Source organism: Somniosus microcephalus, chromosome 33, assembly GCF_052327205.1.
Source record: "Somniosus microcephalus isolate GS21.2 chromosome 33, FLI_Smic_1.0, whole genome shotgun sequence".
NCBI classification, from domain to species: Eukaryota; Metazoa; Chordata; class Chondrichthyes; order Squaliformes; family Somniosidae; genus Somniosus; species Somniosus microcephalus.
The window spans coordinates 29364849-29436937 of record NC_141019.1 but is presented as its reverse complement, the minus strand read 5'-3'; the positions used below and the strand labels follow the sequence as shown (position 1 = coordinate 29436937).

The 72089-nt window shown below is 42.6% G+C and overlaps 1 protein-coding gene across 1 annotated transcript; it reads right to left on the bottom strand.

The window, feature by feature from the left end:
• Positions 1-19686: 19686 nt before the first annotated feature.
• Positions 19687-51956, bottom strand: LOC147097064 (complement C1q-like protein 2). The gene is made up of 2 exons (XM_085972846.1): positions 51046-51956; positions 19687-22813 (listed from the first exon to the last, which is right to left on the bottom strand). The coding sequence occupies exons 1-2, from the start codon at positions 51613-51615 to the stop codon at positions 22634-22636; spliced, it is 750 nt and encodes a 249-aa protein (XP_085828972.1). The 5' UTR covers positions 51616-51956; the 3' UTR covers positions 19687-22633.
• Between the last annotated feature and the right edge of the window lie 20133 nt (positions 51957-72089).

The following is a 72089-nucleotide window of genomic DNA, read 5'->3' as shown; positions in this document are numbered from 1 at the left end:
TTTCAGATAAAGAACGGGGAATGCAGGTTTATTCAGGTTACAGGCCTATGCTAATACATTTTGTATGCTTAGGGGGCTCTAGAGAATAGCTGCCTCTTTCAGACAAGAGGGACATGGAAGCAGACAGGAATGGCGCTGGATGTGCAGTGCTATTAAAAGGTACTAGTTTGTTATTCTATGTGTCAGAGTCTGACTAAAAGAACCCATGACACCCCATGCAAGACCAAAACAAGATGGTCTGGTGAGAAGCGAGCACACTGACTGGCCTATCAGACTGGATGCAGTAGCTGCACATATAGCAGGCATCTCCTGCACAGATGTTGCACTCTTCTCATATACACTGTATGTCCTATACCTGTATCAATGTTACCGTTCAGACTTTTCTCTGTATATTTTCAATGGAAGAGTACTTATTACCTTTTTGTCCCCAGTTAGTCCGTGGGCATATAAACTGGTGACATCAACACCATTCATAAACAGAACTGGAGAGAGAGTGAGTTAGGGCTGGTTTTGTAGTCACTTGGCTGTGCAAGGGTTAATTTGCTGCAACAGCTGAATGTTGCTCAGCAAAGCCTGAGGGCTGATCTATCCATCTGAAGTTTTTATTGATTCTTTTGGACAAACACAAAAAGGCCTCCGGGTTCTGTATATAATTAAGGGGAGAATACACTAGGATTTTTTTATAAGGCTTTGAAGTATTACATGGGCTAGGTTTAGACGAATTGTTTTCAAAGCTAAACACAGTTGAAAAGGTGACACTGAGATACACAACATGTATGTATGGGAGAGTATTATTGGTGCTGGTAGGAAAACATGGCACTTGTACAATTGCCTGCTGGACAGGAGACAACAGGCAGAGATTGGGCATGTACAGGGTGGGCTGGAGGTGTTAAATTGAGATGGAATGACCCTGCCAAGACAACATCACACTCTTCCTCGCATCCAAGAGTGGCAATAGCCACAAACAAAGTGAATGCCCTTCATTGGAAGGCAACATCCCATTTAAAAAATGTAATCTCACTATTACAAACACAGCTTAAATAGCAGTTTATCTGCTGTGGTAGGTATTCAAATGCCCCAGGCCACACAATACACCAGCAATACATACACTAACTATATATATATAATATATATATTTTAAAATTCGTTTATGGGATGTGGGCATCACTGGCAAGGCCAGCATTTATTGCCCGTCCCTAGTTGCCCTTGAGAAGGTGGTGGTGAGCCGCCTTCTTGAACCGCTGCAGTCCGTGTGGTGAAGGTACTCTCACAGTGCTGTTAGGGAGGGAGTTCCAGGATTTTGACCCAGCGACGATGAAGGATCGGCGATATACTTCCAAGTCAGGATGGTGTGTGAGTTGGAGGGGAACTTGGAGGCGGTGGTGTTCCGATGCGCCTGCTGCCCTTGTCCTTCTAGGTGGTAAAGGTCGTGGGTTTGGGAGGTGCTGTCGAAGACGCCTTGGCGAGTTGCTGCAGTGCATCTTGTAGATGGTACACACTGCAGCCACGGTACGCCGGTGGTGGAGGGAGTGAATGTTTAAGGTGGTGGATGGGGTGCCAATCAAGCGGGCTGCTTTGTCCTGGATGGTGTCGAGCTTCTTGAGTGTTGTTGGAGCTGCACTCATCCAGGCAAGTGGAGAGTATTCCATCACACTCCTTACTTGTGCCTTGTAGATGGTGGAAAGGCTTTGGGGAGTCAGGAGGTGAGACACACACCGCAGAATACCCAGCCTCTGACCTGCTCTTGTTGCCACGAGTGTATGTGATGCTCTTTCCCCAAGTGCATTTGGTGCAATTTTTTTTTTCAATTCCCGGGTTAATGTATTGGGTGTAGATTCTTCACCAGCTCTCTCTCTTCCTTTAATTCGCTCCTTAAAACCTATTTCTTTGACCAAATGGGTGAGCGTTGGTTGGCAGGTCTGTTCGACAGCGAAGATTCCAAAAAGCTGGTGTGACGCGATAGTCATTGTCTTTCTCAAACACAGGGTACCAGCAAATATCACCCAATAGCACTCTTGCCCACAACTTGTAAGTTAATGGAGCGGGTTTGACTGGCCCGTCTTCATTCCTATCTTTGAGGCTATGGTGCCAAAGAACAGGTCGGTTTCAGACCGGGACAAAATTGGTTGTGAGCAGGTTCTCGCCGTTATTGAATAAGGCAGTGACAACGGGAGCTTATTCACTGCCTAAGACGCTGTATGGAGATATGGGCGATTGCTCAAGACATCAAGGCTCATCAAACCCCATGGGACTCGTGCCTCCTTCACTATTCAACATCTACATTAGTGACTTACCTCGCACAATTTTGCGTACGTTGATTTATACTGACGGCATCGCCCTTGGAACACAAGGAAATATCTCACCGCCATAGGCAAGACCTTCTCGATCTACCTGACGTTAATGGCGGGAATGCTTTCAATGCTGGCAGCTCTGCCTCCAATGCCTCCAGAAATGTGGTAACAGCTTTTCACCTAAACAACAGAGCCACCAAGGAACCACTTAATGCCACCCCTTTGCGGCCAACGGGTCTGAAGTGAGCCCGATCTGAAATACTTGGGTGCAACCTTGGCCAGAATCTTTCTTTTTGAAGTTCATCTGGAAAAGACTGGGGGGGGTGGGTGGAGTAAAAGCGAAGGAACACCGCTTTGGAAATCCCGCGGACACAACATGGGGTGCCGATTCGCACACACTTCAAAGACAATTTCTAACACGGGGATACTCAGCTGCTGAATATTGCGCGCCAGGCTGGGTGGGCAGCTCGCATCCCAAATCTTTGGACTCCCAGCTTAATGCCGCGAGGAGAATCATAACTGGACCACATAACAACCCCCACCTAAAATCCAGAAAGCCAGACATGAGCACAATCAAACCATGGCCAACCTGAACTTACCAATTTATGAGGACCTCCAGAATCTTCCAAAGACACACCTGAAATCTTGCAAGCCTTTTTTTCGGGTATCAGGCTAATGCAATTAAAGCGTCCTCATTCAATTCTGGGACGATGCTAATGTTCCAAACAAACATCCGATGGCCGACCCCACAAAAAAAACTCCCAGGCTTCAACCTACCCCAGAAACAAAGGTCCTTATTGAACCATTTCAGAACATCACACGGCAGATGCGGTCATTTCTTACACCTCTTAGAAAGATGAGAGACAACACACAGTATAACTATGAGCACCAGTTGCAAACTATGGACCGCATTGTTGGTTGGCAGGCAGCATCTCAGGCTTACACCAAGCTACCCTCTGGCTCACCAATCTAGACTTGGTTTTTTGAATGTTGGCAATCATTTATATGTGTGTGTATATGTATATAGATCTCTATTATATATTCTGACATATACATATATGTGTCTGTTATATATTATGATTTATACATGTCTATTATATTCTGATATACACATATTATATTCTGATATATATATATATATCAGGATAGACTGAGTACGATGAAGGATCTACACCTGAAATGTTAACCTATCAGATGCTGACGAATGTGCTGTGTATTTCCATTACATTCTGTTTTTATTGCAGGTTTCCAGCACTTGGAGCTTTTTCAAATCATAGACAACTGGTCAGCCCATTTTTCAAGACGGTGGGTAGACTGCCCAGGTGAGTCTGCCAGCAACACCACCCTACCTGTGAGAAGGAGCAGCACGATATTTGCAGATATTATGAGACGGTCCCTTACGATGCCATCCAGTACATCATTGATAAAGACATTGAATAGGACGAGAGACAGTAGACAACTGCTCATAAAGAGTAGAAAGCATCCAAAAAAAGAATCCAAACAAAAGGACATTCAAATAAGTGCAGAAAGTAAGATTTTACTATAAGGAACAGTGGCTTTATTAGACAGCTCAGTCATATACACGCAACAGGAATTCATGTTCAACTATAATATTTCGAGCTACATAGAAATATTTTCAGTAAGAAAGCAAATTTGTAATGAACAAAAGGACTTCATAAAATTATTGAAATATCAAAATTATTTTAATTTTTAAATGATCTAAAGAGACCACAGACAGTCATGCAGGTCATGATGTATATCACACTAACATTTAATTTAATTGTAAACACTTACATAAATAAATCTGGGAAGTTGTGGAAATTTCAGCCAGACCAACTTCAATTCTAGTTTCCAAGGCAAGCCTAATATTAATTGGTTAACACCCCAGGCTTCCCTTCCTTTTTTACATTCCCCCCCCCCAATTTTTTTTCACTTTTCCTTCTTCAAAATCTCACGTCTCCTCCTCAATCAGCCTTCAGCCAGGAAAGCAGGATGGATAGAGCCACAACTCTCTACATTGCGAAGTTCATCCTGTAGTGAATGCAGTTCAGACAGCAAAAGAGAGGGAGAGACAGAGAGAGCGCTCAAAAGAGACAGCGACAGAAAATGAAAGAGAGCTGGAGAGAGAACTTGGCAATACAGCCACCCCCCCCCCCCAAATACCAGTACAGTCCCCAATAAATATTTGAAGTATTAACGAGAAAACAAAAGTTTGAATTGTGAAAGTTTGTACTGCAGCAAGTATTTGTTGCAGCATAAACTCACCTTGGCGACAAAAGTGACGGATCTTTAGCAGAGTTTTACAACAGTCTCTCCTTGACTTGCCCCAAAACTCACCAAAGTGCCCACTTGTGCCCCTTGAAATTTTCCATAACAATAATCGTATCCATATTGTCTCAGTTGAAAGTGACATGTACAATGATGTGTATATATAATATCTACAAGAGTATAACAGAGTAAATGTGTGACAAGTATTCAGTAAAACACTCTTCCTGTCAGCTGCCACAATTTACAACCCTGGTCTAGCATCGTGACCTTGTAAAGTCCCCCCATCCGGTTACATAGGGCAAACCTGCAGAGCAGCACTTAGCAACCAGAATAGAATGATCCGTAGTGATTGGGGGGTGGGGGGGGGGGGGGGGGTGCGGGGGAGGGAGGAAAGAGCAATAATAGAAGTCCAGCAGGATAACTGGAAAAGAGGGAGGGAAAAAAAAGCTTTGTGCGTGTGTTCAAAGATATAACACACTGTTAGGGTTCAAAAAATGTTCATAAGATGCTTTTGTGGTCTTATGGTTGATGATGTCTTCTGAACCTTGTGTGTTAGATTGTTGCAACACATCCCTACCAATCTTCGCATGCTTTTATAATATTTAAATACCAAAACACTTCTCTGAAAATTAAACGGTGACATTATTCTAGCGAGTATGTGGAAAGCCCTCTCTTGCAACAACTATTTTAAAAGAGATTTTAATGTCTCCTAGAGTACTACTGAGAAGCTCAAGTGCTGGTTAAAAGACACTACTGAACTTCTCAGCGGCAATTGTGTTGGGATCGTCATCCGGGACTGAGAAGTATGCACACAACTAGAGACGGACTCATCAGATTTTTTTATTCATTCTCGGGATGTGGGCGTTGCTGGCAAGGCCAGTATTTATTGCCCATCCCTAATTGCCCTTGAGAAGGTGGTGGTGAGCCGCCTTCTTGAACCGCTGCAGTCCATGTGGTGAAGGTGCTCCCACAGTGCTGTTAGGGAGGGAGTGCCAGGATTTTGACCCAGCGACGATGAAGGATCGGCGATATACTTCCAAGTCGGGATGGTGTGTGACTTGGAGGGGAACTTGGAGGTGGCGGTGTTCTCATGCACCGGATGTTCTTGTCCTTCTAGGTGCTAGATACAAGACTTGTGCAGGTCTTTTGTGTTAGAGGCATCCAACATAGTGGATCTTTTGAACACTGCTTGTTGGAGAATAGACTGAGAATCTCGCCTCACAAAATGGGAAGTATTTCAAAACCTCTTCCCACATTAGTGGATGGGGGCAGGAGAAAGAGAGGTTGCTGCATATTGTAATTATTTACCCGCAGCTTAACACTCCCCTTAATGCTCCTGCAACTGACATACCATTAATTTCAAATGAACAGAGATCTTGTCACCAAGTGATTCTCGCCCTTGTTATAATATAGCACGGATGTGCCAGCAGCCCAGAATTCTAATGCTGTTAGAATCAGCAGAGCGACAACATACAGCTCACATTATAAGAATTAGCAATGAAAAACCAGTGGGACTGAACTTCATCTCTGATATATTCAACACACTCCGTCTACAGTGGAGCCATTTATGTGGAGTTGCTGGAGATTGACTTTCTGTTCCTCTTGTGATTTGTTTGTTTCTTCACCAGGTTTGTGAATTCCGACAGGATTATTCTACAGCTTGGTAACAGAATTAGAAGTTTAAGTAACATTGTGCCAAAACAATGGGTTAACTTACACAACCGAGGAATTGCATGTTGGGTTACATCCAGGCGACTGATATTGGCAGAAGTCAGTCCAGCATTCCGGGACCATCAGAATTTGGGCTCTTTGATCATCTGTACAAGGTCTCTAAATACCTGAAAATTCATTTGTCTTTGTGTTTTGTGCAAATCAGATAGCACAATCATTTCCTGAATTGTCGCCCGAAAATTCAGGACAAGCCAACAAATTGCAATAAATTTTAAATAGATGAAAAAAATAGACAAGCTGATCCAAAATGAGTAAATTCAAAACAAGTTAAATGTAACTATCACATTCATGTGAATAGGGCCACTTGTCATTCTGGACTGGAGTTTGTGGCAGCACACAATATCCAATACACAGTAATGTTCTGTGCATGGGATCATCACAAGATATGCAATCTGATCAACTTTTACACACGCTCACACACACTCAATGTTCCCTCGTTATACTACCAGTCATTGGAACAATGCTTTTGGCAGCATAAAAATAGGATGGGATTACGAAGGGATTGGTCCACAGGGTAGATTTTAAACAGTAGGGGGGGGGGGGGGGTGGGGGTGCATTTCAGCAGGGATTCTCCCGATCGTCCGCTGGAAATTCAGCGGAAAATCCGCGTAAAACCCGGAGAAATGCCGTAAACGGCGTTTATGCCGTTTCTTCGCTATTTGCACCAAAGTTGTAGCGGAGGATCAGGTGAACTCAGACAAATTAATGGCGTATGGCTGTTTCTGTTCCTTACAGCATTCATGGAATCATTGCAATTTCAGTACAGAAGGAGGCCACTTGGTCCATCATACCTGTGCTAGCCCTTTACCCGTTTTAACAATTTTCTTCAAATGTTTAATTTTCTCAAATATCATGACTGACTCAGCTTCAATACCCACTTGTGGTACTGCCTTCCATATTCTGATAACGCTTTGCATGGAAAAATTCTTCTAACCTCCCTTTTATGCTTCTAATCATAAGGCAAGCAATGGAAATAATCTTTCACTATTTGCCCTCTCAAATCCTTTCATAAGTTTTATAAGATCTCTCCTTAACCTCTGTGTTCCAGTGAATACAGAGCTAGTTCTTCAAGTCAATGACAACTATATCTTTTCAGCCCTGGTATCATCATAGTGAATCTATATTGCAACTTTTCCATTGCTCCAATATCATTCCTATAATGGGGTGTCCAAAACTGCACACTCCTGCAATTTCAGCCTCCCCAATATCTCGTCAACATTCACTATTGCCTCCTTAGTTTTGTATTCAGTGCCCCTATATAGAAAACCTAGAATCCCACTACTCAGTTACCATCAGTAGTGGTAGAATTACTAGAATCCATCAGCAGGCATAGAATAAATAAGTAATAGAAGGAGATAAGCTAATTAGGGTAAGTAAGCATAGTTTTGTGAAAGGTAGCTCATGACTAACTAACCATTAGAGTCCTTTGACAGAGCTACTGAGGTGGGGGCTGGAGGAGCATCAATGGATGTTCTACACCTGGGTTTTTGGAAGGTTCTGCACAAGACGTTGCTAGCTAAAACTGGTGTGCATGGAATTGGAGATAGCCTTGTTGTATGGATAAGAAACTGGTTGGGAGCTAGAAGACAGAGTGTTGGCAAGCAGTAAATCAGTGCCGAGGGCTGGGCTTTTCAAATGTTGACCTGGATTTTGGAATCGAGGAGAGCACATCTAAATGTTCAGATGACACTGGGCTAGAAGGTATAGTGAATTGTGAAGAGGAGAAAATCGCAAAAGGACACAAATTGTGCGCTTGGGCAGATCAATGGCAGATGTAACAAAGTGTGAAGTAGTACACTTTGGATGCAAGAATGGGAGTAAAATCTAAATGGTGGAGCTCCAGAGGGGATAGATGAACAAAGATATTTAGGTATCCAGGTAGTCATTAAAAACTTGCTCACAGCTGCAAAAAGACAAATGGGTTGCTGGGCTGCATCACAAGAGGTTTGGAATATAAAAGCAAGGAGGTACTACTGCAGTTATAGTGTGCTGGTCAGATCTCATTTGGAATATTGTGTTCTGTTCAGGGAGTACACCTTAGGAAGGATGTACTGCTCTTGGAGAAAGTCCAACAATGATTCACCATGATAATACCTGAGATGAAAGGACTGAGTTATGATGAGTGACTCGATAAACTTGGGTTATATCCCCTGGAGATAAGGATGTTACAGCATGTTTAAAATAATGAAAGTGTTTAAAACAATGAAGGGAATTGACATGATAGATAGAGGGAATGATGTTTCCCTTTAGTGGGGGAATCTAGAATAAAGGGACATATTTTGAGCTAAGCTGGTTAAAAAACAATCCAGGAAAAATATCACAAAGAGTACATTATTCCTCACAGCTTGCTATGTCCCCTAATTTGGTATCATCAGATTTTGATGTTGGTCCCTCTGTGGCCATGTCCAAATCATTTATGCATATGGAGAACAAGAGAATCACAGAATCACAGAAACCCCACAGTGCAGATAGAGGCCATTTCGGCCCATCGAGCCTGCACCGACACATATCCCACCCGATCCCCGTAACCCCTACACCAACACATATCCCACCCTATCCCTGTAACCCCATGTATTTAATCCCCCTAACACTAAGGGTCAATTTTCATAGCCAATCAACCTAACCCGCACATCTTTGGACTGTGGGAGGAAACCGGAGCACCCGGAGGAAACCCACGCAAACACGGGGAGAATGTGCAAACTCCACACAGACAGTCACCCGAGGCCGGATTCGAACCCGGGTCCCTGGCGCTGTGAGGCAACAGTGCTAACCACTATGCCACCGTGCTGCCCAACACAGATCCCCGGGGCACCCCACTAACTACATGAAATCCAATTACTTCTACGCTCTGCTTTCTATCCATGAGCCATCCCTCTATCCATCCCACCACTTTACCTTTAATACCATAGGCCTTACTCTTCACAACAAATCTTTCATGTGGCACTTTATCAAATGCTTTTTGAAAGTCCAAATATATCACCTCCACTACATTTCCCGTCTATACACTCGGTAATTTCCTCAAAAGAATTAAATTAGTCAAGCATGACCTGCCTTTTACAGATCTGTGTTGATTGTCCTCAATTAGCCCGTACCTTTCTAAGTGTTCACTAATTTTATCCTTTATTATGATCTCTAGCAGTTTTCCTAAAGCAGCAGTAGGAAAACCTAGATACAGTTCAATGTAGATTGTTTACCATCACAGTGCAGGTGGCCCAGTGGCATTTAGTATCATGAGCTGAGGGAGAAATCAGTGCAGAATGGCAGTTAGTTCTGTGTTAGCATGTGGAGTATATTAAAGGAAACTAAATGGGAGAAATCCATCTCCTGCATTTTTTAATAGGGTAGGGGGAAGGGTTGGTAAGCGAGACTGGTGCTATAATGAGGGAAGACTGTACTGAATTCAGAATCAAACCGTTCAGGGAAGCCGTTTGTTCAGAAACAGGTCAGTAAAAGAATTATTGTAATGACATTTAAATTAAAATTACCCAGTAGGTTACAGCCAAAGTGTAGGAAAAAAAGGTTTAATACTGGAGGAAGGGGATAGACAATTACAGCATAGTGAATAGTCGTTGCTCTATTTAAGGGTGTCAATGATTCCACATTTAACTTTCCTAAAGTATGAGAGTCTATTGTGGATTTAGGCACACTAGTCTGATCTTGTTATTTTAATAAATTACCAATTATGGACTTCAAAATAGCCTCAAAGCTACAAAATCAGGGGTTTGTGGAACACACTGAGGCAATACAATCATTAGGCGGAGCTTACTGTTTAAATACCTGATATTGACACCAGTACACATTTGTATATTAAAGGATGCCTTAATCAAAACTGTTTGAGTGGGAAATTTCCTCTCAAAATGGGAGAATACCTGCTTTTCTTTGTAATTAATGGCCCACTAAGGAAACCTTGGGACACAAAGCTTTGAAACGTGGGATTTCTGAGAATGCATTTTTGTTAGTGAGTCACTAATACTGAAGAAAAGCAGGCACCCCCACCCCATTTTTTGTTGAGAATTTCTCTCCCATCTCCCCCCCCCCACCCCTGTGTTCTGATGCAATTACATAAATTCCACCAAATGAATCATTAGGTAACATGAGCGTCACGGCATTGCTTACATTGCATTTCTGGCTTGTCTTCCTTCCCATAATGAAAATGATACCCCTCCAAATGATTTGCAATTAGATTACAACACCTCTTGGATTAATGGTGCCGAATCAAAGATGGCCGTCCCCTCAAATGTTATCTCTCGGAAGAGATTTTTAGCAACTATTTTCTCAGCAGATGATCGTGATGTCACATTCTTTCATTATTACCCCTAAACGCTCTGAACCTCACAATCAGAGGGCTTTTCTTTTTTTCGATTAATGTTAGCAATGGAAAACCATTTTGGGCACCCATTGTTAGCATGACGCACTCTCAGGTCAGCTTTAGCACAGCTAGCTGCCGAGTGAAGTTCCGACAGTACCAATCTTAGAAGACCACCCTTTACTGCGCCAGTGTGGCATTTCCATTTTGCACACCAGCCACCCATATGGCCACTTTGAGAAAGATGGACAAAATATTGGCAGTATTTGATTCCAGAGATGAAAGGACAACATCTAGCCCACTTCATCACCCAGTCCATCACCATTGGAGAGCTTTGCTAATTGGGATGTTTCATTCAAAGCCATTTGTGTGAATAGGTAGTGTGCACTCAACTGAAAACAAATAATTTAAACACACAGAATGTCACAGATTTCTGTGCAATTTTAGCCAGTTGTAAATCATGGTGTGGTGCCAAAGTCTGCCAACAATCTCTCCACTCTAACCAATGGTTCCTCTCATCAAGTGCAAAACATCCACTGTGAACAACATTTACCCTGCGTGGCAGAAATGATGAAAATAAAGCCATACTGGGAACTAGATATTCGAGCAGTGTTGTGGGAGCTGTACTGGAGCCTGATATTCTCTATTCAAATGGCGGAGGGAACCGCAGAACATTACAGAGCTCTGTAAGGGCCAGCAGCAAGCATAGGCTGCTCTTCCTTCAGATATGATCCACAGTACAAATCCATGTAATGCACACAGAGAGTGGAGAAGATAGAAAGCATGTTAATAGTGCAACAAATGTTAGAACATGGCATTGACAGTAGTCGGGGAAAAACATCTGGTTGGTCAAGATCAATCTCAATACACTTTCTCCTTGAACATTCATAAGCGCAAAGTGAGACACACAGGCAGTTTCAAGTACTCCTAGTGTGTAACATTGCCAGTGTCTAATTTCAACGTCTCCATTAAAAATTCTGTTCTGATGAAGGGTCTCTATCCAAAGCTTTAATGTGCCTTTTGTCAGACCTGCTGTGTACTTCAGCATTTTCTGTTTTTTATTTCAGAATTCCAGCACTTGCAGATTTTTTCAAACATTCTTTTTGGTTGCTGTATTCTTGCCCTGATCGATACAAGAGTTTGCTTTCTTTCTGCCCCCCCAAAATGGCTACCGATGGGGCCTTAACTGTACTGAGGCTACCAGGCGAGGGAAGTCCCCCATTGCGTTTCCCCTCCACTCTATTTCCTTACACGCAGATGTGAATTTACTGGTGCGTGTGCTAAAAGAGGGGCTGCCGCAGCAATCTGGGCGAAAAGGTGGTTTTGCGCTTGCTTGGGACCGTAGCCAGGTAGTAGATGCACTCAGTGTGGCCCAGGGAAAATACAGCCAGCCCACAGCTATACATAGTCTCACTCTACATCAGAAAGGCTGCTACAAAGTCAGACGAATCAGAGAGTAATAGCAAAAAAAAGCAATTCTTTTAATTTTTAAGAAATCTTGGATTTGCTGAAACTTACACTTTCTTACATCATCATTCAATGAAATACAACTCCAGCCAATTGTCCTCTCTCACTCACATCTCCAGATCGTCTCGTTTCTTTTCAATAAGTTCCTATTCATTTTGATCTAATAACAGAGTTTTTTATATCATTAGTTATTGACTTCCTGTCATTTTTCCTTTTGAACACAAGCGTTTTATTGCCAATTGTCTCCTTGTGCAACTTTAGTACGTGTTTATAGCTTCCTCTAGTTGGGTAAAGTGCTCCAGTCCCTACTGAGCAGTCATCACAGGGAGTGAACAACTCACTTAACAGTGATTTTAATGACTAGTCTTCAATGTTTGTCCCAAGAACGACTCGCATCATAGCAGGATGACTGCCTGCTCCTGCCACTTCCTGGTTCTCATCACTTTCTTGTCTGGGCAACCAATAGGGGACAACAGCAAAAAGTCCACTGGGATCACGTTCCCTACAGGAATTGTATACTGACACAAGAATTTTCAAACAAAATGCTCCACTGCCTAGGTAGAAATGCACGGCACTGATATTTTTGGGCAGCTGATAAAATGAAAATGCTAGGTTACATCACAAACAGACTACCGCTGCCAACTATACATTTTCCCCTTCATTCCTGTATTTGTATTTTGCCCCTTCATACCCACAAGGCTGAAACCAAAACCGAGAAGAATGAGGAAGTAAGTGGTTATAAGATAAATTCACCAATTCCACCCCCCTAGTGAGGAGCCACATTCAAAGGGAACGTGGATCAGAGAACTGACCTACTGTGTTGTAGCCTCATCTCCAAGCCGCACTCCCCTTGAGCATGGCTCTCTGTCAGGACTGAGAGATTGGTGAATTTGCCCTTATAATTAAAGAAATGTAGTAGTTACGTCGAGTTAGGACTGATATTGAGGAATTGCAGGTACCAGTATTAGACCTGTAGCAGATATTGCAAATACTAGTCCCAGAGGTGTGCCAGGACAGGACCACAAGTACTGGTTCTGTATATACCTACAGCAGCTCAGTCTATTACTGAAGGTCACACTACCAAATCTCTACCATGAACTACTACCAGACTTGTACCAGTGCAAAATTTGTATATGCCAGGACCAAGCCAGTATTTTTTTTATTGTTCAGAACTCAAGGTGAAGGGCAAAAGCTCATAGTGCAGGACAGCACCGAGGTGGAACAGAGAAAGAGAAAGCAAGGTAAATCAGGAAGTAGTGATTAGGTGAGACCGAGCCTGGGTTCAAAAACCCTCTGAGGAAGGACATACTGAGGAGGAAAAAGAGTTCTACAGCGTTGAGGTCCTAGGAAAGAATGGGTTAGTGTAGGGGACTGGGATGAGTCTCGGTTTTAACACAAGGGATAGAGGATGATGTATTTGAAGCTGAGAAGGGCTTTCATAGTCACATTGATAAGAGACAGGCATGACAGACAGAAACACCCAGAGAGAGATGTTGGATGCTGGAAGTGATAGAGGAACCATTACAAAGTATTAACAGCACAGAAACAGGCCATTCGGCCTAAATGGGCCATGCTCCACACGAGCCTCCGCCCACCTGATCAACAAACCCTTCTATTCCTTTCTCTCTCGTGTGTTTATCTAGCTTCCCCTTAAACGCATCTTTGCCATTCGCCTCAACTACTCCCTGTGGTAGCGAGTTCCACATTCTAACCACTCTCTGGGTAAAGAAGTTTCTCTTGAATTCGCTATTGGATTTATTAGTGACTATCTGATATTTATGGCCCCTAGTTCTGGTCTCGCCCACAAGTGGAATCATCTTCTCTATATCTACCCTATCAAACCCTTTCATAATCTTAATGACTGCTATCAGGTCACCTCTCAATCTTCTCTTTTCTAGAGAAAAAAGCCCCAGTTCTGGTATCATTCTGGTAAATCTTTTTTGCACCTTCTCCAGTGCCTCTATATCCTTTTTATAATATGGAGACCAGAACTGAGCACAGTGCTCCCAGTGTGGTCTAACCAAGGTTCTATACAAGTTTAACATAACCGCTTTGCTTTCCAATTCTATCCCTCGAGAAATGAACCCCAGTGCTTTTTTATGGCCTTATTAACCCGTGTTGCTACTTTTAGTGATTTGTGTATCTGCCCCCAGATCCCTCTGTTCATCTGTCCCATTTAGACACTTATTTTCTAAGGTGTATGTGGCCTCCTTATTCTTCCTACCAAAATGTACTACCTCACATTTATCTATATTGAAGTTCATTTGCCAATATATATTAATGTCTTCTTGTATTTTGTCACAGTCCTCCTCTGTATTAGCTACACCCCCAATTTGGTGTCATCCGCAAATTTTGAAACTGTACTTCCAATTCCCCAGTCCAAATGAAAATTGTGAACAACAGTGGTCCCAGCACCGGTCCTTGTGGAACATCACTTCCCACCATTTCCCAATCTGAGTAACTACCTTTAATCCCTACTCTTTGTTTTTTGCTTTGTAGCCAGCTTGCTATCCATTCTTCTGCTTGTCCCCTGACTCCACATCATCTATCAGAGAAGCTTTTTTTGTATCCTGTCCTGTTAAAAGTTCAATCTTTGCAGTCTTTGCAACACCCATGTGATCAAACTTCCTCTCCTGGAGCAATACCTTTTTGAATTCCAAATAAATCCACTTTAAAAAGATACCTTTACACACACCAGATCTCAGCTGGGCCACTAGATGGAGCACTTCTTGGTGGCAGACTGTTCAACACCAGTGAAGTCAGGAAGCCAGAAAACCATCAAGGACACAAAACTATGCTGAAAAGCATGGAGGGCGTCTCCTGTTGGCCAATACAGATCTGAGCTGCACTGATAGTGTCTAAGGAAAAGTCCGTAACTTGAAAAATTCTGCCCTCTAGGCTGAGGTGCTCTGCCAGAATAAAGGAATAAATATGGAGAGAAAAATGACATACAAAGATACCACAATATACCTCATTATTTGACTTGAAAGCATGTTTTAAAACCCTTTGAAGTGGCTTTGGAAACTTAGACCATTTATAAGACTCTAAAAGCTGCCTAGGCCTAAGCGGTTTCCAATCGTAACATCTTTTTAATATCGTTTGCAATATTGAATGGAGAAGAACATAAACATAACCGATGACACTGGCACTCTATGATAATGTCATAATGCCTTGCTGGGGGGGGGGGGGAGAGAATCTGTGAGCTGAAGCTTCATTACCTGAACTAATTTCTCACTGGAGTTTTAAAAGGTATGCAATGCTATCAATTATGTTGAAACACATCACGTGCATTTGGCTTTATGTGATGAAAATGAAACACCACTCTTCCAGCTCCGCTTCCTCCCCAAGCAAAGAAACATCTTGCCAAACACTTTTTCATGAAGACATTGCTCATTTAAATTTCTACAGGGCATTAGAAACCACATATTTGAAACATAAATAAAGAAGACATACTCTAAAGAGCAATTTGGGGATGCTGATAGAATTCTACCTCCTTAAGTTTTGATAGAAAGGAAAAAGAAAGACTTGCATTTAGATAGAGTAGATAGGGAGAAACAGTTTCCACTGGCAGGAGGGTTGGTAACCAGAGGACACTGATTTAAGGTATTGGCAAAAGAGCCAGAGGGGAGAGGAGGAGAATTTCTTTTAGGCAGAGAGTTGTTATGATCTGGAATGCATTGCCTGAAAGGGTGGTGGGAGCAGGTTCAATAGTAACTTTGAAAAAGGAATTGAATAAATACTTGAAGGTGAAAGAATTTGCAGGGCTATTGGGGAAAAGGCAGGGGAGTGGGACTAATTGGATCGCTCTTTCAAAGAGCAGGCACGATGGGCCGAATGGCCTCCTGTGCTGTATGATTCTGTGATTTTAAGTAACAATCAGACACCTTGCTAATTTCTTAACGTAAATTCCACTTGTTTGTCAAACGAGCAAAAAAATGGTTGCGTTATCACGTCATCATTGTAGAGTGCATTGACCAGCTCCCCTCCTGTGGTTAGAGTAGATTTGCTGCAATGACAATTTACAATACTTTGTTCGCGTCGCACTACTTGAGCCGCACTCCTCCTCAAGCTGCTCTGCTTACTAATGACCATCTCTGTTCACAGGGGAGCTGGGTTGTGGCGATCCAAGCAGAACAACAAAACCCCACAAATCAATCACTCGCAGAAACGGTGGACTTTAATCAGCACTTGTGATTAATTTGCTGCTTCACTGTGGAATAATGAAGCTGGAAGTTTAGTAATACATCAAGCGCTGTGAAGGTGGAGCCCAAGAGCAATGGCAATAATTTTGTATCACCTGGCGACCGCTGAACCTTTCATATGGTTCACCATTCAAAAGAGGCCAGAACCCGCAGAGGTCCTACATCACGGGATGTGTCAGCAATATAATACTAAAGCAATCACTAAAAAAGTGAAATGAAAGTCACTAACGTCTAAGAAATTCTAGTTCCCAGACAGTGGTCAGTGAATGATAGGTAGTAGTCCAATCTCTGCTTCACTTCCATAGTCAATTATATCCTTTGCAAGACCTTGTACTGCACTGACTTGTGTCTTTGATTCAGTTAGTTAAATAAAGGTAAACGCTAAAGTCACAATTTACAGTTACCGGTATTACTCAATGCCAAGCAGTGTCTTATTCAAGGGCCACTTCCAAACAGTCTCCAACACACTGCACTACAGCATGATGGGAGATAGTTTGAATGCTGATAGCGTCCTTTTACTTTCTCTTGCTGGAGAGCAAGAAAGGGAGTGGGAATGACACTGAAATCCAGCTTTGTCAACATGCCACAGTGGAGCAGGCCGAGAATGGCAATATTGAAACACATTAAGAAGTAATGTCTGCCTGGGGTCACAGGGTAGGTGGGTGATAAGTGGCCCTCAAGCCATATCATGAGTACCAGTGGACAGTGCACATCAGGTAAAAGGTAAGTACTCATACTGTATGGTTTGTGCAGGTCCAGTGTTGTCTCCTGTATATATGCATGCTCTAAACTGTGTAGCCACTGCAGAGGAGCTGGCGTTTGAGAGAGAAAAACAAAATGTCTTGCATTTATATGGCGCCTTATCACATCTCTCAGAAACATTTCAAAATATTTCACAGACAAGCATATGCAGCAGCCATTTTGCGCACAGCAAGATCTCACAAGCAGTAATGAGATGCATGACCAGTTAATCTCATGGTGTTGGTTGAGGGAGGAATGTTGGCTAGGACACTGGGAGAACTTCCTGCACTTCTTCCAATAGTGCCAAGGGATCTTTAACTCATTGTCAAAATGTTAATACACAAGATAAAGGCAAGACCAGAACTGGGGTGGTGGAACCTATAGGAAGTAATTCCCCAGCCTAGCTACTGACAACATACTTTTTTATTCTGATACCTGTTGAATCCCTTATTTATTTTGCATATTAGAGTGAAACCAGTAACAAGGTCTCGCAAACTTGACCTTGGTGGCTGCTGGCAGCACCGATAGAATTGGAGAAATTGTACTGTTTAGGTGAGATGTTCAAAGGGTTTGATGTGCAAAAAGGACTTGCATTGATATAGTGCCTTATCACATTTTCCACACACATCTCTAAATGCTTCATATACAACATTATGTTGAAGTAAAGAGACTGTTACTATGTAGGCAAAGGTGGCAGCCATTTTGCACACAGCAAGATCCCACAAACAGCAGTGAAATGATTCACCAGTTAATCTGTTTTTGGTGGTGTTGGTTAAGGAAGGAATATAAGCTGAGACACTGGGAGAACTCCCTGTTTTTCTCTGAATGGTGCCAATGGGAACTTTATTAACTAGTTGAACAGGACCTTGGTTTAACATCTTGGTTTAAGAATGGAACCTCTGACATTGCACCACTCCCTCAATACTGCACTGGGGTGGCAGCCTAGATTAGGTACTCAACTGCTGGATTGGAATTTGAACCCATAAATTTCTGATTCAAGTGAGAGTGCTACCAACTGAGCCAAGCTGACACTTGAGAGCAAGAGAGCACTGTTAATGAAGAAGACAATGTTTGCTGGGGGGAGCAAGTTGATTTGACAATGAGGGAGCTGGCGTCCATTTGTCTAGCTTGTCAAATGGATACAGTGGCTACATAAATCATGTACATCTCCTGTACAAGTGGTGTACACCTTCCATATACACTTCAACATTACAGTTCCTGCATTAAAAGCAAAACATTTGTTGTGAATTTTGTGCTCATTACATCAGGGAAGTCAGTCTTGGGGAATGGAACATTTCCTTCATTTTCACCCAGTGTCAATATTCAGCATTCCCAAATTGTAACAAAATAAGAAAAAGTCTAGAATGAGAAAAGGCCATTCAGTCGATTAATCTCAACTCTTTAGTACACCAACACACCTCAGCTTCCAAATCCATCTTGAACTAGCCTAATGTTTTTGAATCTATATACTTTATCTGGTAGATTATTCCAAACATTTATCACCTCTTGACTAAATACCTTTCCCCCCAATATCTGTTTTTAGTTCACTTTTCACTAATTTAAATCATACTGGCCTGACTGGGTTCACCTTATCTATTAAATTTAATATTTTATATACCTCAATGAGGTCGCCCCTTAACCTTATTCTCTCTAGACTGTACAGGTCAAGCTTCTCTAATCTTTCCTTATCGTTCATCCCCATTACACTCGGGATCATTCTTGTCGACTTTCTCCGTTTCTTCTTTCTAATGCACGTATGTCCTTCTTGAGGCATGGTGACCACAATTGTAAACTGCACTCCAAGTGATGTTTGCCCAGTGCATGATAAACTCCCAGTAGAACCTCTCAAGACTTATACTCCACCATTCTGGCTATGTACCCCAACATTCTATTTGCTTTTTTAATTGCTTGTCCATATTGTCTCACCATTGAAAGTGACAAGTCTATGTTATTCTTAGTATCAGCTAAAACCACTACTTTTTCTAACAATGTGCTTCAAGCTCGACCTCAGAAAGCACCCAGTGCACACACCAGCTATCCTTATGGATACTGTGAGACGACCAATTTAGGGCCAAATTCCGGGCAGTTTGTGCTATGCAGTTGCACCCATCAGGAACTCAATTGAGACTGCACAAACTTAATTCAGTTAGGACTCTGACAGCTAGTGGAGAGAGAGAGGGAGGACATTGTTCATGCCATCAATTCAGGCTGGATTTGTCCATTTCTCAGAGATGAAAGGATAATGTTTTAATTCGCTTCACCATCCAATCCACATCCAGTATAGAGGAAGACAATCCAAGCATGTTACTGTTTAACTGTATGGCCTACTCCTGCTCCTAATTCTTATGTTCTTATTAGATTTTTGGACTCTAGGGGAATCAAGGGATATGGGAATTGGGCGGGAAAGTGGAGTTGAGGTTGAAGATCAGCCATGATCTTATTGAATGGCTCGAGGGGCCGTATGGCCTACTCCTGCTCCTAATTATTATGTTCGTATGTTCTAACCTGTTATGGCTGAGCTCGGATTTGTGGCAGCATGAACACTGAGCATTTGGATCCAATATAGGTCTACCTGTTTGATCCTCCTACATAGCCATAGTTACAGGCTACCACTGAGGAGAGAGTTACTTATTGTCACATTATTGTCGTATGTCTTTAGAAGCCAACAGATGAGGTTGACAATAGGGGTAAATATCAACCATTTTTGCACCTTTCGTGCTGTGCTGGAGCAGGGGGAGGGTGGAGTTGTCAAAAAAAAGAGGCCAAACCAGGAATGACTTCACTATCACAGATGGGTGGCAAAACAATACAAGAGGACTATGGGGTGGGCACACTAAAGCTATTTCTCCTTAATCATTTTATTAGACAAATTCATTTGTTTTTTTTGTTAGAAGGAATTACCCTGTACTTGGGTTGAGACTGTCCAAACTCATTTCACTTAGGATCCTTGCAGCTAGCAAAGAGAGCGTCAACGTTCACCCCAGGTTTGAAGTGACTGGCGCCATCAGCCCATATACTCAGTGATGCACTGGATAAAAGCTGACAGTTTATTCATATCAGGCACTGCACTGCTTCTGCACATCATCAGCTCCTAAACCATGAAAAAAAGTGGGTAAGCTGAACAGCCACCATCAGGGAGGAGATACTATTTGAGAATAGGGCAATCTGTGACAGGAGAAGCTGGAATTCATTTGTCGAGTATTTCAGATGGATAGAGAAACCATGTGAATCTTGTGCAAAGAGTGTACATCTTCTGTACAAAATGGCTTACAGTGCTTATGCTATTATGAGTGATATGCGCACAGTACAAATCAGTCTTTACTCAGCGTGCATGGCGAACTTGCTTCCTTTCAGTTCAATCACAAAGGCCCTATTTACATGAAGGTGGCATCTTGTGATGAACCCTTGTGTTAAATAGTTTGTCAAATGGTTTTGGCACTTTGAATGTCTATCTGTGCAGAATTTGCAAGGGGGACACCTAAAATTCTAAGTTAATTTGGCACAGTGCTAAAACTAGGTGGTGTACTTGTTAACAGAATCAGCCAACAAAAGTATTGGGTTCTTGTGGTTTGGTATTCATGTAAAGACCAACAGATGTCATTCGAGGCCTCAAATAGTGATGTTCTTGTCTTGCCGTATTTTTCACAGAATTAATCGCTAGCAACCTTGCACTTCATGGGACGCGAGCTCAAAATTAGAAGACGTTTCTCAACAATTAATATCTTCATCAACAAAGAATTTCAATTGATAAACTCGTCGATGTGTGCAAATGGCAGAAACAAGTGCAAAATCAATTTTGGCAACTAGAATGCCACTAGTCGTCAAATTAAGCGTCTTTAACACTTACATGTATAGCGCCCCAGTCAGTAACATTGCAGATCTGTGTGGCTTTCTGGGTAAGCCATACAGGCAAAACATGTGGAGGTCAGTAAGAATGACAATCTGCAATCCTTCTGACAATAGTAATTAACAATGCCCATACTGTCAGTGAACAATTGGACAGAAATTCCAAGCAGAAAGAAGCACTAACAGACCACTTCCCATCCTGCAGCTGTTGCAGGGGTTTTGGTATCACCAGCTGTTGCCAAATTCTGTCTTCAGCCAGGTTTGGTCAGACTAGGTTTCTCTTGCTTAGTTAGGAGTTTTCTCCTACAAATATCTCTATACAAATGCTCACCGTGTTTGTACAAAATTTCTGTGTGCACTTGGATTTAAAAAGCCCACAGAGTAATTTAGTACAAGCATGTTAAGTGTTTGTATGGGAGCAGTGCTGGTCAGAACATATACCCCAGTATTTCTTCTTTCTGTCAGAACTTTCCTCCCTTTATTGGTTCACTGACGAGGTATTCAACGATGTCAAGGATGGAAACAAATCATCTTACTGATGAACAGAAGCTGACTTCTGTGATGTGACTTCACAGCACCTAAAACAGAGTGGATGTGATGGTCTGGTGAGGGGGTTGTGCAGGTGTGCGAGATAAAGGTAAGACCAAAACTGGTGACCCGCAGGAGGTGAATCCCCAACCGAACTACTGAGAGCAAACATTTTCACTCTGACAACTAGTGGACCCTTATTTATTTTGCATATTAAGTGGCGTTAACAACAGGGCGCAGCCAGTAATAAGGACAGACATTTCCTAAATTTGACCTTGGTGGTTGCTGGGAGTGTCAATCATTAGACCTGGAAAAACTGCACCATTTAAATTAGGTAAGAAAGAAAGAAAGCGAGAGAGAGAGAGACTTGCATTAATATAGCGCCTTATCACAATGAGCTTCTTTGAAATGCAGTGACTGTTGGTACGTAGGCAAATGCGGCAGCCATTTTGCGCACAGCAAGATCCCACAAACAGCAATGAGATGATTGACCAGTTAATCGGTTTTTGGTGGTAGTTGGCTGAGGGAGGAAATAGTGCCATGGGATCTTTACCATCCACCTGAACCATTGAAACAGGGAGATGGGGCCTTGAGTTTTCTTACCAAGTTTATATTGCTGCCCCTATTCTCAGTAGGCTGTTCCACTGATGATGTCACAAGTTGATTGACAGCCAGGCTCTTTCCATTATTGATACAAGCATGACATCATCCAGTGGAACATGACACATATCAAGCAGGACGCAAAATTTAAGGAGCAGGACCAGGATTTGGGACTTTTTGTTCTTTAGGTTAAATAATGGAGCCATTACCTGTCAAAATACTGCTAGGTTGAAAATTTGATTGAAGTGAATGACAAATATGCATCTGGCGCATATACTTGCCTTAAAGTCAGATTGTGACGTGTTAGTTAATTGGCGTTCACTCATTATTTAACCCTCTGGATTTTTAAATACTGTTTGGTTATTTTTAGCGCCATTGCCTTTGCTCATCACAGTAATGCTACTTACTGCTCTCACATTCAGTCAAAAGGTCAGAATATGTTAATGGATCAATTGATACGAGTGCTAAAATAAAAACAAATCTACTCATTGTGAAGTGAGAAATAAAATTGCAAAAGAATCTTCTCATTTATCTATTGAACATTTAGGGGTTGGTGGGGGGTTGCTAAATTCTGTGCTCCATTAGACCTTCTGATCGACACTAAACACATTCCTCCCTGGTTGGTCTGCAAAAGGACACAAAGGCGCCTTTGCTCAGTCTGGATAGATGATGAAACCGGAAAAGGTGCTATACTTGTTGTTATTGCCGCCATGAACTTTCCCTCCGTCAAGCTTCACGTAGACTTCGTCTCCAACGTCCAGGTGCAAGATGACACTGTTGCTGGCGTAGTCATAGTTCTGATCAGCATCTTGGGCGATGGCACTGGCTCGAACCTGAACCGAGATAGAACACAACAGATATCAGTGGGATTAAACAATCTCTCAGGTTATCTTCTTCCCCTCTTATGTCTCCCTGCTATTCTCTAAGAAAATGGACAGGCTACCCCAGACCAGGGCTTTGCCCATTGCAGTTCTGGAGTCAGGCATTAGGGGGTGTGCAAGGGTAGTGAGGATTGACTCACTCTTTGATTTTCCCTCATTCTCCTAGGAGAAGCACGTTCCTCAGATCCAATTTGTTTTGTCCGCAAATGTTTCAGAAATCAAAGCACAGCTCAGTCGAGCATTTTCCTCAGTCGAGCATTACTGGGAATTCACGAAATGGAATTGTATTCAGAACCTGCCCAATTACGGTGTACTGCATTGCACAAACCGAGGGCGTTGCTGAGCCACTTTAAGAAACCTTTCCCCATTAAGAACACGAGAGAGCATGTATGAGAAAAGGTAATTTGGCCCTTCTGCCTTCTTCCTCCCATGGACCATATTCAATTTACCCTATAATTGACTCTATCTTACTCAAATCATTCTCTTGAAGGAAAGTTTGGCCAAGTTTCTCCCTTGCTTTCTCTCCAAAAGCAGGAATCAGGAGTGATACAGATCTGTGTCTGCTTGTTCTGCTTCAATTTCTGACACATTCACACATGAAATGCATCAAAACAGATCATGAACTGGACTGGTTCTCATTTGTCTTACTTATGTCTCTTGCTGGGGCACACATTACATGTGGAACTCCAGAATAAAACTGGATGGATTCTTGGAGGGACTGGGTAGTGTAATGAGTTAACACACTGGGGTCGATTTTAATCCACAGTGGGTTTCAGGCATGCGAGGAAATGCACTCAAGGACAATTTTTAACCAAACTATTAAAAGAAAGAAATGTAAAACAGACTTAGTCTGAGCTTTCTTTTTGGAATGTGTGTTCAGAGTAAAGCCAACCCCAGCCAGGATATCACAGACCTGTCTCACAGTGAGCCTCTATATGGGGTGAAGGTTGTCCAATATACTGACTAGTTACTTATCAGATGTGTGAGTGTTCCATCCAGGTCCATGTTTAAAAACTGATTTCTCTGAATTGATCTGTAATAAAATGTCCGTCTTCCACCAAATTCTTAAACCAGCTACTGCTCATACCAAAATTACCACAGAGCTTTGAAAATGTCCTAGGGTTTAGTACAAATCCTCTGGAATTTACAGATGATCTAAGAGGACCTCATAAGATAGCCTCCACAATCCTGTAAGACTCCTACAGGATCACACCAGCAAAACTGCAAATCCTCAGACAGTCACAGAGCTATACACTGGAACAGAACAGATCAATGTACAATGAACCCTAGTGAATTTGTACTGTAGGTTCCTATATATAATTTAAAACAAAACCAATTTGATATTTTGACAATAATGATCTCAGTGAGAAAGGAATTTCCCTCGCACAAAATAAATAAAGTCAAAACCAATGCTTTGTATTGTAAAGTTTCCTATTACATGATCTTCATGCCAAAGCCCTTGGATATGACCCAGGTTATATATACCCAGCTGCTTAAAACATAAATCCAGGCTCCAAACAACTTCTGTTCAATATGCCAAATACTCTATCTTCCTTCCTTTTGTTTGAATTATTTCAGCTCTATAGTAAAAACAGATTTTGCTTTTTAACCCCTGCTCTCCCGAAGGTGCTGATCCGTGTTGGGGCACTGTTCCATGGACAACAGGCACCTTGCAGCACCTCACCAGGTGCCTCTCTTTCACGGATGAACCATGAATATTAGCAGGCTATTCTACCAAGAAGGGCACCACAGTCAACCCCATTGCAGACACCCACACCCCGTACACTTTCCAGCACTGGCACCAAATGTAATCTCGACACCGAAGTCAGATGTTCTTTTACCTCACCTGGCTGAGATCATCTAACGTAGCACTTCCTTATCTGAGGAAGGATATACTTGCCTTAGATGCCATAGATTCACTATGAGGAGAGATTGAGCCTATACTCTCAGGAGTTTAGAAGAATGACAGGTGATCTCATTGAAACATATAAGATTCTGAGGGAGACTGACAGGGTAGAGGTTGTTTCCCCTGGCTGGAGAGTCTAGAACTAGGGAGCATAGTCTTCGGATAAGGGGTCGGCCATTTAGGACTGAGATGAAGAGGAATTTCTTCACTCAGAGGGTTGTGAATCTTTGGAATTCTCTACCCCAAAGGACTGTGGATACTGAATCGTTGAGTATATTCAAGGCTGAGATAGATAGATCTTTGGACTCTAGGGGAATCGAGGGATATGGAGATCGGGCGGGAAAGTGGAGTTGAGGTCGAAGATCAGCCATGATCTTATTGAATGGCGGAGCAGGCTCGAGGGGCCGAATGGCCGACTCCTGCTCCTAATTCTTATATTCTTATGTTCTCAGACCAGGAACAGAACCACTGGATCTTCCTGATCAGTTTGGCTAAGTGCAATACCAGGTGTAGTATTTACGAATTCTGCTTACAACTAAATTTCTGCCCACCCTTTAGGACAAGCTTTCTATACTGGACTTGAATTAAATGGTAATGAATGAAACATGTACCAGAATGGACAGTTAAATTGCATACAGGTTTATCACTCTGTATAATATATATATATATATATTTTGGCAGGGGATATCTGTTCTCTAAACAACTGCATACTCTGTTGCACTAATTTAAAAAAAATGTTTTCTACAGTACAATGCCGCTGCTCAGTGCATGACAGGAACATTCTGCACTGCCAAGGACCACACTTTCTAATATGACGTGTCCCTGAGTCTACCCTTGACAGGTCCCAAGGCATCAACTGTCAGCACCAATTGTTGTTTTCGCCCCTTCTTCACATTCTCAACACATGATCAATCGTGCAGCTTAAAAGAGGCAATGCGCTATTCTTCAAAGCTATATATAAAGAAAACTAGCCTGCGTGCTGCCTTGTTTGCTGTTGCTAAGGTGAAAGATGACTAGAAGGTGCAGCAATTTTCTTTTTCTGCATCCAGGAATTCATCTAGAGTAACCTAATGGTATGTCAGGCAGCATCTGACTACACTGCCTCATTGAATTGCTTTGAACTGATATATTGAATAACGCTCTTATATCAGGAGGAAGTTCTCTCGCCACCTCTCTTGCTACCCTGCACCGCATATAAGAAAAAACTCTAGCTTACAGGTCCCACCATCATAACATTTCCTATTATTCTCTATTTTAATCTACACTACTATGGGCTTGGGGACTCTAAACTTTCCTCTGTTGTTCCCTCTAAAAAATACTTGCATTTATATAGCGCCTTTCACGACCACCGGACGTCTCAAAGCGCTTTACAGCCAATGGAGTACTTTTTTTGAAGTCACTGTTGTAATGTGGGAAACGCGGCAGCCAATTTGCGCACAGCAAGCTCCCACAAACAGCAATAACTACAAGTAAACTGTCCTAAGTGCTCTTTATCTTCCCTGTATCCTCGCTGTGCTGAAATCAGGACTCATTCTTCTCAGATCCTCAAAATATGGAACTCCTCATCTCCCTCAATCTTCTCTTCCTCCTTCAATTTCAGACTTTTAAGACCCGAGCCTGGCATCACAAAAACCATCCTTCTCAATTGATCTGGTCTTCCAAACCTTGGTTGTATTCTGTATTAAAGACCTTTTCCCTTCATCTACATTTTTCAATTTATAAAAATTTAAACAACTGCATGACATATTTCTCATGGGTTCTTTATTCACATCCAACATCATGTAGATTAAAAACTATAACCAGCATAAAAATTGTATTGAAACTTGAATCTGGATTTATTGCTATGCTGTAGTTTCCAAGTAATTATCATTGCATAGCTCCTCAAGCCCTCTTAATTAACCCTTTCACCTATCGAAACCTAGGAGAAGAGTTGCTGGCTCACTGCGTTCTATCACTGCGGAGAGTTCACTGAACAGCACTCACTGCAAAAACTGACACTGGAATTTGCATCACATGCAAACTGTTCCCCATGCAGATGCACACTGTTTATACCGGTGACATGTACTATTTACAAAATGCTGTACCCATAGATACAAGATAAGTCAATACCAGCCCCTCCATCACTGGCTCTCATCTCTTCGATGGGCAGAAGATATCTACGGTAACCTAGATAGCTCACAATACACAATGCACAGGAGTTGACACCAGGACATATACACAAGCCATGAAATACCAGGCGCGAGTAGACAGTCAAATCTTTACCTGGTGCCTACTGCAAGTCTCTGAGCCAAATGATTTTATATGACAATTATTATGTACTGCAGACTGGGTAAATTGCATAGCAAAGGTATTGATATTGGAAAGCAACACAAATTATGCTGATAATTAAGAAGTTTTGTAACTGACAAACTCTGACCACGGCAAAATGGCAGTATGTCTTGCATTACAGAGAGAAAAATCAAATTGATTGACTGGGACATTCTGACTTCTAATTCTAATTAACATTGCAATGTGTGAACATTTTGATACATTTGCACATTGGGAACACAAACACATGAAAACCTCCGTAATGTTGTCAGATGCTGCAAGCTTAACATGTATACCATGACTGAGCATTGGAGCCTCATGTGAATGTCATAGAAATGCCTGGGATAGAAGCTGTATGGAATCTGCACATCATCTTGATTTGTAATGAATAAACATTTTGTCATGTGTGTCCTGTTTGACACAGTCTCATCATGAATACCATTTACCGTACTGACAGGACTCTGAAATTTCAGCGCCGAAGGAGGCCATTCAGCCCATTGTGCCCATGTCAGCACTAACTCCACATTGCAGCTGGCTGTCTACTCTAATCTGATTTCCCTGCAACCGCTCATATTTCCCTCTTCGTTAAATCTTTATCTAATTCCCTCTATAAGTTGTGAATGAATCAATAGCCACTTGCAGCAAGGCATGCCATATTCTAATAACCCTTCACGTGAAAATAATTTCTTGTAACCTTCCTCTTCATGCTTTTAGTATTGATTCTGCTGATAGGGTTAGATGAATTAGGGTGGGAATAGGCTCGTGTAGAGCTTAAACACTGGCATGGACCAGTTGGGCCGAATGGCCTGTTTCTGTGCTGTACATTCTATGTCATTCGAAGTTGCTACTTGTGTGACGTCTTGATATCAAGAGCATGCAGCAGTGTGAACACTCGGTGGAATAGCCTGTGAATGTGGGTGTATCTCTACCACATATACAGTACATGTTTCTACTGGAGGATACTGTGAAAGGGTATGTACATTAGATCCTGTTTAACCGCACAGTATTGGGACCAGAAGATGTTACTAATTAAACAAATATATGCACTGCAATTCCCTCCCTAAACCTCTCCGCCTCTCCACCTTTCTTTCCTCCTTTAAGATGCTGCTTAAAATCTACCTCTTCGACCAAGCTTTTGGTCACCTGTCCCACTATCTCCTTCTTTGGCTTGGTGTCGATTTTTGTCTGATTACACTCCTGTGACGCACCTTGGGACGTTTTATTACGTTAAAGGCGCTGTATAAATGCAAGTTTTTGTTGAAGGCAAAAGCAGGGCAAAACTGTGACAACTGAACCCCTCCTCCACTATTTCCATGTTTTCTGTGGAACCGCTAGTAACTGACATCATAGGGGAGGAGTTCCCATGCACACTAATGAGAAATATGAAAATATAAGATAGTGATATCTGAGGATATTGATGAGTAAAAACAGGTTACATCAATAAATATTTATAGCTAAACTTTAAAGCCTTTTTCCCATTGGATCAATACAAACACATCAAAGAGCTCCTCTGATGGCTTAGCTTGTTAAAGCAATGAGTAACAAAGCCATACAGATCAGGAAGGTCTCCAGTGCAATCCCTAGTTTGTGCTGCATTTGCTGATCTAAGCTGGGGTAACATTAGGGGTGCTTTCATTGGGGAAAATCTGCCAGAGTTCCTGCTTCAGATTTCTATCCAGTGACCTCTTAGCCTGTTGTCTTTGGGTGAAGACAGGATGAGGCAATGTTGTGATGCTGCTCCCACAGGTGAATAGCTTGCCAAACTCATTGTTCAGACTTGCAGTTGAGGAATGATGATTTGAATGAGGTACTGGAGGGTGAGTGGAGCCTGTAGAATCATACCCCAGCACGGAATCAATGATTTCAGAATAGGAGGAGGGAAGGGGGAATTTGGAGGAAAATTGGGGGGAAAAGGATGAAGCAGAGTTTACAATAAAAAGATGTTCCAGTATATGGAACCCTATTTACTCTGCAGGGTTACATTAGTAGAATGGTTAAAAGGGGAATGCCTAAAGAAAACTGAATCCACTTCCGACTACTAAATAGGAAAAATCCAATCTGGCTTAAATCAAATAGAACTGTCTCATATTGTCCAAATATTGACTGATGCTGAGGTAGCACTGGTGAAAGATTGCTCAGAGAGCTGGAGGAACAATCAATAGTGGTTTACAATCCCCGAGGCTCAAATGGTCATTTAATGCCAAGAATTAAAGTGCAGACATGTAGAGCAACATTTGGACATGTTGTTTTTAATCTCTGCATGTGGTTTAAAATAGAAACAAGACTTTAATGTACAAATTGGTGTCCATCGTCCTGGTGCAGTATTTTAATATCCAGCCTCAAACTATCAAGCAGCTAGGACATGGGGACGGAAATTGTTAGCGATGATCTATTTTTATTACTACATTTCTGACAACCCACACGTGAATTCATACAGATTCATGGTCCATAATACACAAATAAAAGTGGGAAAAAGAAAAAAAAACACTGGAAATCTGAAATAGGAACAGAAAATGCTGCAAATATATAGTAGGTCAGCCAGCATGTGAAAGATGAACGTTTTGCATGGGTCCCTTCATCGTAACCAGCACAGTCAGGTTGAAGAAGTTCCTTTACAGGGCTGAGAAAGAAAACTCAGGGAATGCCAAGGAAACAAAGAGAGGCTGCACTCAAAACGTTAACCTAGCTTCCCCTCAAATAGCGTCTGGTCTGCTGTGCATTTTCTGTATTTATAGATCAAGAAAGAAAGAAAGACTTGCATTTATATAGCGCCTTTCATGACCTCAGGATGTCCCAAAGTGCTTTACAGCCAATGAAGTACTTTTTGAAGTGTAGTCACTGTTGTAATGTAGGAAACACGGCAGCCAATTTGGGCACAGCAAGCTCTCACAAACAGCAATGTGATAATGACCAGATCATCTGTTTTTAGGTTGGTTGAGGGATAAATATTGACCAGGACAGATAGGTGCAAGCCTGCTTCACACACCATAGCCATAAAAGGAACAGCTGAGGCTTCTCCCTCAAATCACCCTACCTGACACAGAGCAATATTCCACTTCATTTTTGGGGGCACGGATTGAATTTGCCGTACGGCTTTGTGACGTGCCCAAATTTTATTCATTTCATGGTGGTAAATAGGAACAGCATTTTGCCTCAACTAGCAGCTGGTCCAAACAATGGCAAAGCCATATTGGAAATATGTCATCCTGACAAAGGAGGGACTTGTCTGATGCACAAGGCAACTGCTGCCAACGGGTGGATGAGCAGAAGAAGATTGTATCCTATGCAGCAAGTGTATGCTTCCTTCTCCCCCACCCTTGAAACCTCTTATGAAGGATAAGTCAAAGATAGATTCACTTTAAGCTTAAAAAAAGAATTGATAATTGGTCTTTGTGTTGACTTATAAAAAGATCTTGAATCAGTCAGTAATTAGTCAGCAGTGCCACTAGCAGTGCCTTTGACAGTACACCTAACTCTCTTTTCAGTCTCTGACATCAGCCAATCTGCCCTGTTCTTGGTTGGTTACTGATTCACTGGCCAAGGAAGCTGGTCAATGTATTACCTTCCTGGCAACACAGCAGCACCAACAGCAAACTCAACAAGACTTTTATACTATTCTTCTCGGGTATCATTGCCCTACTACACATGGAACAATAGAGCCCTTCTGAGAATTACATCACTTTTTGCATTTGGATAGGAGATAACCCTATGAACAAGTTGCTCATGTGTACTGTCAAACATAGAATCATAGAGCATAGAAGGTGGCCATTCGGCCCATCGTGCCTGTGCCAGCTCTCTGAAAGAACTACCAATTAGTCCCACTCCCATATGTTAATTGATTACTTGGGATCCTGTCAGGACTCCTTTACTCTGTCCTAGCCCTCATTCTATAGAAGGTTCAAAACAGATCAGAGTCTATGGATACAAAAGCAAAATACTGCGGATGCTGGAAATCTGAAATAAGAACAGAAAATGCTGGAAATACTCAGCAGGTCAGGCAGCATAAGTGGAGAGAGAAATGAAGTTAATGTTTCAGGTTGGTGACCTTTCTATGGAGATAGCTGGTGAGAGAAAGTGGCTGAATCCCTTGGACTTTGACTGAAGATTCCCCTTCTCATTCCACACAGCCCTGCTGAAGGAATGTATAATGAGGCTCATCAGTTTTAGATGAGAGTAACAGAGAGGCCCTTTGGGATGATTATCAAGTGAATTAGGTTCCTAGGCTGATTTGGAGGTGCACCACTGCATAGTCCTCAGAAGGTCACCCACATCTTTATGGCTTTGTGTCTTCCACATCGCTGCTGTTTATCATGGAATCACAGTCAGGCTTCTGGAGGGGAGGTTAATCTATTTTTTTTAATCAAGCTGCTGAATTGCACCATGTCGGCTGTGATTGCAGAAGCTCCTGGGAGAATGGGGGAAAGAAAGGCTGATCTCATTGAGCAGTTTTTCCCTTTCACTTCCAGCTTCTGCTTTTTGATGGTTTTGCTCTCTGCTAAAAAGGAGCAGGAAGCTTTAGGGGCAAGGTTACTTAGCTTACTTACTTACCCTAGATGCAACCCCTGCAACACGACTATCAATTAAAAAAATATTTTAATTCAAAGGCTACTAAGAGAAGCCATCTTAGATGTCCATTTGCTCAGTGAAACAGTGCGTTCGTATGTACTTCAGTGACGTTAACTCCAGGGGATCCCCTTGAAGCCCGTCCGTTTTCTAACATTGGTGTCGGTGTGTTCTTTTTTTTCCCTCAGACTGTGAATCTTTTTTTTCTAAGTCTCTACTGAGCTTTTTGCTATGTTTAATCTCCTTTAACAGCAGCTGTTTTCTGCAGTGACCTGCTCCCTTGGCTCCCATAAGTCCTGATCATATCTAAAGTGGGGAAACATCTAGGGCCTAATTAGCTCAGAGATCTCCAAATGCACTGCCAAAAGAGAGAAGAGGAAGATACATGGAATGTAGATGGGTTTATTGAATAAATTCACATGCTCTGCAAACTGGTTCCTTTGTTTCTGCACATTATTGGATCAGGAAACCTAGTCTGTGTCACCTCTGGATTTAATAACTGAAGCACTATTGTCTTGAGTAAATTTGGCTTACACGTCAACGGTTATTAAATTATTTTAAGATATATATTTTTAAAGAACTAATCACATTTGAATTTAACAATATCTTGTTTATAAATCTTCATAAATAATTAGTCACTTCTTTAAGCCACGCTAAAACTGATGTTTTCATTTGGTAAATTCCGACGCCACTTTTTCTTTGTATTTCTGATTTATTAAATACCTATTTTAAGATATGCATTTTTAAACAGAAATAAATCAAGGTTTACCAAACATGATTGGATCAATAAAAATATGATTACAGTCTAATTATTTATTAAATGTTTGTATTAAATTGTAAAGTAATTCCAAATAAATAAACTTAGCAAATCAAGGCATACTGCAATAGTATTTTGAAACCAAATGTTTGGTTTACTTCAATGACACAAAGAAGCATTACTTTTTGTTCTACACTTTATGCCTGTATTCCTGCTATTGCAATACAATAGATAGAGCCCAAGGAGTCAATTGTACACTCTCTTATCCAATGCAAACAGATTGATATAGATGAGTTAATGGATTTAGCACTTACGCACTTATAGGGCATATTACTGGCAATCAAGATCAGTAGCACATATTTTAATACCTAAAAGAACAATCAGTTCAAGGGGAAATTTACTTTATTACTGGGGAGGAAGGCGAGTCCCATTGAAAGGGTCTTACTGAATTTATAAAGATGCTGAGTCCCACAAGTTAAAAATGATCTAGAATAATGGTGTTGCAGGATTGAATTCTTAACCTGGACACTTGGGAACGTTCCACCAGCTTTCTGATTCTCTCAAACTTTGCTGCATTTTATTCAATAGGTACTGTATTTTAAAATATCAATACTGCAGACATACACTTCCTTCAAACAATTATTTGATGCCATCAGAATGCGTGCAAGCATTTCCACAGAATGAGACAATATAGGGAGAATAATTTGTTCTTTCTTTCCTCCACTCTCCCCTTTCCCTGCCTCTGGACTTGCTTAAAAACTGTTACATCTCTAACGTTTTCCAGTTCTGATGGAAGGTCATCAACCTGAAATGTTAACTCTGTTTCTCTCTCCACAGATGCTGCCTGACCTGCTGAGTATTTCCAGCATTTTCTGTTTATATACTAAGAAGAGTTGCTCTGGTCACAGTGTGTAGCAACATGGTGAATGCATTCAAAAAGAACAGGTTTACAATGTCCCTACATATAGCAACCAGAATAATTCGGCCCCGCCATAATATTTGTTTTATATATTTTAACAGAGTCAGCATATAAACATAAGTAAAGTTAACTTATGCTTAATTTACTTACTACAGAAACTGGTTCTATTGAAAGGTTAAGCTCCATTATCTTGGACTTGGGTTAACACAATTCACACAATTACCTCTGCCACGTAAAGAGAAAAAATTTTTGGATAACATGTCTTGTCTGCATTTGTACCAAGGCTAGAAACAGAAGGAGAGAGTTGGTCCTAGGTGCACTATATTGCCTGGGTGCATTGAATATTTGGAAATCAGGTGGGTTAGAGCACACACCTGTATAGGAACCCATTTGATCTTCCTCCCATTTAAATTATTGATTTTCTTCAGTGGAGGGGGGGAGGGGGCACGGTGGGGGGTCAGAGCATCTTTCATCCAAAAAAGGCTGGAGTCTTCTCAGCAGGACAGGACTCCCGTCAGAAATTCTGATGGCAAACAGTCCAGCCAAGAAAATGTAGTCATCTAAGAATTCTGTGTGAAATGTTTTCAGAACTCTACTTTGAAGTATGTGACCAGGTAATTGTATGATCTGCAGAAATTCAATTACAGGTATTACCATCAAATGGGAGCAATCAAGGGATGGGTCAGTATTTCACACACTTAAGCAGTATGCTGCTAAAAAAATGTCATCACTTGCAGATAAATGGGATCCTGATGCTGCTGTTTACACATAAACAGATAAGTAGAACCGAGTGCCATCATTAATTTAATTTAATCTAAACTCATTTTTATTCACTGCTATAAAAGCATCTATTTTTTAAATTATGTTCTTACAATCATGATTAAGAGCACAACTCCGGGGAAAGATTCCCAGATGAGCGGTCTCTGGTAAACAGACAGACATTGTTATGTTTGGATCTCACTGACAATATTAGATGAGGGAGAAGAACCCGACTTGCAATTCCCATGGACAAAATTAACTGCTTAACTAATTGGAGGCACTCTGTGTTAATGAAGTTTGTCTCGAGTATAAATCAGAGTCAGCGAAGGCTATTCATTTTCATTTTATTTTGTAAGGTTTAAACAGATCGTTTGTCCCTTTAAATGGCCCTTAGCCTTTAAAATGGATTATGTGACACAGGTAATGTATGATCACATTAACCCTCTGAGTGCTGAAAAGCCTTTACATCTTTTCTTCTGACAAGATCGATAAAATGATTTTGCTTAAATTCCTACTGCTGATTATTATAAACTAGAATCAGACAAAAACCACAGAGCATGCCTTAATTTTTAGAATTCGCCGAATAAAAATTGAAATAGGTGCTTAAATGCTAATATTGTACGACACAGTGATCATATTTCTCTGTTAAAATGAACCTGTTAACAGTACTGGTTCTGCCATATGGTTCAATACTGTATACCTTTATGTCTGCATGTCAGAAATTCAACTGTACCTTCAAGTCCAATACAATAAAGGCAATAGTACCCACATAACAACAGTAAGCGCACAATGTAGTTCATACCATGTGAATCCCTTTGAGATATTTCTGGGATACATGATAAGGTGCTTCAAAAATACAAGTTCTTTTGTTATTTATTATCCCAAACATTAAAAAGATGTCAAAAGACCTGCATGTTAAACAAATGCCACATATCAATGACAACCCGGATTTGGCAAAGAAAATTAATTGTAGTATTATACACCACTAAGCAAATTTAAGACACTAATCCAATCTAGAGGTTCAGATGATGTTCATAAACCACTGGACCTTCGCTCTTGACGTTTATAAATCCCAGAGCAGATTCTTTCCATCTCGCTCACAGAGGTTTCTATTGTGCTAGAAGTAACCCATAAAGGGTTAAAATGGAGAGGTATTGACACCACAAACCATGCAGAATAACTCTTATTAAATGACTCCCAAATTATTCAGCATGCAACTAAGTTCTACGGGGAGGTGTGGACCTGCTGTGTTCCAGAACTGAATCTCAGTGTGATTTTACAGTACAATAGACTGAACCCTGACAATAGCATTCACTTCCCTTTTCCTCACCCGACACAAAAAAATATAGAGATAAGAATTGCTCTGGTCACTATATGTAGTGACTTTGTACACGTTCATTTTTAATACATTTACAACAGCAACACACATAGCGAGCAGTGAAATTCTTTCCCCATACTGATACTAAGTACTAATATGAACATTTCCAAGCTTCATTGTGGGTGACAGTGCGAGATTAGCCTCAAAAGAGAGAAACCAGCTTCACTAAAATATCAGTATAGCTGGAGAGACTTGTGAACTGGAAATAGACGCGGCCAATTCTTCCCATCTGTTGCAGCCAATCAGCCTGATTCTGTGTTTCAATGATTGGTAGGTAAGTGACACGTGTTGATATTCCATATTATATCATTTACACAAAGGGTAAAAAAAATGTAAACTTTAATGATGTCTGTTTGCACGAAGGCCAACATTCCCCAGTACTGAGACAGCATAAATCAATAATCAACAAGGATCTCAGCTCCCACTGTCAGCCAGTTAAAGTGACAGTATCTCATTACCATTGATTTATTAGTCAATTTCAGGTCAATTTCCTAAAGTCAGAATGAGCCACCCAGTTATCACTGGGTTCTGACTTGGGTTAAATGGGGAGGGGGGGGGGTGCAGAAGGACTAGGTGTTGAAATTTGAATGGTTGCATGTTCTTTCATAGGGACAGCTCTTGGCTATTTGTAGGATACTTTGATTAGAAAATAAAATATGATGGAGATTTTCTGTTCCAATTTTCTCTCCTCTCGTGAAAGCACCGACTCATGCTGGGTGTGGTTCCATGGCCAACAGTGGCCCTGTTGTATCTTCCCCAAGTAGCCGCTCATCGTGTGCAAGATCTTAAAGTGACTGCTGTCCGGCTATTCTACCACGGAGTGCATCACAGCCAAACCCAATTGCAACCGTCACCAACATCTGCTTTCCAGCAGAAGTCACTGGACGGAAAATAGAAGGAAGAACTCTAACTGGTTTATATTCTCTGTAGCCCTGGGATGCTGCGGTCAACGCTGAAGCCCCTTCTGAGATCAACAAATTCAATGCAGACCAGGGATCTCCCAAGCCTGTAAAACCTTGCATCATATCATGCATAGACCCACAGGTTTCTGGAGGGAGCCTGACACTTGTTTCTGATTCTATCACTGCACTAATTTTGTGAAATGACGTTCAATCTCCAAAAGCTGCAAATGTGTAACACAATTTCATTCTAGTTCTTCGAAATCACAAATGAAAGCGTAGAAAAGCAGGGTAACAGCATCCAAAATTTCTGTACTGCAACACTGGCATTATACTGTGCATTTACTCTAAAGTATGAATAAATATTACTTTAAAAAAAAGTGAGGCAGGGAAGAATGGCAGTCACAATGTGATGACAGGCGCCCCCTCTCTTCCTAACAGTTCGAGCAGGATTTTCATTGGACCGTGGAGGCGGGATTGGAGGTGTGTGTGGGGTTAAAATCCCAAAATCGGGGGGCACGAACCCATCCCGCCCCCAACCCAACTCCATGCCAGTTTCAAAGGAGGCGGGTACCCGACCCGCACTGGGACCCGCCTCCCCGAGGCGGGAAGGGGATTAGTACCAATTAACTGCCTGTTAACAGGCAGTTTTTAGCCTAATCCCTATTTTCATTCTTGAAGTGTGGGAGTCTCGACAGCTCCAAACCACGCCAAGTTAACGAGGCGGGCCGTCGGGCTGAAGGGCTTGGAGGGGTCGAGATGTCCGGTGTTCAGGTGAGTGATGGGTGCATGAGTGCAAAGGTAAGTGTGTTTGGTGTGTTTAAAGTGATTAAAGAAGTTTTACTTACCTTTACAGCCTTCCTTCCTTCAGGTCTCGGGAGTCCCTCATCTCACCGGCACAGAAAGCAGAATGGCCATGATCTGTCAAAATCTGCAGCATTCAGCTTTCTGTTCCGGAGAGATCTCTAAATCATCCTGAGGGGAAGGAATTAACTTAGAGTACAGATTGTCAGTGTTTGACAGCTTCAAACAGCTGTCAAACGCTGATATTTCATCTGTCAAAAGGTCTTGACAGATGAAATATCAATCTGTGATGTCACCTGTTGCCGGGTGGCCCTTAATTGGCCTGCTGAGCCGGCTGAGCAGGCTCAATAAGGTCAATCAAGTCAAAATCGCGTGGGTTGGCTACAACTCGATGGAGGCGGGACTACAACCCTGAACGTTGTAGTCCCGCCTCCTACCCGACTCCTCAATGAAAATCCAGCCCTTCGTCTCTACTGATGCCCTTGCTCGAGCTTTAGTCTTAGTTCAATCACTGAAGCAGAGTGTATGCCTGCAGAGGCTGTGCCTTCCCCACAGGTGCAAATGCTGCAAATGGGCGCCGTGAATTAACAGAGCACATGTAATTGCGGAAGAGCATCACGGTATTTAAATGTTAAAGGGGAAGAGCATTCTGCTAAATTGTCAAATACACCCGCGTGCCCTCACAAAATCTCCCTCCCTTCGAGCAGTTTCTTATTTTCAGTTATTTCAATATGAACTACAACTGGCATTAAAAATCTAAAAATGGACTTGCAACAAATGCGTGAGGTTATTTAATGATAAAACTTTACATCAATTTGTCCAAGTACAGAGGTTAAAATCATAACAAGGACTAACTAGCAAAAAAACTATCCTGCGTACATCTCTAATCAGTGTTGCATTGAACCAAAATTAATTTTGTACTCTTTGAATTAAAAAATTTCCTGTGAATTTTGAGCTGATCCAGATCAAGGATGTTAGTGCTAGGGAATAAAAAAAAATCAGCTTTTTATACCCAGTGTCAGCATACAACTTGCTCTAGGTCAAGATTGGCATGGCTCAGATGCAGTTCAGAGCTCCCTCTATGCTGCCCCAAATTGCCGTAATCCCCAAGCTCAGAAGAGTGCCCCTTACTGAATCAAGGCAACATTTTCATTTCCCACGCCAGCCGTCCTAATAGCCTCTCTGAGTGAGATTGTCCAATTAGTGCCAATTAGGGCTGAATGATGGGCAGTTTTCTGCTGCAGACTTGCATCGACTGGGAACTAGTCTGAGCCTGTCCAGATTTGTTTCACTAACAACCATCAGCAAGAAAAGACTTTCACCCTATCAGTCTGGACTAAAACTCTATCCCAGAAGTGAAAGGAGAGCATTTTTACCTGCTGCATCACCCAGATCTCACTTTTTGAACTCGGACAATTATAGTAATAGGTTCTTTTCGAAATATTTTTATCCTCAATTTTGCCTTTCCCTCTCCCATTATCTTCCTGTAAGAGCTACTCATTACAGAGATGGTATTATATACAGTTTCTCTGCTATACTGAAACTGTAAATATTGTGTATTATATCAAAGATCACTGTAAAGCAGCGAATCATATAGAGAGGACTGTGTTATAGCGAGGACTGTGTTACACAGAGGGTGTTTTATATAGTGTATCTCTATTAGTGAGTCAGCTCGACATGAAATCAATGCCTATTATTTCAGAATGTTGCACAGGGGGTATTTTATGTGGTTTCTCAAGTATCTGTGATGCTTTAAGTAAAACATGTTTTATTGAAAGATATGGTCATTAAGGTGAGGGGTGTCAATGCTTGCAAGTGGAACACTTTCTTATTTTGGGGAACCCACTATTTGCATCAACTGTCACAGACATGTCTGTCCACAATAGGCCTGGTGAAAGTCTTGTGAAGACAAAGGGGGAAAAATTGGGTTGGTTTGCCCCTCTCGTTAGCGCCCCCGGGGGCGCTAACAGGGCGCAAATCCCCTAGCGCCCGGGCGCTAACACCTCCCACGAAATTCAGTGGGAGGTTAGGGCGGCGATAGCTGGTAGCACCCCGCGCCGCCGGCGATGACATCATCGCCATGTGCAGCGTGCAGCTTGCGCCCCAGCCGCAAACATCTCTTGCGCCCCCTGACCTATCGCCGGATGATATGTGCGACAGGATCAGGGGGTGGTTTGGCAGCGGCGGTGGTACATGTTAAAGGGCAGGTGTTGGGCGGCCATTTTTATTTTGGCTGACTGCCAGCACCAGCCCCATTTCACTTTTGTATGTGGGGTGCCGGCCGCGATCGCTCAGCCCGGCACTCCTCGAGTGCTGGGCTGTTTTCACGGCACCCCGCTCCCCGGTGGTCCAGCAGGGCCTCAGTGCGTGCAGCGCTAGGCTCCTCCCCTTTAATCAGGGGAGGGAGGCCTGCAAAGCCGCGGCGTGGCTGCACGTAGCACTGTAAAATTCAGTAGTAGCGCCCCAAGCAGGAGGTAGAGTGCTTTCCAGTAGCACCCCACCTCCTGCTTGGGGCGCTACTACTGAATTTATGGCTGGGGGGGCGCTAACTTTTTCGGGGCGCTAAAATTAGCATCCCAGCGACGTTAGCGCCCCAAAATGGGAGCCACCCAATTTTTCCCCCAAAGTCTCTCCACCACGAGGGCACCCTCCATCGTGTTGTGTGGCATACCACTGTGCTAAGTAGGACTGGCCATCAATGAGAAGTGAGCCATTGGCAGCAGTAGAATTGTACACCAGCACCACAATCTATAACCTCATCCCTCACTCCTCCATCACCATCAATCTGCAAGACTGTATGTCAGGAGCAGCACCAGGCATACCTTAGAATGAGGTGTGAATCTATTACACAGAGCTACCTGCATATTAAATACCAAAAGCACCAGGCTATAGTTAGAGCTAAGCGGTCCCACAACCAACAGATCTGAGCGCACTTGACATAGTAAAGGCTATGGGCCCTGACAACATCCCGGCTGTAATGCTGAAGCCCTCAGCTTAATGAAATTCATGTTTCTATTTCCAAATTACAGAGCTTGACACAGGCTGTAGGGTACTCACAGCTCTGGGCACTCAAAAAGCATTACAGGCATGAGGCACTTGCCTGATAGGCAAGAAGTGCCATAAAATAACCAGCCAAATGTGCTTCTAAGTTTCCCCCTCTCATCCATCATACATGTCTGTGAATTCATGCCACTCAGCCTGTGTGATGCATGTCCGTAATATACCATGAATTCCTTCCATAACAAGAGACAGATCCAGGGGATCTACTGAGAGGCAAGATACCCCACTACAGTGATAATAGACCAGTTTGAGGGTGCAAGGGTGACTGGGATAGCCCTGCTTTCCTGTATTGTCTCTGGATGCACACTAGGTGACTTGGAAAGTGGGCTCAAGTACACATTATATGGTGAAGTAAGAGAACTCAGCACGTGAAATAGACAGAGGGAGACCTCAGAGGCATGAACAGGCACCCAAGGGATGGAGAGAGGGAGGGAGAATTGAAGGCAAGTGGGGGAAGATGATTGCACAGTGTCCAGTTCCATTCGCAATTCCTTAGCTAATGAAACAGTCCATGCCCGCATGCAGCAAGACCTGGACAACATCCAGGCTTGGGCTGATAAGTGGCATGTAATATTTGCACCACAGAAGTGCCAGGCAATGGCCATCTCCAACAAGAGAGAGTCTAACTACCTCCCTTTGACATTCAATGGCATTACCATAGTCGAAGCCCCCACCATCTATATCCTGGGGGGTCACCATTGACCAGAAACTTAATTAGACCAGCCACATAAATACTGTAGCCACAAGAGCAGGTCAGAGGCTGGGTATTCTGCGGCGAGTGTCTCACCTCCTGACTCCCCAAAGCCTTTCCACCACCTACAAGGTACAAGTCAAGAGTGTGATGGAATACTCTCCACTTGCCTGGATGAGTGCCCTTCCAACAACACTCAAGAAGCTCGACACCATCCAGGTCAAAACAGTCTGCCTAATTGGCACCCCATCCACCACCTTAAACATTCACTCCCTCCACCACCGGCACACCATGGCTGCAGTGTGCACCATCTACAAGATGCACTGCAGCAACTCGCCAAGGCTTCTTCAACAGCATCTCCCAAACCCATGACCTCCACCACCTAGAAGGACAAGGGCAGCAAGGTGCATGGGAACACCACCACCTCCAATTACCCTCCAAGTCACACACCATCCTGACTTGGAAATATATCGTCGTTCCTTCATCGTCACTGGGTCAAAATCATCTAACTCCCTCCCTAACAGCACTGTGGGAGTACCTTCACCACACAGACTGCAACGGTTCAAGAAGGCGGCTCACCACCACCTTCTCAAGGGCAATTAGGGATGGGCAATAAATGCTGGCCTTGCCAGCGACACCACATCCTGTGAATAAATAAATTAAAAGATCAAAGCTGTGGAACAAACAAGAGACGACAGTAATAATGTCAGTACTATTGTATATTATTTTCCACAATAATTAAATCCTGAAGTACAGACACTGTAACCCGATACTGTGCTCCCTGTGTGTACATGCAACACAAATTGGATAATGTTGCAAAAGAATGTCATGTTTGAAGCCTGAGATCTAATTAATTGAGAGAGATTAAAAGTAGACATTGGCGTCCACTCATTCATGTAGGCGCATAAAACAAGCATTCAAACACGTAATACCTTATCATCACTTGCCCAAAGGTCAAAGTTAACACCGAGCTCTCAGCAGTTCCCACCTATCAGAATTATTGCATCTATGTCACCTCTTGAAAAATTGGTTTAATCCAAATTTCTTCACTGATTCTGAATTTTTTGGGGACGGTAAGTGGAATCTGAATTCAAATTCATTTAGATTTTTAAATATCGCAATCAAATCAACAGGGATTGGATTCCAATTGGTTTAATTAGGATCTGGAAATCATTCTGGAGTTCATCCCCGTTAGCTAGAGCGAAACACAGCAGAAATCCATAAATGCACTTGCTGCATAAACATTAACACTCATCTTGATGTAACTTGTATTAAAACCATAAGACACACACTGGTTTACTACTGTTAAACTGATTTAAGTTGCTGTTAAAGATCACAAGTAATTTTCAATGAAACGTTAAATATTTATCCCATAAACTTTATGTATAAGTCAGAGTAAATTGCCCAATTATCCTGTCTTATTTCCATTTAAATGGCTGTGTAAAGTTTTAATTTACGATGATATACTTTGCTAAGTAGCAATTTACACTTGAAGGATTACAGTCGCATTTTGTGCCAATAACAGCTGGTCGGATGCCAGTCTCTGGTGAAGCATGTTGAGAAGCTACTGATGGGCACTCGGCACTTACACCTGCAATGCTGGAAGCCATGCCAGTCAGCAATAAAACCTGGACTTTTGTTTCCTTCTTCTCCTGAAGGTGCAGATCTTTATTGCGTTACAGTTCCACACGCACCCTCCTTCCTCCAGTATCTTGTTTAAGTGGGGATTCTTCCTGTGTGACCCTAGATGGTGAACATCAACAGGCCTTTTCAGCCATGATGGGCATTACAGCTAAGCCCAAACCTATCCTTATCCGACATGGGAGATCCATCTCCATCTTCCCAGTCTATCCCCATTATCTCCCTGCTCCCTGTGGCTAAAAACCCCTGGGTCGTAATCCTGGCGGCTGTGCCAGAATTGGCCCACCAGTCCCCTGAAGCACTGATCCTGCCAACCTACAAAGATTTCCTGGCCTGGGCTCTACTGCTAGGGTTCACATCCACCCTTGTGGCGACTGCTACGCCTCCACTCACTCAGCATACCGGCCTCCATTGATACATTCCCACTGGAGCCAGAGGAGCAGAAACTCCCAGTGTAGGGCATCTCAGCCCCTGGCTCTGCCCCATGGCCCTGTAAGGGGTGGATGGAAGTTCACTGGAATCGGGTCTTTGCCCTTTCCAGGTGCAGGCTCGATGGGCCGAAATGGCCTCTATCTGCACTGTGGGGTTTCTGTGATTTCTGTGATTCTGTGACTCTGCCAGTCTCCTGTTGGAGATACAGGGCTATGGGAAATGTGAACCTTTTGGCCACTGAATGCCTATGCTGCTTTGAAAGTGTGCATCATTTTTCTGTCAGTTTTATCCTATCAATATCTATCATATTAATAAATTCAAAATTGTGGCTGGTAGTATCAGGCATTAGAGCTCTACTGTGTTGTTACCACGCCATTGGGTGGTGGGATATGGGCTCAGATCTGCAATTCCCCCACATAGCGAGTTCCTGATCTCAGTCAGGCTGTCAAGCAGAGGTGCCAGGTTGAGCTGAGGTATTACTGCTTAAAGGTGGACAGAAAATTGCAGAGCGAGTCATCTCTAGCTGCTCTTGCATGCCTGTTAGTGACTGGGACAGATGCATGTATACACGCAAATATGTGGAAGAAATTAAATTAAGCTACATTAATTAGGCCAAAGCAGAGATCAGCAATCATTGGTACATAAATCAACATCAACACTTTTTAATTGTAGTCCCTGAGTACACAAGAACCTTTTCAAGTGTCATTACATATATGTACCTTTTCTAAAACAATAGAATTCGAGGATTTGTGCTGTAAAACCTCTGGATTACAGAGTTACAGCCAGCAGATGGAGGACGCAGCCAGGGGACTGCACGGTTAAAGTCAACAGATAGGGAAGGATACAGCAGGGAAGTTCAGAGCCAGCAGATGAAGAAAGACAGAGCAGGGAGATAATGGAGATAGGCTGGAAACATGGAGAAGGACAGAGTGGAGCTAAGAACAAACTATGTGCATAATTGAAGCAGACTATATTATTGATCATAAAATGAGGAGTATCTAAATGGCAATGGGATTATACCAGCTCTTTTCTGAATTGGGTGTTGTCATACTCAGCTCTTTTACTGAGGGTGGGACATACACCAGCCCCTTTTTCCAAGGTCAAGTGGATTGCAATACTTATTTTTCAATTCATGGAGACCAGGGGGATAGTGACTTCCACTGCTCCCATGAAGTTCACACCCAAGTCATTTATCATAATACAATATCTGAATTTTATATTTATTGTCAAAGGAGGCATGTTTTATGCACTTTGTACTATCTTCTTCATACTTTTAAGAACAAGAAATTAGAACTCTCTCCCTTCAACTTTGAGATCTGGGTTCAATCCAACCAACAAAGAACAAATGAAACTCTCATTTTGAGAAGGAGTTGATGGTCCAGTAGCTTAGAACATTGTCCCTTCTCTTTGTGTCCAAGTCTCTTATTTTCTCTGATGGGGAACTATGTAATTGACCAACACTCGGGCAAAGGTTCAAATCAACCCTATACAATAAGGTTCTCTGTGTGTAGAGGGCCCTGGTGGGACTATATGTTTAGATCACTACCAATTCACCTCTAGGTCCAGAGTTCAGATCTAGCCCAGACAGAAAGGGTAAAACATTACCCTTTTACAGTTGTTATTTGGGTTTAAATACAGCCTGGCAAGAGGGAATGACAGCTTCTTTGCTTTCTTGGATGGTGTGGGCTGTTCGAATACTGTGTTTTCTGAGTTGTACATTGGGTTGGCATACTGTTGTTCCACCTCAGGGATCTGGTTTTGAATCCAGCCCAGATTGATCTCTGTCCTCTGGCTAGAAGGGCCCTAAATTAAATGAGTTTGGTTAGTGCTTTAGACTTCCTAATTTTACAGCAGAATCTCATCCTCAGTGGACATGATTCCACAGCACATATTAACTTGGCATAAATGTGGACACTTTCACTAATATTTGGTTATATTGGATACTGGTGCATGGAATCCAGGACAGTTCTAGTTCTGTGCCAGTTGCACCAGAGTTGAATTGGGTACTTCAGGCCCAACTTGGCTTGATTTCTGATTCTCCATCCTTCCCTCCCTGTGACGAACATCACACACCTCTATCTTTGCACCTTTCACCATGATGGCACAGCTGATGCTGGGAATTCACCATATAGCGAATAACAAGTATGAGCCCACAACTTACCATTCTGTGCCTACATGATTGTGCAGTGCTGTGACATCACCTGGGCAACAGGAGGCAGGCTTTGATCCCACAAACTGTATTTCTGTTCCCAGGAATACTTACTAAAATAACAAGCTTTGAAGAAAGAAAAGGTTTCTTTATTGTCATTTGGCTACAGGTCAATTGATCATACCTGTCCTGGCTGAATGCAGGAAAGTCGAACTGTACAACAGAACTTATAGATCAGGAGCTAATTGAGAAGACTACATGTTTATGTGTAGAAAGGTCACCCTTCAATGCACAAGCAAATTTCTCCCCTCAATCAGCTCTCTTGTCCACACACTCAATGTGAAGTTAGCCTCTCTTGTATTCACCCAGGACAAGCACATCAATCAATTCATAAATAAAAGACAATTGCATTTTATTATATAGAGGATATGTCACAGACAGCAATGAGGTATGATAAATATTCACACAAGTGAGGCTGATGGGATAACTTGCAAGTAACAAAGTCACAAATGAATTATAGTTGATGTCATGAGGTGGTATTCATCATACCCTCCCTGCTGGCTGTGGTCTGTTTTAATTATTTCACGTTTGAAATATAATTTTTAAAGACGTTTTTCATTTTAAAACATTACAATCGTGGAGACGTGACAAATATCTCACATACCACATGTGCTATCATTTAAAATCTTACATCAGGGATTTTTGGTAACCTTTTCAGTGATTGTGTCAAATGGGGAGGGCGAGGGAGGAGGAAGGCTCAGTTCCTGGAGGAGCTAGAATAATCTACTCAGAAGACCTCAATACCATGCTGCAACACTGGCAGTTGTGGCAACTTTATGTTGCTGCAAAGTTTCACAATGCAGTCAATTTATTAAAGTAGAATCATACAGCACAGAAGGAAGCCATTCGGCCCATCATGCCTGTGCCAGCTTTTTGAAAGAGCTATCCAATTAGTCCCACTCCCCTAAGCAATAGTTTAATTTTATAAATGTCTCTAACTCAACTAAAAACCATATATGCAACAAATTTCAAGATACGCACCTGAATTGCAAATTCCAGAAAAAGTACCAACAAAGATGGACAGCATATCCATTCATGAAATTAGGGTAAAGTGCAAGTATGAAATGCCACATAATCCTAGATATTACAAAGGGAGATACCTCTATATTTACCGGTGTCTCTCAAGTTACCTCTTTGTTGCCCCATTTTATGCTTCAGAACTGCTGGTTACTGGCAACCTATGAAAGCTCTTCCTGTGACTTCATGAAAGGGGGGAATTGAATTTTCTTCAATTAATATGATGTATTCCATATTCAACCCATCAAGGCTGTTCCTTCTGCAGGCCATATACAACCTACTGTACCATGGACGGAGGAAAGGTTCTACAAAGTTTCTCCCTGCCCCACCATGAAAGTAGATTGATTCAAACTCCAAAATACTTATTTTAAATGATATTACATTATACTTTTCACACCAGCTGCCTTCCTTCACATGACATTTTGTTTGTCCCATCATATTTCACACAGTTTGATCATCCCCATTTGTACTTATCCTCAATCCCATTCCTCAACACATACTCATTCATCTCTTCTTAAAAGGTATGAACCAGCACAGTATTAACTGATTTGGCAATTCTTCAGTAAGTTTAGGGCTCCTGCAGGTCCAGTTTATCTGATGGGTTTATTTTTTAGCCAACCCGTCAGGTTTTGTATCCAAGACACATCACTTTTAGCTTTGGCTATTACTATAATTTAGTTGGATGGTCAGTAGTGGGATACAGTCATTTGATATCTTGAACATTTTAAAATGGGCTCTGGATTTCTTTTAAAGGTTTATTCAATGTACTTGTGAGAACTTTTTTTTGAAAGGGGAAAATTGTTTGATGTATTGGTCTGGTACCCTCCCCCTGTAATAGGAATGTTTCAGTAATCAAGAGTCAAGCAACAGCTTAAGCTACACTGGTTCCCTTCCCTTCTATCGACACACTATTGTTGAATATGCAGGACATATAGGTATTAAACCAATAAAAGGCTGCAGTGTTTGGTGTCAAAAATAGCCATTGCAAGGATTGGGTCTGCAGTCGGTTAGCGTGTCACTCTTTCACCTGTGTGGTGGGTTCAACTCCAGCCAAGACAGATATGGGTTGAAATGCTCCTCTCGATAAGCGGCCTATGTGAAACGAAGTTGGACGGTCGTGACCCTGTTCCTTGTAGACATGGTTGCACAGTGCAAACAGAGCACTAATTGCCATCAAATTGACAATCTTACTTGGAGAGGTCGTAAAAGTGGCTGTGGTGGGAAGTGGAAACATCACACTGGTGTACTAGAGGCTGCTCTTCTCAGATTGGGGTTAATGCACATAGCTGAGCAGAGTATAGGGAGCTTTCCTCTGCATCTGGCCATACTATACTTAACCTGAGAATCCTTGATGCTGGATACTGGCTGCCGAAAGTGGAAAATTGTTCCATTTTCAATCACTGACAACCTTCACCCTGATGAACAGCAAAAATTACCACAAAAGGATGGGGGGGGGGGTGAAAAAAAAACAGGTCTTCACCTTGCCTTGATTTATATTTTAAATTTAAAGTGATGTCAGTTTTACAGGAGAGAACAAAACCAATCAGGTGGAACAAAGTAAAACAGGATCATAGAGCAGACGAGGGCAGAGAAACCATCACGCGCTGTGAATTCATGATTCAAGAAAACGAAGAGGAACGGGGATGCTCGAGAGAGCAAAGTTCAATTGTTGACCCAGAAGACATTGTGAGCCCAGCATAGGTCAAAGGCCACAGGAAGGAACAAACAGGGAGGGGAAAGTGCTTTTCAGAGAGACTTTAAGAAACAATATTTTTATTAAAATAGTACAATCACAGTAAAATGGGAGAAGCACAGTTACATTGTGAGAAAGAGAGAAAGAGCAGGCGAAGGAAAAAGAAATGGAGACCAACCGTTATCCAAATATGAGAAATGATGCAGGGACGAGAGACATTATGCAGAGAGATGTTATGTAACTAAGCAAAGTTAATCCCACATCCCATTTGAATTTCTACATTAAATCTGTTGTTTCAAAAGGATGTCAGAAAGAGCAACAATAAAGCAGTTTAATTCTCGATCGATTTTATTCCTTCTTATTTCTGTTCACAGAATTGTGCATTCTTGCCTTCTTGTTATATTGAACAAGGACAGCAAACTGCTCAAATCTTTAAATAAGTGAATGGGACAAATTTGAAAACAACTGGTTTATGCGTGCAACTGCATTTAATTCGGAGGGTTATGTTTTATGTAGAAAATAATGGGAATAAAATTCAGGACTTTTGATTCTCATGCAATTAATTGAGTTGTACAATGAAGTGAGCAGCACTGTACTTCTGCTTGCAGTTTGGGCCCCAAAATGTCACATTTAGTTACATTTAGCCAAACATCTGATTTGATGACCTACACCACGTTAAAATGCCAGTGTGTGTTATTTTGCACAATATCAATGGCAAATATAGTATTTAGTTCCTTTTCCTCCTGGGTGAATAAGATATTGTCCAAAGCACACACTGACTGCTGGTTGCCAACTGAAGTTGAGAAAAGGTGCATCAGCTGTTCACTGGGCTCTCTCCCCACGCTGGTCCATGGGACGCCCCCCTCCCCTGCTGGTCCCAAGGACCCGCCCTCCCCTTACCCGCTCTGGTCCCAGTCAATCCTCGCTCGTTAGATGCCAGCACTCTAGCCCAGGAGCAATGGCTCATAATCTTGCAGGTGGCAAATTTGTTTTCAGTACCAATCAACAGTAATAATAACCATTTATGAAACAGAAAGTATCTATTTATTATTTAGCAAATGTGCAATATTTCCACGTGTCTCGTTTTTGACAGCACATGGGGGGAAAGTACGTAAAAAGCCGTTTAAAAGGTACACAGGAACGTTTTGTTAAAAGACCGATCAGGACCTGGAGCCTTGCACTCGTACCAGTCTCTCTCACTGTGCAGGGTGAGTGCTTTTGATGTGGGTCTGAATCTCATCAGTTTGTTTGAGAGTGTTAGGGGAATCCAAAGCTTTGTGAAGTGCATTACCACAGAAGATACAGAACATATGAGGTTTAAATCCATGTGCCCATTAATTTGCTGCTATCTCAAGTTGCTGATACTAACAGATCTTGGTATTCTTATTTAGGATATAAATGTATGTAGAACAAAGCAGCAAATAACATACACAAGAGCAGTAGCGCTGAGTTGTATGGGCTTTGTGGATCTGACTGCCAGGGCTCAGGAATTGAATGTGACCCACAGGTTTGAACACCCCTGGGCCTCGACAATTAACTACAACTCGCCAATCATAGTCTAAAGGGGATGAAACTTAAACAAAAAGCACAAACTCTCCGCTCAAGGTGACTGCCAATTTGAATGCAGCTGGCCGAGGTGGCAGTTTTGGGTGACATCAGCAGCTCATGACGTCTGCCAGCCCACACACTCACTACGGTCCTGCAGCAAGTGCGCCACATCAAGTTTACGTTGGGTGGCACGAGATGGTGGATCCACAAGTGATTTATTAGGATATTGTGGCTAATGAAACGTCAAATTAAAAGCCCAGCTATTTCTTCATGGTTCTTCATTAAAGCCGAGTAGTCAGCAAACAGCAAACAGCACTGAGTTTTTCCAGGTGTGAAGCCCAGCCAGGAATGAATGTTGCTTTCATATGAATTAACTGTGGGTTCATGCAAGATTTCCCAAATGCAAAACAAAATGAAACACAGTTGGCTTATGGGGGACAATTAAAAAGACAAACATTTCTCACCCTCTACATGGGTTTGATGCACAATTTACACTTTAAACATTTTTGTTTGTTTTTGCACAATAGTTATTTAGAATATTATAAATATACACATTCACACACACACACACACAGGATCCTTGGCTTTATAAATAGAGGCATGGAGTACTAAAGCAAGGAAGTTATGCTAAACCTTTATAAATCACTGGTTAGGACCCAGCTGGAGTATTGTGTCCAATTCTGGGCACCACACAATAGAAAGGATGTCAAGGCCTTGGAGAGGGCGCAGAGGAGATTTACTAGAATGGTAGCAGGGATGAGGGACTTCAGTTAAGTGGAGAGACTGGAGAAGCTGGGGAGAGAAAGTCAAGGGGAGGTTTTAATAGAGGTGTGCAAAATCATGAGGGGTTTTGATAGAGTAAATAAGGAGAAACTGTTTCCACTGGCAGGAGGGTTGGTAACCAGAGGACACACACACTCAGTGAGTTGTTATGATCTGGAATGCATTGCCTGAGAAGCAGATTCAATAGTAACTTTCAAAATGGAATTGAATATATACTAAAAAGGAAAAAAAGTGACAGGGCTGTGGGGAAAGAGCGGGACTAATTGGATCGCTCTTTCAGAGAGGCGGCACAGCCACGATGGGCCGAATGACTTCCTTCTGTGCTGTAAGATTCGAATGACACACACACAAGGGGCCTTTCGCCCCTTTGAACTCTTTAGAACTGTGCTGATGTACGGGGCCGGGCTTATTTTATGCTATTGAAGATCGCTCCGTACGATGGAAGGAAATGCATCAACAGGTGTTCTAACACCCGTCTGTTCATTGGAAACCGAAGGAGGCGGCGACCGACTCATTCTTCCAACTCCCTTTAGTAAGGTGGGGGGGGGGGGGGGGAGATAGCCGAGAAAGACGCGCAGAATCTTGGAAATGCACCCACCACCCGCCCCCAACCCCGAAAACATCAGTAGACTTTTCTCTAAAGTAAAGGAAACTTCCCTGAATATGCAGTTTATGTATTTCACACCTGTCCGGCTGTAGCGGCCCCGATATCAAATCCGATCGTTCAAGTATTTCTGCTGAAGTTTGCCGTGTATAACCGCGGAACTTTCTTACTGAGTAAACTTTACAAAACTTTTGGTTCGGTGTACAGGACTTACCTGGCCATTCTTGCACAGGTCTGCCCACATACTGGTCCCGTCCCCTCCTCTCATCAGCACATGGTAAGTAAAGAAGTAGATCCCGGGGACCGTGCAGGTGAACTTGCCCGTAGAAGCCTCGTAGTGGTTTCCAACGTTAGTCACAACATCATCAAACTTAAGAATCTCGTAACCTTCATGCGGTTTCTTGAGCCCGGCGTAGAAGGCGATCTTCGGGCTATGAAAGGTTGTACTGAATGTCCCTGTCCCTGATCCCGGTGGCCCAGGTGGACCCGGTTTGCCCAGATCTCCCAATTCGCCGGGTGGACCTCTTGGACCTGGGGGTCCAGGTTCTCCCGGAGGTCCCCTGGGTCCAGGCTTGCCTCGGCGTCCCTGGTCGCCCTTGCCCCCGTGGATGAAGGGTGGCGGGGACATCACGGCGAGATCCTGGATGGCTTCTGCCGCCGTGGAGCTAGGCTTCGGGCTGTAGGGGTCACAGACCATTCTGCAGCTGCCCAGCATCTCGTAGTGGGCAGAAGCCTTGGAGCTTTGGACCAGCAAGGGGATGGCGATGAGCAGGACCAAGACCATGGCCACCCCAATGGCCGCTCCAATCACTCGCTTCCTCCGGCTGATCCTGGACGCAGCCAGCGTCAAAAAATCGTCTTCACTTTTGGAAGTAATGGTGAACGATTTACCAGAGCCCACCGCAACAGAGAAAAAAATCTATCTAGCGAGAGACAAAAAAAAAGTGTTTCTGGAAAAAAGAACAGGATTGCTAGAGAAAGTTTTTTGCTCTAGGCTCGTTCTCTCCTGCCAGATCCAATGTCCATCAGTGAGGAAAGCAGTGCGAAGTGTCTGCTCGGAGAGGCTGCTGGAGAAGGTCTGACGAGGGAAAAGGGGATTTTGTGGACAATCTGAGCGACCCCTGCCTTCAGATCGTGTGAAATCACATCTTCCTGACGCCAACCGCCCTCGGCTGGGATTGCGAATCTTTGCAGAAGTGCGAGCAGGTCCGCGGGATTTTTTTAAAAGAGTAAATATAAAAGTCTTCGGATATTTAAAACAATCAAACAGTAGGGCAATCACTACAGCATTAAAGTTGGTGGCAGACACTTAAAAGTAAAGTAACCATATGCAGTTTGCATTTAAATAAATGCAACAATAATTCATATTTATCGTACTTGTGATTTTTAAAGGACTGTTTCTTTTGGCTGGCTGGAGGATTCCACTTTTTTTTTAAAAAAAGCACAAATCACAGCAGGTCAGTACCTCGATGGGAACTGCAGAACTCACCCAGTGCAATTTCATCACACACACACTTGGCTGAAACCATGGCAAGAGATAAACACGAATACAAATAACCGGTTTAATGCCTCCTTGCTACTAGATTTTCTATAAAATACACAGCTTTCAATATCAGTGCGAAATGTGAATTCATTCTGGCGAAGTGCTGCGTCCCGCCAAGTGACTTTATTCGGATTTGGACAGAAAGCCGCCGCTGATTTACAGACAACACATCACACAGAACCTGTAGGATTCTTTGGAGACCGAGTTTCCAAGAAGCGTCTTAGCAAGAAAAAAACCATACACGTTTGGAACAAAGCGTTTTTTTCCCCCTCTCTCATCTGGTTATGAAACGCCCCGTGTTTCCCCTTTTTAAAACAGCACAATCCCTATTCAGACTCGCAGGTGGAACTGTCAATTTACATATTTAATTCCGTTTCCAGCGCCAATTGCACTAACATAGCAACGAGGTGAATGAAACAACTTCGAGCGCGGGAATAAGCACCCCCCCCCCCCCCCGCCCAAACAACTTCTGCCTGTTTGACTGTGGAACTGAACGCAATGTTCAACAAAATTAATTGAATGAATCATACTTGAACGCCAGTATTGGCTCTGTTTTGTTCTGAATTTACATATAAACGAACGAGCCTCTCACCGTCATGTTTTGTTCTAAATAAATGCACATTATTTTACCCGACTTGTTTATGTGTCTGCAGATAAACATTACAGGGGCGTATGCTTCGTAAAACAAACAATTAAACCGCGGTCCTTCCACGCTGTGATATAACTGACACACCTCTGGGACGATCAGTAAAATATAATTTCACTGTGTTCCAGTGTGATCAGAGAACTATGTGCAGGGTTTCTGCAAAAAAAAATGTTCTACCCAAGCCCAGACTGCCTCGTCTTGCGCTGCAGACGATGTACTGTGTTTATCAATTCTCCTCTTAACTTGATAAACACGTAAAGGAGACCCACAGACCGCAATCAATACAATTTCTAACCATAATTAATCATGGCCATCCAAACTGCAACACTGGGCTCTGCCATTTGAAGAGACTGTCTTTCCGCAGAAAGTTTTAGTTGTAAAATAAATATTTTTTTAAATGGCCAAATTAGCTAGAATTCAATTCTGATAGACCGTCGGTTCGGCAGTATGTTTTTTAAATTCCAGTTATTGTTGAAAATAAAATTGACCCGGTTTCAATGGATCATTGTGGAACTTGCTGCAAATCAAAATATATATTCTAGCGGTAACAGTGACCTTAGTTAGCAGGATATGTTGGAAAGATTAAGTGCAGCTGCCTTTACGCAAAATGAGACGATGGTTTAACTGTGTGGTGAGATCTGCAGGGCCAGTTAATTGGGCACATTTCACGCGTGTTTCAAAAAACAGGATCAAGGTTGCGAATTAACTGGGATCAGGATTTGGCATAATGCAGCGAATGGGAAGAGTAGCGCTGTACTTGGCCGCAATACTGTACGAGGATCAGGTGCACTCCGGACTGTATGAGAGGTTCCCTGGGGGCAGAGGCGGCCAGTTACCCAACCAATTAAAAGCCCATCGTAAGCTCCTCAGCATTGGAAAATGGGTTTTAATAAGGCTGGCAAGGTCACTTCACCCGGAGAATACTCCATATTAAGAAATATGTTGTTATAAGAATATTACTTGCAACCTTTGTGTAAACACCGAACAACACCACATCCAATTAGATCAAAGGGGATTTGAAGGTTTAAAAGATTTGCTGTTGAATAGAATACACCCACGTTGAAAAAAAGGACAAAATAGATCCACGCCCAGGTTATCCTCTGGATGTAAGATTATGGCCAGTTTGCATAAGGTAGGCCGATAGTCGGGTAAATGACATACAGTATTTATATCTACAAATAGCCATAGATTCATTATGGGATGTTCAAGACCCCACCCAGAATGTGACATTCGACAAAATGCGTTCAGCTGCCTCTGTGCAGGGCAGGAAGTTGAACTTTTCTTTTTCTTCAACGAACCAAATTGCTTCTGCCATGGAAGCTATAGCTGCACAAATCTTGGAATCAAAAACTGCTGGGCTGGTGTTTAGGAACTCATTCACAAGGAATTGTGATCTTTTGTTAAGGTCAGTCAGTTTGCTGTCCAGTTTTTTTCCTTCGCTGTATTTCCTGCTACAAGCACGTCTCCCAAATTATGTGGCTTAAATCTTTCAGTTCAGGAGGCTTCAGATAATAGTTCTCCAGCAGTGTTTTTTTAATGTCATGGGTGATGTGGTAGCAATGTTATTGCTTTAATGGTAATAGATTTTTTTCTTCTGTCCTATGTTGGTGGGTCAGACTGCAACTAGACTCCTTTCAGACCTGGAGTCACTTGTTCAGACATATTTATTTTCAGCGCGCCATGATCTGCATGAGTGTCTGACAGTTTTTTTTAGGAGGGGCTGTTTTATATGTTAAAGTACAATCACAACACAATACAAGGTCACAAACATTCTAATGTATGTAGTCACGACTGTATCCCTTCACTATACACCAGCTCACCTTTGAACCAGAAGGTTGTGGGTTCAAATGCCATCTGGACGAACGCTCTAGCGCTGTATTGTCAGAGATGCTGTCCTTCAGAAGAGATATTAAACCTGCTCCTCTTTTCCAGTGGCTCGGATAGATGTTAAAGATCCCATGGCACTAACCAATTTCAAAGTAATTCACTGTATGTGAAGCCGGTTTGGAATCTTTCTAAGAGACCGTGAAACGATACTATATAAATGTAAGTTTCAGGTTTATTTGGTAACACACCTGCCCAGTGACAAAGTTCCACATCTATTCCTATTGGCTCAGTATAAAATATCAAGACTACTTAACAGAGACATAGGTATTAAAGTACTAAATTGTGCCTGTGTGCTTTAAATTGTGGAGTCGTGAGGTTTTCTCCTGCAGAGGGCCGTACTGGGGAAAGGTACATGACTCAGTTATACTGTTGGTATTAGGATGATCGTATTTTTGGAGCAGCGCGAATGATACTGCCTGCTTATACTACTCTTCAATTGGCTAAACACAGCTTTGGGCATTTGTACTTCAACGCATGTAATCAGCTCTATTCATCAGCCTCTGATTCGTGGCAATATTTCTGATGTTAGCAAAAAAAGAGGTGAGCACTAGTTGTCAGCCTTTCCTCTGATTAGTAACTCAAGGAATGTGAGTTCTTTCCAGCTTCACCTCGTCGCAGTTTTACTGCAGCTGATGTATTGCATCGATGGTGCACTACCACTGTTACCAGGTGGTCCTGCACAGTTAGAAAAAAAGCCCAAATCAATGCAACTTGGGTAGGAAATGCTGCGCATCCTCTACCAGCATTATGCTTTTCACAGACACGAGACATGCAGTATAACTGCCGCGCTAGACCGTATATAGAAGATAATCAATGCCAAGCCACTGAATCATGAATTTATCCCATGAGGGAAAGGGACTGAATAACTCTCACAAGTGGGGCGGACATGACTGCCATGCAGCTCCTGCACAAGTGTGACAGAAAATGTTGTATCAGAAGAAAGCTTAATCACAGAATCGTACAGCACTGAAGGAAGTCATTCGGCCCATCGTGCCTGTGCCGGCTCTTTGAAAGAGCTATCCAATTAGTCCCACTCCTGCTCTTTCCCCATAGTCTTGCAGTTTTTTTCTTTTCAAGTATATATCCAATTCCCCTTTGAAAGTTATTATTGAATCTGCTCCCACCCCCCTTTCAGGCAGTGCATTCCAGTTCATCATAACTTGCTGCGTAAAAAAAATTGTCCTCATCTCGCCTCTGGTTCTTTTACCAATTACCTGAAATCTGTGTCTTCTGGTTACTGACCCTCCTGCCACTGGAAACAGTTTCTCCTTATTTACTCTGTCAAACCCTTCATAATTTTGAACACCTCTATCAAATCTCCCCTTAACCTTCTTTGCTCTAAGGAGAACAATCCCAGCTTCTCTAGTCTCTCCACATAACTGAAATCCCTCATCCCTGATATAATTGTAGTAAATCTCCTCTGCACTCTCTCCTGCCTTTACATCCTTCCCAAAGTGTGGTGCCCAGAATTGGCCACAATACTCCAGCTGAAGCCTAACCAGTGATTTATAAAGGTTTAGCATAACCCTTTCTTTTTTACTCTGTGGCTGCGATTCTGCCAGCGCTCAGAGGGCAGGTCAGGGGTTAAAACCAAAATGATTGACGGTGGGTTCCGAACCCACTGCGATCCCGCCTCCACGCCACTTTCCCAAGTGTCGGGTCTGCGATTTAAAAAGAGACCCGACGCCAAGCGGTGGCTGAGGGATTAAAAGCACTTAACTGCTTGTTGAGTGCTTGTTTAGAGCTATTTTGAGACCATTTTTCAATTTTCCTACTTTTGGGTCGGGTTTCATGATGTTTGCAGAACACGCCAGGTAATTGTGTCGGGAACATCAAGGAGCTGGAAACTTCACAGCTGCAACTGCAGTCTAAAAGCTACACACTCAAATCTGGGCAGTTTCAAATGTCAAAGGTTGGTGATTGAACAATGTGGGAGACACATTCTTTGTTTAGGCTGCAAGTATGTGGTCACTTTATATCCACTGTCGCTTGCATTGCTGGATTTTAAAGGAGCACTTACCCTTCACTGTGCCACGTCAAATTCTCAAGACAAATATGGCAACAATGTCAAACCTTCATTCAACATAAATTTATTCCAACATAAGAAAAGAACAGAAATGTCACAATTAAATCCATCAGAATACCCAAGTGAGAACCCTTGTGCTTAATAACGTGCCATCTTTCTCTTACGCATGCTTCTACGTTGTGCTCCCCCTGTGGCTTCAGCAGATGTAGGGACAGCCTGCTCACCTCCCTGCTGCGCCTGCTTTGACACCTTTGGTGGTCGTCCTCTGCATTTTGGAGCCTGTGAAGGCCCCGTCAAAGTCAGCTCCTCCTGCGGCTGCACAGGGGCAGACTCGGCCATCACTGCTTGGGTGCTCATCTGGGGCTCTGACCGAGGGGATGGAAGTCTGAGCACTTGGAGAGGAGCCCCACTTCCATGTCCCCTCCCACCATCATCCCTCTCATGGGCCACCTGCACTTCTTTGCTAGCAAGTAGCTGGATAGCACCTTGCTGCACATCAGTGGGGACATGTGGACCCATCTCTGTACTGACAGTCCTCATAATGGGGACGTCCATGTAGCTCTGGTTCCTCTCCACGATAAATGCCCTTCTATCCTCCATAGTTGACCATCTATCTAGAAGAGACATCATGTTGTTCTGATTCTGGTGAATGATGTCTTCCATGGAGGTTGCCATCCTTTCCATTGTGGAACCCACATTCGCCATTGCGTGCGCCCTGGCATTGCTCATGTTTGAGATAGACTCCTCCATTCTCTGCACACTCGCAGTCACCATGCTTGCAAAGCCACTCAGAGCCTCCTGCACTTGTTCCTGAAACTCCAGCACTGCTCTCTTTCTGGATGGCCCCCAGGGCTCAGCGTCTACATGTAGCTGAGCAGAGCTAGGAGCGCTCTGTGACCTCCGACAAGGACTCTCCACTGCTGTCCCTGTCTCCACCATCTGCTCTTGCTCACTTGTGAGTTGTGAAACACCAGGTGACAATACTACTCTATGTCGCAAACTACCCATTGAGGTGTGCGTCTCTGCGCTGGTGCTGGGTGCGCTCACTTCTGCTGACGCTGCTCCCTCAGAGGATGGAGGGTTCCTCTGAGGAGTCCTCTTGATCTTCTTCCTTGATGGTCCTGTGGGTGAGTAAAGACATGAGTTACACATGTGATATGTAGATTGCAGACACATACACATTACAACAGTGACTACACTTCAAAAGTACTTCCTTGGCTGTAAAGAGCTTTGAGACATCCGGTGGTCATGAAAGGCACTATAGAAATGCAAGTCTTTCTTTCTTTCTTTCTTCATTGTGCACATGATTATGACCACATTTGTATGAACATCAAATCCCATAATCGTCACTCATGAATGCCAAATCAGATGTCTGGAAATTAATCTGTCACCAGGCTGCTCTACTGAGCCCGTCTCTCCGTGCCCCACTTCAAGCTCCTCAGGATCTCCAGCAATGTCTAGAGCTGCCCCCTCAGCGTTGGTCAGCTGCGCCATGGATGGTGGTCCTCCTCCTGTTCTCCCCTCTTATTGTGGGCTCTCTTTTCCTGCAATGTGGGAGAGAATTGGATTTTCAGTGAGAGTGATGGAATGAGTGCCTAGAATGGTTAGGATAGACGTTTGGAGGGAGACAATGATGGAGTGGGTGCCCATTACCAAGTTCCCTCCTTTTGAGTTGCTAGTTGTTGTCATTGCATAACCATGAGGGTGGGTGTGAGGGGTGCATAGTTAGATGGGGTAGTGATTCTGTACATAGGGAGAGAGGGAAGGTTGATGGTGCAAGTGATGCTGGGTTGAGTGAGGATGTGCAGGGGTAGGGTTGACAATGCAGAGTGATGGGGATGTGATGACAGGCACAGCAGAATTAAGGGAATTGTGCTTTTATACTCACTTTCCCTGTGCGCAGGAGATCATTGAACCTCTTCCTGCATTGAATCCATGTGTGTCTTACTATTGACCTGGCATTGAACTCCCCAGCTATTCGCAGCCAGGCTGCCTTCGTCTGCTGAGGAGGTTTCCTTCCTCCATCTCCCGGGTACAGGACCTCATGACGAGCTCGGACTCCCTCAACAAGAACATGCAGGGATTCCTCATTGAACCGGGGCGTTGCCTTCTGTCTCTCTCCAGACATATTGAGCACCAACAGCAGTCAGGAGCAGCATAAAAGACTTCAGATGTAACTGTGGAATGGCCCCCTTAAGTACTCCGGCTACACACGTGTCAGCAGAGCAGCTGAACAGACCCGCACCTTGTGATGAGGACGGGTAACCCACATGTCGGGCTCAATTAGCCCAATTAAACCAAAATTGTGTCGGAAGGCCGGCTGGGGCCGGCAGCGGGTACGGAAGCCAGCAGTGGGCACGGAACCCGCCGAGCTCTGTTCCCGACGCCAACCCGCCTCCACGTCCAGAATCGCAGCCTATGCCTCTGTTTATAAAGCACAGGATCCTATATGATTTTTTTTTTAAACAGCCTTATAAACTTGTCCTGCCACCTTCACAGATTTGTGTATGTGAACCCCCAGGTCTCTCTGTTCCCTTTAAAATTGTACCATTTAGTTTATATTGCCTCTCCTCATTCTTCCTTCCAAAATGCATCACTTTACACTTCTCTGCATTAAATTTCATCTGCCATGTGTCTGCCCATTTCACCAGTATGTCCTCCTGAAATCTGCTACTACCCTCCTCACTGTTTCCTACATTTCCAAATTTTGTGTCATCTGCAAACTTTGAAATTACGCCCTTTATACACAAATCAAGGTCATTAATATACATCAAAAAGAACAGTAACAAGTGGGGTGATCAAAGGCACAAAGGCCAATCCTACTGCCATGCATTGGTATTCCAACGTGCGGTGTATCTGCACCACCCTCGTTGTAGATTCAAATGAAAAAAAAACAAAAGAAGCTAAGTTGACGTTATTTATTTTTTGTGAGGCCTATAGGTTTTTTTGGATACTACTGTGTCTGCAAACAACTAGCCAATTGAGTTTTATAGGATTGGGTAGATTATACGGCAATAGCAGGAGATTGTAAAGCCCAGTGGGTGCATTACTGCTGTTAGCTTACAATGTATTGTAGAATATTCAGGACTGAAGAGAGCTTTTTTGCAGACATCCTGCAGTACACAAGAGGCTTGCTAATACCCTTTATGTTAATGTTTCTGTTAAGCAAATACTATTTAAAACAGTGATCCTGAATGGCAGTGATATTTCCTGTCTCCCTGTACTGAAGTCATTGGCCTATTATTAACAGCACGTCTCTGGTTGGGAACATTGGTTGCAAAATTGCCCCATTGAGCTCCATAGGACTAGGCATACAATTAATATGGAGGCGGATGTGAAAAAGCTAGAATAAACAGTCATGCTGGTTATACTGCATTTGTTCAACGTGTGGACCTGGTATCTGCTAATCCAGTAATGGATCAACCTAACAATTGTACCTAAAAACAGTCTCCAGTCTAACCTGTTCCTTTAAAGCGACAGTTATTCTACTAGAATGCACATCATATAAATATATACTTGGCCAATTGGTCTCTTTTAACCAATGATCCCCATTACCAGGATGACCATCAAGTGGTGTTTTTTTTATTCGTTCATGGGATGTGGGCGTCGCTGGCAAGGCCAACATTTACTGCCCATCCCAAGTTGCCCTTGAGAAGGTGGTGGTGAGCTGCCTTCTTGAACCACTGCAGTCCGTGTGGCGAAGGTACTCCCACAGTGCTGTTAGGGAAGGAGTTCCAGGATTTTGACCCAGCGATGATGAAGGAACGGCGATATACTTCCAAGTCAGGGTGGTGTGTGACTTGGAGGGGAACTTGGAGGTGGTGGTGTTCCCATGTGCCTGCTGCCCTTGTCCTTCTAGGTGGTGGAGGTCACAGGTTTGGGAGGTTCTGCCGAAGAAGCCTTGGCGAGTTGCTGCAGTGCATCTTGTAAATGGTACACACTGCAGCCACGGTACGTCGGTGGTGGAGGGAGTGAATGTTTAAGGTGGTGGATGGGGTGCCAATCAAGCGGACTGCTTTGTCTTGGATGGTGTCGAGTTTCTTGAGTGTTGTTGGAGCTGCACTCATCCAGGCAAGTGGAGAGTACTCCATCACACTCCTTACTTGTGCCTTGTAGATGGTGGAAAGGCTTTGGGGAGTCAGGAGGTGAGACACTTGCCACAGAATACCCAGCCTCTGACCTGCTCTTGTTGCCACAGTATTTATGTGGCTGGTCCAGATAAGTTTCTGGTCAATGGTAACCCCTAGGATGTTGATGGTGGGGGATTCGGCGATGGTAATACCGTTGAATGTCAAGGGGCGGTGGTTAGACTCTCGCTTGTTGGAGATAGTCATTGCCTGGCACTTGTGTGGCACGAATGTTACCTGCCACTTATCAGCCCAAGCCTGAACGTCGTCCAGGTCTTGTTGCATGCAGGCACGGACTGCTTCGTTATCTGAGGAGTTGTGAATGGCACTGAACACTGTGCAGTCATCAGTTAACATCCCCATTTCTGACCTTATATTGGAGGGAAAGTCATTGATGAAGCAGCTGAAGATGGTTGGGCCTAGGATACTACACTGAGGAACTCCTGCAGCGATGTCCTGGGGCTCTGATGATTGACCTCCAACCACCACAACCAGCTTCCTTTGTGCTAGGTATGCAATGTAAAGTACAAACATTGAAGACCACAAATGTACATTCAGCATTTAAAAAGTTAACGAGATCAAACAGCATTAATAATAATAGATTAGTGTCTCTGAGATAGTCATCAAAGCCCAAGTGAATGAGAGTTAGTCAGATTGTTTCCTTCATTGATTACAGGTTTTAAACATTTTGGAACAATCAACTTTCAGATCCATTTGTGCAATTGAAACCAAAGAAGGATTGGACTGATTTTGACTTGGGATGTTTACCCAGTAAATTGTTTTCTGGATCTTGCAGAATTCCAAACACACATATTGGATGGCCCTTTTCCTAAGAAAATTGTCAAAGTAACCGGCCATTCATTCAACAAGGATGAACAAACTGGATTATATTATTCCAAGGTAGAATTGCTCACCTGTTACAAAATACTCCTTTTCTCCAAATGGAAAACTGTGAATAAAGGAATACTCCAGGTTAAGGCACAACATGGACGTTTCCTAAATTATTTGTAGGAAGAAATATCTAATGTGTAAAAAGAAAATGGTCAATAATGTTTTAAAAATTCACCTCATGATGGCTGGTCTCCTGACCACGGGTACAGTCTCCGTCACGTTTTGGAGACAAGGTGCAGAAACTTGATGTTTCATTACTTAGCCTTTGCTCCCAGCATCCCCTGCTGCTCCAAACTGGTCTACGCAATGTTATCTGTCAGACAGATTATGCAATTAAGTCAAATCCCTCCTCATCACATACTTCACTAATCAAACAACACTGTGTAATTAACAGTGAGATGTGTTAAACAAGAGATGTTCAGTTCACTATGCTCTCAAAGGCACTTCTCCCAGATCACCATCAGACTTTTCCTATATACAATGCATTTTTCCTTGATGGTTTTCCCATATACACAGGGGGTGAGAATTCATCAAGAACAATGCAGAAAAGATTAAGATATCTTGATTGAAGGCAATGATGTAACATTTATATTTTTCTTTTTTGAGCTGCCTGCCTTTCTTTGCTTTTCATTCTCAGTCTTTTTGATCCTTTCTCCCTTTACTTACCTGTCCTCTCTTATCCTCGCTTCCTTGATGAAAATTTCAAGAGGATCCACTTCCAGAAGACATTCGATAAGGTTCGCACAAGAGATGAGTGAGAAAATCATCAGTGAGTTATGCAGGTCGGGTCACAAACAGGATAGTTTCTGCATCCTGTTGTACTCAATTTATGGCACAAATGTGTTGACAAATATTGTCACAAATACTGGAGAACATACAAAAATTTAATTTTTTGCAATCTATTTAATGGGAGTACTCACTTTTGCAGAGATGCAGCAGTACTGTGTAGGTGGTAGCAGGCTAGATTTTAACAGGCTCAGGTAGGTATTGTGGAATTTGCTCAAATATTTTGGATGTCACCAAGAGATGATGCAGAGCTTTCCCCAAGATGACTGAATAAGCGAAGTGGAGTCCATGATACGCCAGATTGTATTTGGGCTCGATGCGCTTAATGGACTCTTCTCACCCCATGTTTTCTTATGGTTTTATGATATATTGTATCATTAATTTGCAGGAAGTCTGTGTGCAACTGTATTTAATGGTTTTGAGGAAGTTCCATTTATGACAGGAAAAATTTAGCACAGAATTTTTCTGCCACTCGATATCGCTAGTTTGTGTGGTAAATATTATAAATTAGAAAATGTTCAATGTATATTAAAGCCACCTATTGGTAGTTAATGGGTAATGCACCAATATATTTTAACAGTCATTGGCACTCAGAATAGGGCCCAGAGTTATTTGCAGCCTGTTTGCCAGCCTTGCATGGCCCAGATCTGCTGCGCCATGTGTTTGTGGACCTCCATTTGTTACTAGGTTCACTATGGATGCCACCAGAGGTGGGATTCGGTGCTGTTCCCTTTGCTTTTCTTGCTGTACAGTGAGTGAAATCAGGGGAATGCTAGTAGGACACAGGTATCCTAGCATGTAAACAGTGAGTAAGATGGCTCTATAGAACTATAGATCTTATAGTTTTATTGGAAAATTAGGCCCGCAGTGCTTTTCCCCCCTCCTGTGAGGAAGTGCCTGGCCTCCATTTAGGAACTGCCCAAAGTAGCCAACTTAAAACCAGGAGCTCATTGTGTAATGTAGTAATTATGGGTGCAGAGCCACATTCTATCATTCTGTAGTGCAACATGTTAGATCATTCCTGAGAATGACCATCAAGCAGACACTGTATGGGATTATGGGCCTCAAACAGAAAAAAATACTATTGGAAAAACAGTTTTAATTGGTTAGGGCTCAGATTTTGCTCTTGTGGGATACTATATGGCTTTCATAGTATTTGCAGCCTCTGTTAAAGCAGTAAATCCATTGGCCGTGAATGTCTTGGCAGTAAACTACTCAAATAAAAGTCAAATCATGTATATTAATCAACTCAAACAGATGGAAATGAGACATCTGATCTGTTTAAATGAGTCCAGCATTGTTTCTGTTGATGGTAAGAAATGGAAAATGGTGGAGACAAAGCTAATGTGAAATCCGTGCTGTGGAGTGACACGTTTTACACAAGAATGACCCGAGACTGCACTTAGCTGATAGAAACATGCTGTTACACCGAGGGAACATTCTGCGGCCTGGGCAGAAAGTGGCCTTCAAAGGAGTCTCCCAAAATAAAATGGCTATGGGTGGGGTTGGGAAGGGTCTCTTTAAGCATCTCAACATGGAGAGCTCCCATAACAAGAAACCATGACATGCTGATGGAGGAATAATCCTCCATAAAATCTGCTAAGCAGGTTGCAAAGTTCCTCAGAATGAAGGGACCAGAACAGGTCTGTTTCAGTAATTGTGGCAAGCAGTCACTTTAAAGATGGTCACTGATTAGTGCATTATAAATAACATAACTTGTCATGATACGACATACTTAGAGGTAAAATCATATATCTATGTTTCTTCATAATTCTCTCAATATTCAATTTTTTTCAGTCGGGTATACAGCACGTGCACACAAAGTTAACATTGATTTGCAGTCATTTGTGCTCCATATAGAAGAAGCTGTTGAAATATTTGTTATGCCTGGAATATCAATAACTGCAAATGGTATTTAGGACTGAGATGAGGAGGAATTTCTTCACCCAGAGAGTGGTGAGCCTGTGGAATTCTCTACCACACAGGGCCGTTGAGGCCAATTCATTAAATATATTCAAGAAGGAGTTGGATATATTTCTTAAGGCTAAAGGGATCAAGGGATATGGGGAGAAAGCAGGGACAGGGTACTGAATTTGGATGATCAGCCATGATTTCATTAAATGGCAGAACAGGCTCGAAGGGCCGAATGGCCTACTCCTGCTCCTATCGTCTATGTTTCTATGTTTCTATGTAAACATGTGGTGTCTGTTCAGAAGATGGATGACATGTTGGCAATGTCATCGCTGCCATGGGTAGGATGCACTTGAGCAACATGAAATTGGACACATCCAAAGTGTGGAGAAATCAGTCCTGGGAATGCCCACAGGAGAAAATCAAAGTGGAGCTCCATTGCCCAACTGGAAAAAGAGAGGGGCATTTCAAACATTATGTTCAGGACTTGCTATATCAATAACATCAGAAGTCTTGGAATTCCCATCTTATTATGGATGTAACAGAAGTAAGGGATGCTAACCAGCTTGGCTTTACTGATCTTTTTCAAACCTAGGCCCTTGCAACTAGATTGCTGGTAAAAAAGATGGATAGGGGCAGTTGTTTGAGCAAGCAAGCTCATTGATCACTGGCCATCAAAGCCACCATTCTTCATACAGCTAAGGGATACTCCCATCCAGCCATCCCCTAAGACACCCAACAGCCTTGCTGCAGGGCTTGATGGAACATCCTCAAGTGCCATTGTGGTTGCAGTGACACTCGACACAGAGGCTGACCCTATGCATGTTTCTAGCACCAAAATCCTCACCTGCAGCTTGACCTTAAGGAACTTAGAGCCTAGAGAAATTACATAGGATTACATAGAATGTACAGCACAGAAACAGGCCATTCGGCCCAATTTGTCTATGCCGGTGTTTATGCTCCACACGAACCTCCTCCCACCCTACTTCATCTAACTCTATCAGCATATCCTTCTATTCCTTTCTCCCTCATGTGCTTATCTAGCTTCCTCTTAAATGCATCTATGCTATTCGCCTCGACTACTCCTTGTGGTAGTGAGTTCCACATTCTAACCACTCTCTGGATAAAGAAGTTTCTCCTGAATTCTTTGTTGGGCTTATTAGCGACTATCTTATATTTATGGCCCTAGTTCTGGTCTCGCCCGCAAGTGGAAACATCTTCTCTACGTCTACCGTATCAAACCCCTTCATAATTTTAAAGACCACTATCAGGTCACCCCTCAGCCTTCTCTTTTCTAGAGTAAAGGGCCCCAGCCTGTTCAGACTTTCCTGATAGGTATAACCTCTCAGCTCTGGCATCATTCTAGTAAATCTTTTTTGCACCTTCTCCAGTGCCTCTATGTCCTTTTTATAATATGGAGACCAGAACTGAGCACAGTACACAACTTGTTGCCTAGGGCAGTGTCGACAATTTGATGTAAACTAAATAGTAATTTCAGAAATAATTTTTTCACGACTCCACTCTCCCTTCATAATGTTTAACAATATTTCTTTTTTGAAATTAAAATAAATGTCTAATTGGTACAGGGATTATCGGCTGCGAGATGCATCGTACTCTCTCAATTGAGGTCTGGCATATGTGATGGAGGGAGCCAGTGTCTAGTTTACTGTATGTTCATAGGTGTAGTGTACTGACCACTGATTAATCTATTTTGACAGATGTAGTAAAAGAATTGTTGGTGGCTTTAAAGGCACCAAGCAACACGATAGAAATAACTGTTATATGTTCACACACTTTGTTTTTATCAACATATTTAATTCAAATGTTGCCCACTGAGCCTAAAAAGCTCTTGGCTTTGCCTGTCAGTTAAAGTAAAGATAATCCGTTAGGCCATGACCATTGGTAATTCCTCATCTTCTTCATCTGTGCAGCTGCACAGCATGAACGATTTCAGTGCATTGGAGAGCATTTTTATACTGGTCTAGCAGTAATAAGTCCAATTTCAAGTTGTACCATGTACCACTAGTGTTTAACCCTGGAGTTGCGATTGAAAAACACTGTAACAGGCAGTTTTACTACCGTTCTGCTACTTAATTAGGAGTGTAATTGGATCTTAATAACTTGAGCAATAACCAATTATGACAGTTATGAATGCCAATGAGAAATGGCACAGTGATGGGAATTCCCCCACCAGCTGATTTACTGTCTAAAATCTATTTGCCTACTGATGATAAAAGCTCGCACTAATAGGAAAACCTGGGTGTGAGTTATACCCAGTGAGAACCTCTGCACAGTGCTTGAATTAGGGAAGTTACTGTTGAATGGAGGAGGAAGGAGGGAGGTAATTTTACTTCAAACAAGAGTGAATAATTATTGCCTTACATTTTTCATCTTGAGAAATTTGATTTCACCTTATATTTGTTATTTTCCTTTTCAGTCAATGCATGCTTTGGTCACTTGTTCGATGTGATCTTACTTGTGAACTCTACTGTATTTTAACCATTAAATACATTGGTAAAAGTTAATTAGCATTCATTCTCAACTCATATTTCAGCTAACTCTCAATTTCAGAAGAAAAAATATATATTTTGATGGAGCTAGGATGGGATGCTCCTTTAAACAACTAGCATGGTTTGGTCTTGAAGGGGACTCCTATGTGCAAGTAGATTTTAATGCCTATGTCATTGTCGAAAGGACAATATGACACCTCTCTGCAGGACTAGTGAGATATCCAGCAAACTGTAACTGTTATTCTAGCCCCAATTTCTAAGTGTATCCTAACTACGTACCCTGGTCATTTTAATAACCAATCAGAAGCCGTAAATTACAATGCTACAATATCACCAAAGACATAGGGGGTAATTGAATGTAAAATTGGGCGGGATATAAAATAACCAATCAGAAATCATAAATTACAAAGCTACAATGTGACTACAAGCATACATGTAAAGCAACAATATGATTGGTCACTACAGACATGATAGATAGATAGATAGATAAAAAAAGATATATTTCCTGATTATTTGCTGCCAGGAAAAACAAGGAATACAAAATGTGATGCCAAATACCTTAAGGTCACATAATACTACCATTTTCATTACCTTTTTACCCACATTACGCTACTTTTATAGCACCCAATGTGCTCGTAGTACTACAAGCCTCCCGCCAAAAACAACCTGTGGACTACATTATTAAGTGAGTTTACAGCAGTAATTCAGTTTCATAGATGTTTTCATATTCATAAACCTTTCAAGCTTCATTCTCATGGTTTATGCATCACCAGACCAGACCAGACCAGGTTGCTACCAGTCTGTATTTCTTTTGATCAAGTAATCAGGGGGCCTGATTCTCTTCTACTGGTGCAAATCAAGTCTAAAAAGGTTACAAAATGGCACTGATAATGCCTGAATGATAATGTGCGAATAGCACTCACATATCCTGAGTCAGCTCATTTGCATTGACACTGGCAGGTGAAGGGAGCACACTAGTGGTGGGAGTGAAAAATTGGGTGCAAATGAAATTGAAGGTAATGGGACAATTACAGGGAGTGTGTCACAATAGGAGATAAAAATTCAGAAAGCCTTTGGAAAGGCTCAATGGGCACCTCAGCCCAATAGCAGCCTTTGCCATGTCTGAAGGGGCAGTGGATTTAGAAGTGACAGACAAAAATGAAGGGAAAGAAAACTTTGTGTAAGGCCACAGCTGACTAGTTCTATCGCTGAATGTGCAAGCCCAATGGTGCATGCTAGCACCAGGTGTCCTTACTCTGCATCTGGCTTTTTCCTGACCCAGACCCTATGAAGACAGTTCTCCAAAACCATTGCCAGGTAGTTGTGACAATGCCTGCAAACATGGTTGGTGGCACCTTGACGAGTGTGGCCAATCAAGCTTTGCTGGCTAAGGATCAACCAAGCATGCCTTCATGCATGCAGTACCATGTAAGGAATGGCATACTGTGATTCAAGTGCTTCTGAAGAACCATCCAGCATAATGATTACTCAAGCCGTTACATACATTTGTACCATCAGGCCTGCTGTCAAAGGCTACCTTCAGAGTTGGACCCTCCACATGCAATAATTGTCTGCCAAAGTGAAATCTAGTCACCTCTGTCTGCAGGTGTGGGTGCCAGTAGGCAGGCCTCTTGTGGTCCTCCTTTTCTTTTCTAATTACCTCAGATAAGGGGGAATTTCCATTGGGATACCTATTGATGCTAGTAATGGGGCTGCGGACAAATAAAATAATCACTTGGCACAAAGTCTCACGAGAACCTAAGTGCCAGGAAATAAAATACAGCAAAGGAATAATGGGCCCAAAATGGCCTCAAAACTGCTCAATTACTCTTCCTTCTGACCCTTTGAACTTATCTTCTGTGATGAAATATGCCATTCATCAGGCACTCTGTATTCTCTGTGTTTGATTGTGCCTGTGACTGTGACAAGCAGGGGAGTTTAGTTTCAGTTTCATTTCCTTACCTGTATTGTATTGTGTGTAGGGCTCCGCCCATACCTGGCCCCTACTTAAGCAGGCCCCAGCGTGTCTCACTGGCAGTACAGCAGATCTCTGGATGAGAGACACTTCTCCACTGTGTATTACTTTCTGAGTTAATAAAAGCCTTGCTTTACTCCGTTAACGTTGAGTCTCGGATTCATTGAGGCACATCACCTTCTTTGTATTCCTCAGTGCCCAGCAGCCCTGGCATTCAGTCATGTGGGCATGCTGGAGAAGTGGCTTCCTCCACCCACCAATTTGGCTGTCAGAAAGATGTCTCATCTGCAAAAGGCGGGTCTCTGCATGGGCCCTGTGAACTGCTGCACGTGGGATATTACAGACAGAACAATCGCCCCCCGCAATTCAATGTCTTTACTTGTTTAACAATCGTGAGCCGATATATCGCACTTGGGCAAACAGAGAGAGGGAGAGAATTGGACAAAAAGACAGGTAGAAAGAGAGAGAGAGAAAAAGAGAGAGAGAGGGATACCATTGTAAATGCATTATGTAGGTGAGTGGTAGCTAGAGTGAAAGGTAACTGAATGGAGATGTATGAATATATCATGCTGGGAGACACTGTTAAATTCAGCAAATTCAACAGTCCTAATTAACCTAAACACAGCACTGTAAAAAGTTCTAGGTACAGGTAGTTTGACCAGGTCCTGGAATCATACAAACATCAGTGTGAATTGTTTCCTCCTCTGGAACGAATGCAAGTTCTACCAGTAAGTCTTGCGTTAACATGCCAAGCTTTCATCGAGTATAAAGGACAGAAGGGGAGTTCAAGGTGCAGTTGGTTGCTGGTTGGGTTGGAGTGCTAGTGGGATATGCTCGATGGGCCAAATGCCTTTTCTTGTCCTTGACTTTTTCTTGTGTTCTTATTAAAAGAGCAGGCTTCCCTTACAGCACTCTGTGGTCCACATTGAATATTCAGAACTAGGCCTGTGCCTGTGAGGGCAAAACAAAACTGACATTTGGATTGCGTGAAATCGATCTCACAGAAACACAAATTTCTGTCTTTATTTAATTTTTTTTGTTAAGTAGCTAGTTAAACTAGAAACTGTCGTCCTTTGGCAAGATTCAAAATGGAAGTCAGCAGATAATCAGTCTATGGGAAAGAGGCAAATGTCTGCGTTCAAAAACCAATGAAGCTAAAGTCACTTTGATGGCTGGAACAGTTTATTTGAACTGATATTACATGTGGATTGACAGAGTTGCGATTTCCAGTTGTAATCAGGGTAAAAATCAGTTTGGAGGGGCTGGGGGGGGGGGGGTGGTGGGGGGCGGGGGACTGCAGCTTTAAAGCCATTACCACCTGTCCTACCAAGATGTAAAGGTTGTTAATTGGCTAGTTTACTTCAAATAAAATGCCTGCTACATGAAAGAACCCTCATGGCATAAAATTGTAACTCTGCCTGCTGGGTTTTGGTTTAGGCGTAAATGCAATGAGCTCCGTGGCTGAACTAGAACTTAGTTGTCCAGGTATAACATCTCATCTTGAGCAGACCATCCTGTTCTATCCAAAGGATCTATCGCTTATCAGAACTTGCAGGAAATACCTTTGTAGAAAGGTATATTAGCCCTTTGTGAATTGATTCTAGTTCTATTCACAAGATACTTACAGATGAGGAAGATCATTCGGCCCATCTTAATACATTCATCCAGAACAACCCTACATTGCTGTATCTAATTGCTTCTTAAATGATTCCACAGTTTTTGCCTCCACCACTCTGACTGGGAGTCCTTTCTAAGGGTTGATCACTCTCTGCATGAAGATATCAGTCCTAAAGTTACCTCTTACTAGTTTAAATCAGTGTCCTTTTGTCCAACTCCCACTGTTTAAAGTAATATTCCAGATGAACCTTTTCCAGATCTCCTTTCAGATGTCTGCTTTCCAGGCTTAAAATCTGAAGTTTCTCCAGTCTTTCCCCATAAGTCAGACCCCTAATACTAGGGATAAGCCTTGTGGCTCTTCTCTGCATTGCCTCCAGTGCTTGACTGTCTCTCTTGTTCCTCAGTGACCAGAACTGGACCCAGTGCTCAAGGTGCGGCCTGACCAGAGCATAGTACAGTTTGATCATGAATTCCTCTGGCTTGTATTTTACTGTTTTGGCGATGTCACTCAACATTCCATTGGCTTTGTTGATTGCTGCCCTGCATTGGCTGGACAGGTTGGCCTAGAAATTCGTCTTGGGCGTTGGCGCAAAACAGGCGGTATTGGATCAGCCGCCCGTTATACACAGCGCCTGAGATTCAGTTCCATTGACTGCAATAGAACTGAATATCAGGCGCTGTGTATAACGGGCGGCCGATCGGATCCTATCCTATACTGCCGTTTTGCGCCACCGCCCGAGATGAATTTCTAGGCCGTTGATTCTACTAAGACTCCTCGGTTTCTTTCAACTGCATCGTGATCAATTTCAACAGTATTCATGAAGTACATATGTTCCCATTTTTCCTTTCCTCATGCAATAGTTTACGCTTGTCTCCATTAAATTTCACCTGCCATAAATTTATACTAAATTTGGAGAGAGGGGGAGAATTATATATACATACTGGGGTGACAATATGGGAGGACTGCAGTCCTCAAAAAAGGTAAAAGATTGATTTGATAGTGCCGACTCTTTAGTGTACAATATGCAGGATCACATTAAGAACACGTGTATCTTTTTTTCAACAGCATCAAATACAATTGCAAAGAGCAAGCATTTGGATTGTGTGTCATTATTCTGAAAGAAAGGCCCATTTGTCAAATGAGAAATGCTTCCATTAAAAAGTGTTGGCTGAAGACAAGAGAACTGTGAATCCCCTGTACTTGGGATTTATCGTGCAAGAGACTGTAAGGTTTCATCTAATTGTCTGTCTTTTGTTTTTCAGTTATGTAGCATTCAATGCAGACTCCCAGTGGCATACAAATCACTACATTCAACTGGCCATTTATCTGTCATCCATC

What these genes read in the sequence shown, in the direction of transcription:
- LOC147097064 (XM_085972846.1), bottom strand. Translation starts at nt 51,615, where the DNA reads ATGGTCTTGGTCCTGCTCATCGCCATCCCCTTGCTGGTCCAAAGCTCC. An exon ending in ACCTGTGCAAGAATGGCCAG is followed by an intron (nt 22,814 to 51,045) that starts GTAAGTCCTGTA and finishes ATCTCGGTTCAG; the next exon opens with GTTCGAGCCAGTGCCATCGC.